Source organism: Lygodium microphyllum, chromosome 11, assembly GCF_053477565.2.
Source record: "Lygodium microphyllum isolate KBCC chromosome 11, Lygodium_microphyllum_v1.1.10, whole genome shotgun sequence".
Lineage (NCBI taxonomy): Eukaryota > Viridiplantae > Streptophyta > Polypodiopsida > Schizaeales > Lygodiaceae > Lygodium > Lygodium microphyllum.
In genome coordinates this window covers 121,815,871-121,876,818 of record NC_141145.1, presented here as the reverse complement: position 1 = coordinate 121,876,818, position 60,948 = coordinate 121,815,871, and the positions used below count along the sequence as shown (strand labels likewise).

Sequence of the window (60,948 nt, the reverse complement as noted above, 5' to 3'; positions counted from 1 at the left end):
TTAATGATTGATGGAAATTGAGAATGTTTGAAAGCTCATTGAATGGTTTTTTATATTTTGGAATGATTTTAGTATGAGTTATGTGGTTTTGATGCCTTTTGTTGACCTTCTGTAAAACCTTTGTTGAGCATCTGTAGAGCCTCTATTTCTGTTATGTTTTGTTCTGTATGTCTCTGTAAGTGTTTCACAGAATGTATGTGTGACTTTGGAAAAGTTTTCTAGCCTTCGAAAGAGGTGAATGTAAGTTCAAAAGAGTTCAATGAAGTGGAAGAAGCAGCTATTGAAGACTCAAGAGAAGACTGAAGTGAAGTGACAGTGATGAACTATGAAGAGTTACTGTAGTGGCTCTGGTGACCTTTCATATCAGACACACCTTTTGAAAGGAGCATCCACGACCAAAGAAGGATTATTATGAGTGACTATTGATTATTTTAGTGAGGAGATGATGTACTATTGATTGGGAGAGAAAGAGAGAGTCAGAGATAGCCAATTCTATGCTTAACAATGTATCTATCTATGAGAAATTGTGAGAGAGAACTATGAAGACAATGAAGATGAATACTATGTGATATTTTTCCATTCAAAGTGGTGTTTCTTTTGTGTTCTCTTTGATTGGTTGATGAATTCTATGAAGAATATGAAGAGAATGATGAATTTTGTTGAAGTTAAAGCCATGGGAGAATTGTTTCTATGATGTTGCATGAAGATTTCTTGGTTGTGGTGTTCTTTTCCTTATTGTGGTTCTCTAAAGAATGAAACAAAATCTTGTTGATGTTACAAGATAGATTTTCTTGTAGTAGAAGCCCCTTTTTCTTGGTGTCTCTCTTGGTGCTCCATGTTTTTGGTGCGCAGGCAGGGAAACTTACCATCAACAAGCATTAGAAGAGGTTGAAAATGAGGAAAATGGCATTGCCAAGAAGAGAAGAATTCAATGAATGTTTGCAATTTCTACCCCTAAAGAATTGGGGATTCTCATTGCCAAAGCTACTTTCCACAAGAAGTTAATTACACAACGGCGAAAACATATACCATCATGATGCAGGCTCTATGTGATGGATCATTTCATCTTTCAATTGAAGCAATAGAGACGTACAACTTGGTGGCAATTTGTTTGAAAACAAATTAAAGTGCAAAAACAGAGAGAATAACCATCCATGGAAGATTAAGAATTCATTGAGAAGTTTCCATAAATCATCAAGTAGGAGATCGTAAAGAAGCTTCAGAAGTCGTAGTCAATGGAGGTTCACGAAAACAAGAAAGAAAAGAGTTGACATTTGTTCGTGGATGCTCAACAGCAGGATACATGGGATGCATGGTGCACTGAAAATCTCCTATTTGTCCAATTAGCAATCCATTGGAAGTTGGTAGATAGAGTGTTCTTCACAACTTACACTATTGAAACCATTAAAAGCTGGCATTATTATGATGATGGCACAACAATAATCCTCAAAAGAATGAGTTTTGATACCTTCAGAATAGAATATCTCCTCCTTTGTAGTGGTTTGAAGGCTGAATTCGGAGACATAGAAAAGAAGGAAGTTGAAGAAATGTTGGCTAGAGAGTCCCACAAAGACTGAAGCCTCCTCTGATTCTATTCAGTTGAGTACAGACCAACTAGTTGGAGCCAACCCCCTGATGAATGATGCAATCAAGATGCAAGCACTAGAACGACTCCAGAGGTACGTGAGAAGAGATAAGGCAAAAATCAAGGCCGAGAACGAGCTTGCAACAGAAGCCTCTTTGGACGCCCTAAAAGCACTCTTTATAGAAGTCCTCATGGTGACTCAAGGTCCTCTTCCTAGTCAAATCCGTCCTGGAAATATTGATGATAGGCCAGCAAATGTAGTCCCACTTTCCATTTTTAAGGGAGAGTACAATGAAGATCCCGATCTTCATATAGCAGAGTTTATGGTGGCATATGTGGCTAACAAGGCCAGAACAACCCCCGAGCATTGGTTAGCAATATTCCCCGCCACTTTCAAGGGCGCGGAATTTCAGTGGTATGAGAGACAAGCAACATGAACTTTTGGCACATGGAACGACCTGAAGTTAGCCTTCCTTACTAAATTTATTCGTGAAGGTTTTGAAGAGCGGATGCGAGAAGAGTTCGTGAACCTAATTCAGTCCCCTGGAGAAAGAGTAGAAGCTTATGTCTCGCGAATGGAATCCATCCTGAAGAGATGGACCAATCATCATTTGGATTAAGGCATCCAAAAAGGAGTGTTTCTCAGAGGCCTACAACCAAAAGTTCACAAGTTCGTGGAATCGAGAAGACTAGTCAATCTAAAAGCTGCAATGGAAGGTGCAAGATTGTATAACGAAGTTGAAGCAAGGTTGTCAATGACCTCAGGAAGAGGAGTCTTAACTCCTTCCATGCTAGGAATGGTATATCCATCAAATGCAATCCCAGGGATAGTTCCCTACCCCTACCCCCAGATGCAAACAATGCCACAGTACAATGCACCTAATCCACAGTGGCCGCAAACGACGATGCCTCAAATGATAATTCCATTAGGAGAAATATGGACTCTCTTTTTTGCCCCTTAAGGAGTGAATAAACAAATATAGGCCTAACCAATGAGAGAGCTGGGATTCCAGATTCATGTAACATGAATCTTCTAGCCATATCTTGGACCAAATCTTCCCTCAGCAATAAAATAAGGGAAAAGGGGAGTACAAAGCTGTCACTTCTTGGAAGTTTGTGCCTCGAATTTTCATTTTCTTATTTTTTATGTTTGACTTTTCTTTTCTCCCCTTTTCAGTTTCCCCCTCTTTTTTAGGCGGAACTCAAATTTGTCATATCTCTTTCCCCGCTTCTTCTTTCCTGACGAAATTTTACAGCCTCACTGTTTCTTGCCATGTCTGTAACCCTGTAAAATTTCATTTGCTTTGCACAAGCACAGAGAGAGATTCATATGTTTTATGAGAGCAGAGCTTGTTTTACCAAAGCCCTAAGATTCTCTTCACAAAACTCTACAGGTATATTTTTCTCTTCCGTAGATGTTCTATGGTAAAGTTTTATCTCGTTTGGAGAAAACCTGTGCAAGTTATGTGCATTCTCTGACATGTAATTTCTTTTGTTTTGATGCTCTAGGAGTCTCTTACAGTCAATAATAGTGATATTTTGAATACTCAACTTCTTCTTCAACATCTTAGGGTTTCTCTGTAAACAAAGTTACAGGTATATTGTCTTGTTTTTTTGTTGCTCCACTGTTAAATTTTATCTCGTTTAGACAAAATGTATACAAGTTACATGCATACTGAGATTTCCTTTGTTTTTTTACTCCAAGAATCTCCGAGGGTGAAGAACAATGATTTATTAAGAACTCAACTTCTACAACATCTTTGGGATTTTGAACACTCAACTTCTTCTTCAACATCTTAGGGTTTCTCTGTAAACAAAGTTACAGGTATATTGTCTTGTTTTTTTGTTGCTCCACTGTTAAATTTTATCTCGTTTAGACAAAATGTATACAAGTTACATGCATACTGAGCTTTCCTTTGTTTTTTTACTCCAAGAATCTCCGAGGGTGAAGAACAATGATTTATTAAGAACTCAACTTCTACAACATCTTTGGGATTTTGAACACTCAACTTCTTCTTCAACATCTTAGGGTTTCTCTGTAAACAAAGTTACAGGTATATTGTCTTGTTTTTTTGTTGCTGCACTGTTAAATTTTATCTCGTTTAGACAAAATGTATACAAGTTACATGCATACTGAGCTTTCCTTTGTTTTTTTACTCCAAGAATCTCCGAGGGTGAAAAACAATGATTTATTAAGAACTCAACTTCTACAACATCTTTGGGATTTTGAACACTCAACTTCTTCTTCAACATCTTAGGGTTTCTTTGTAAACAAAGTTACAGGTATATTGTCTTGTTTTTTTGTTGCTCCACTGTTAAATTTTATCTCGTTTAGACAAAATGTATACAAGTTACATGCATACTGAGCTTTCCTTTGTTTTTTTACTCCAAGAATCTCCGAGGGTGAAGAACAATGATTTATTAAGAACTCAACTTCTACAACATCTTTGGGATTTTTTGTAGAGAAAGCCACATGTATATTGCCATTTTTTACTACTGTTCCATGGTTAAATTTCAACGCATTTGGACAAAGCCTATATAAGTTATATGTATGTGTTGACCCAATATTTCTTTTGTTTTTGTACTACAGGAATCTGTCAGTGAAGGAACAATGGTCTTGCTATAAGTCAACTTCTTGTTCAACATATCTAGGGATCTTTGTGAAAGAAATTACAGGTACAATGTTTCTTTTTTAAATTGATCCATTTAAATTTAATTTCATTTGGAGATAACATTTGCAAATTATACACATGTTGATAGGTAACTTTTGTATTTGGTTGTTACAGATGTCTTCACGGAGGAAAAATATCAGTAGCATACTTGCAGTGGAGGTCTTCAACAGGAAAGATAATGGCGGTAATTGGATTTGTGATAAGTATTATAAGTTGGATTGGATTTTGATGCACCCAAGTACTCGAGGGAGTTTCAAGGTCAAGCGCAAGGATGTTGCAAACCCTAGCAAACATTGGAAAGGTAGAATTCTAGAGTTCAGAAAAGTGTTTAACGGCACAAGTGCAGTAACAGAAGTGTTGATTCAACATGTTTATACGCATAAACAAATCTCTGTACACGACGAGAACAACATTGCAAATATAAACAAAACAGTAAGTTGTTAAATTTTATCATTGATTATTCTTTTGTATCAGAGTTGTTTTTAAAAGTCTTTGCAGTATTCTAATTCAGTCTTGTTTGATTGACAGCTCTATATCCATCGACTTTGCATGAATGGCAGAATGTGGAATGTTTAAGCGGCAAGATACATGTTTGGCATGAAGAGATAGGTTCTTTGATCTATGATAATACCTCTACAAGTCAACTTGCCACTCAAAATATCTTTTTTTATAATTCATTGTATGTGGTAGAAAGCTAGAGATTGCAGCATGTCCCATTGCCGCCACTGTCTAGTGGTGAATGGTTCATTGGTAGCTTGGAGTTGTCAGGAGCTTGCAAGTCGAAGATAAAATCTGACATCAATAGTGCTATGAAACCCACCACAGGCTCCAAAGATGTGAATCTTAATTGGTTTATTCCATTCTCATTGTTTGCACATTTGTTTGGTTCATGTGATGTTTTGAAGAAAACAAAGATTACTTATCAATGCAAGTGTCCATCCGAGGAATGGATGAGTCAGCTATTGGGTGAGTCTTGGGAAGTCAAAAGAACACATTTTGATGAGACGATTGAGTGTAGGGTCAACCAATCTGATATTACATTCAGGTAAAACTTTTTTACTACTTTGCATATCTTGATTTAATTGACATAGGTCTTGCTTAGATGAATTGTTATGTTAGTCGGATTGATCACTTACCATTATTTTTGTTTTTATTATAGGTATTTCATTGCTAGACAAACTCTGTGCGTTCGCTTTCGATATAGAAGATGGCGACTTTTGCGAGGGGAGTGGATCAGCTTGGATCAAGATATCCGAGATGACACACATACAGCGCTCGTAGATGTGGTAATCTTGTGGAGTGGTCATAATCCTTTCGTAGTCAGTGCAGAGAGTCATTGGCCCATTTATTTTCTGAGACAAGAAATCCAATTAATGTCTAGTGAGCCCCTCTACAACTTCTATTTCAAGTTAGATAATAGAAAAGTCAGGACTCGTAGTGAGCAATCCATGACATGTAAACAATGTGCTTCTCCACATATCCTTGAGATAGTGGAATCCTTGTAAAAAAACTTTATAAAGAGCGAATACATACCTTTTTTGAACTTCTGAGTACTTTAAATTTTAGTTTGCTGTGATCCAAGCGTGTGATAATACATACTGTAATTACTCAATCGTGCAGTTAAAAATCATAATTAAATTGCAGGTTAGAGGTCTATAATCTAGAGAATTTTGTCTTTGCACAATGATATATTGTAGCACATCTCTGCTGCTCGTTTATTACATTTTAATATTAAATTAGATCCAAAGGGAATTTCAAGGCCTTTTAGATTTATTTTCTTTAAAAAATTATATATTTTCTCTCGTTAGACTTGAATATACTCAGCGACCCAAACATATTCGAGGATATAATAATGTAGAACGAAGCGTTTGTTTGTATGAGTAATTTTAACAGTGACTTTAAAGTACTGAAATAAAGAAACTAAGGTAAGAGTTTTAATTTGAAACTTTAGAATTAATAACTTTATAAAGAACCTTTATCTAAAACCCTAGACACATAAAAGCTATAACTCCAAACTCATTTTCGCTTTCATTCTCCACTTCCCTACACTTGTGCTCTCATTCCTTCTCTCTTTGTGTGCCATGGCTACCACTCCCGCCTTCGCCGCATGGATCAGTTCCACATGCTACGCGCACATAGGGGACCAGATATACCCTAGGTTTTGCGTGACCTTGAGTCTAGAGAGCTCGCTTTCCGCTGTAGACCCTGACTCTAGTATACTAGCATCGTTTTGTGATGCAGTGAACCCTCTCACTTGCTCTATTCCCGACTCCACTCTCAGGTGGGTTCCCATGGATTTTTTGTATAGTTTGTGTGCCGGATCCAGCCATGCAAAGGTGATAAGTCGAGCCCTGGTGCATGTGGGGCAACATCTCCGCGCTAGAGCAGTGCCCACCTCGTCACAGGACCACGTCACGATGGATCTCATTGAGAGGGATGCCGCCTTTGCCATATATGTTATGTGCACTGAGGTGCAAGAGGACAGTGACGAGGACATCGACGCACCCTCTCGGCCACTATTAGAGTACTTTGAGAGGGAGCCTGAGGAGATCACTCTCGATCTGAGTGTTGAGGCAGCACAGAGCTTGGCCATTGTGCACCCACCTCCCTGCCCTGATGAGATGCCCACGAGCGAAGAGCCACCCCTCTCTTCTCTCCATGCTATCACCATCGAGGGGGTGGAATATCTACTCATGCAGGATGTGCTAGAGTTGTTGGAGCTTAGGGAAGAAGAACTATAATGTATCATGGTGCGTGATGCACCTAGTGATTTCATAGATTTTGATTTACAGGATGCCCCACCACATGTTGATGAGGTGGCTCGTTATGATGGCACGAGCATCGATGACATCTCTGCCATTGTGAGCATCCAGGAGCAGATTGAGGATGCAGCGCCACAGTATCAGATCTCTGATGAGGAGTTCGAGCGGTTGCAGGAAAGCCTTTTTGGTCCTCGACCCGACTATGCAGTGCCTACCCAGGAGAGAGACGAGGGCAGCCCAGTGGCAGGAGCAGACCTGGATGCTCCATTACAGTGGCAGATAGATGATGCAGAGAAGGTAATGTTCTCGGTTTCATATGAAACTTAACCAGTAGGGCCTCTAGGGCATCGAGAGCATACACATGTGTTTTTGTCGGGATCGGGCCCCCAGATGTGCCCTGGCCGGAGGCTCGCGTCTGGGGGCCTGAATCTGCAGAGAACTTCTTGAAGTTGAGGGCACTAACAAAGGCTGGGCCCTTCAAGACCATCCGGACCAACTCCAGCCTGGAGAAAGTAGTGTTGCTTCGACGTTCGAAGCTTCTCTACTTATTCACGAGTACTAGGTCTGGCCCACTTTTCTCCATGGTGGCCCGTGGCATGGTTGCCGGTGTTGAAGACCCCACTGTCATTAGACAGGAACTATTGGGGCAAAATGTATTGTTGCCTATGATCAAGAATAGCTCTGACCATGGGGAGCCTAGCTCCAAGAAGCCTAGGAGAGAATAGATGTACTTATTGCCTACTGATATCGCATCACTGATGTACTGCACTTTGTAATCTTCTCATCAAGTAATGAAAACTGATGTTTGTTGGATTCGCGTGCAATGTAGTTTGTGATACGTGTCATTTACTATTTTTTTTAACTTGAATGTTACATTTATTTATCGAATTTATACGTAACACGATTCGTACCCTAAATTTAATACACAGTGCTTATCGAATTCGTGCGCAACATGTATTTGTTCGAACGCATGTAACGATAACTCAACGACGTAAATAAAATAAATATCAAGTGACTAAACAAAAATAAGACGCGCCAAAAACTTTGTATTTGTATTAATAACAATTTTACATGGGGTCCATTACAACCAAGGCTTTATAAAATGTCTTCAGAAGCTACATTCCATGTGCTTTTGAGTTTGTACACCTCTATCCTTGCTGACCTCCGCAAGGACTATCTTTCCATCGCCGAAAGAACCTGACTATCCGCAGATCCCTCTCGGTGACAGTGACCCTCCTTGCATGCACCGCTGCATAGACTGAGTCTCCAAATAAGTCGATGAGGTAGGCTTCAGCAGCTTCTTGTAGTGTGAGGAGGGCCTGGGCAGTCCAGCGATCCGGTTGTTTCACGCATGATGTGTTTGGAAACTGGTTCCTGTTGTTCATGATCAGTATGCCCTCCATGATCTCCCGCACCAACTTCTGGAATGGAGCCTTCGGTATCAGGAGGTGAGTGGTCTTCTGGTAGTGGCGGATGTCGCGAAGAGCCACTGTGCCTGGCTTCCATCGACGCTTGCGATGCTGGCATGGTGGTGGTGGTGGTGGAGCTGGAGGACGTGGCTGCCGTATGGAATTTCCAGGGGGGTATCTCCGGGCCGCTTGCTTGGTACGTACCATGTCTTCTAGGAGAGAGAACTCAGAACTCAAAAGTGAAATGTGTAAAATGAGGTGAAACTTTAAACTTATAGCCAAACTTTTCAAAAACCCTAAAATTTCAATTAATGAATCCATGCTTAGGAAAAAGATCACCAGTGCTCCGATTCACATGAAATTTTACCTGTAGGCTCCTCAAGGACACATCAACCATCCAAATTTTTTTTGGCCCCAACAGAAGCCTCTGGATCACCTGTCCGGAGGCTCCCGTCTGGGGCCCTGAATCCCCAGACGCGAGCCTCCGGACAGGTGACCCAGAGGCTTCTGATGGGGCCAAATTTTTAATATACATGAGTTTTTCTAATGCCCAGCATAAGGGTGAAGTTTCACCAGATTCCGATTTATAAATTTGACGATTCAATCTTTTTTTGAAAATGCGTTAACTGCATTATACTGCACTGATAATGTATTGTCAACCTCGCAACTGTAGATTAAATGTATTGATAATGAGTGTGTGCAACTGCAGATTAAATGTATTGTCAACCTCGCAATGCGAAACATTGGAAACTTAAAAATTGACAAAAAATAAATCATGGGTAAAATGGAATATCGCATCAGATATACTGTTGCCAAACCACTAAATATAGTAAGGATATAGTGCATCGGCCCATGTACAACTGATCATCGACGTGTACGTGGTTGCACATTGAATTTATCCTCAACAAAACTACTTACAAAATTGGAAACTTGAAAATTCACACAATGCGAAACATGGTCAAAATAGAATATCACATATTGGATTTAGCATTGCGAAACTATGAAATACACGGTAGATAGTGCATCGCACCAAGTACAACTAGAGCTAGGGAAAATTTAGCTCCATTTTGCAGGCCACTACTATCAAATACTTGAAGGTCTATTGGAAAGATAACCCAAAACTAAGATCCTTACAATCTACAACCAAACCTGAGCTAAAAACATAGATCCAATTACAAGGTAGCTTCTCAAAGCATATTGTTGACATTAAGATTAAATGCATCCTTGTTATTGCGGATCCTGCGAACAAGGGCTCTCTGGCATGCAGTTTACATTTTCAAGCTCTGAAAATGATGATATTCAGTCATTAAGCATTTCAAGCAGCAAATCGGCCACTCTACAGAATTTTCAAGCTGTATCTGAAATTGAATCTCCTCAATTGAGAAGGAGAAGGGTCAGATTTGAGCTGCCAAAGAATGCAAATTTGCATTCTGCAGTCAGGGATGAAATGATTGAGCTCATTGAAGCAAAGGGTGCAGGTGTTGCATATATTTTAGGTCATTCCTATGTGAAAGCTAAGAAAACGTCTTCTTTCTTGAAGAAGATGGCCATTGATGTCGGCTACTCCTTTCTCAGAAAAAACTGCAGGGGTCCAGCCGTTGCTCTGCACATCCCGCACATTTGTCTTATAGAAGTTGGAATGATTTATTATGTATGATATGAGCACAGATAACTAGAGTATTGAGGTGTCTGGTCTGTAAGCTGATATTTCTTTGTATACATTTCTTTGTAAGCTGATATGAGCACAGATAACTAGAGTATTGAGGTGTCGGGTCTGTAAGCTGATATTTCTTTGTATACATTTACTTCTTTAACACCCAAGTAATTTTGAAGAGAACTGTGTATGGTGGGGGGCAGGGGGTGGGATGCTATATTCATAGATGGCTGAAGTGCTTACATCTGAGCCACAACTATGAATGAAGACAGACAGAATCAATGCCATAAGGATGTACTGCCTAGATGAATTCTACTCAATTATCTTTCTAGTAAGCAGGAACATTGAACCTTCATGTGTACATAACACAAGTGAGATGATAACATTTGTTTTTGTTCTGGTTGTTTTTTCTTTCTTGGGCGTTTGTGGGGTAGCTTTTAGGCTTTTATAATCTTAATTACATTTTCATTTATTATTGTTCTTTCTAGATAGTTTTACTATCATATCAATTATTGTAACTCATTGTCTCATAGGTCATTTTCGCATTTTGCACACATCAATATATCATTTCAATTCGAAACCTCTTCCCTAACATGCACCTACACGCACTCAATACGACACAAAAAGGTAACACGATATGTGAGAGTAAGGTATACTTTTGTATTATTCAATGAAAGAATCAATACAACATATACACATCCCAAGACTATACCCTCGTGACGTCACATATATGAGGGTTCACCACGGGGTATAGGGAATCACACGTAGAGTGGAAACTAAGCAGAGCTCAGAGTCGCTACTACTCTGTTTTTGGTAGTAATGCCATGGTATAGCTACAAAGCTTTTACACTTATCTTTGCTTATTGGATTGTTGCCTCAACAATCTAAGGGTAGAGGTTGTTTGACTCATTTGGAGTCAACAACTCTTCTTCTAACAAGTTGGCTAGTGTCTGTTGATCTAGGATGTGATACATGAGTGACGTCTTAATGTAGCCTTTACTATTAGATTGCTCAGTGTATGCTACACTAGGACTTGGGAATCTTAACATAGCTTCTCCTATCAAGTTAGTCGATATTTGCCTATTTAGACTGTATTGGGTGCTTTTGATTTATTCTAGCTACTATGTGAATCTACTCTCGACTCAATTCCATTTGACTGGAGACATTTCTAGGTCTATGATAAGTCTCGTTCTGACTCAAGGAGCATTGAAAGAATTGTTAGGATTCTCCTTGAGCTAGGTGACGAAGGTGTCATTACTATGTTCACGAGCCTCCGCTTCGAAAATCCAAGTGGCTTCTTTGAGAGGGAGGTCTTTCCACTTGGTGAGATACTCGGGGTACCCTTTGTGTTCTCAGCATTGAAGGAATGGTTCTACTTCGAAGGGGCTATTGAAGTGAAGTAGTGAAATATGCCGCCCCCATTATTTGTCGGGATAGAACTTATGTAGAAGATGGGCATGAAACGCATTATGGACACAAATGCTTTCTAATAGGTCAAGCTTGTATGTTACTTCGTTTAGCACTTGAGTAATGCGGTAAGACTCATAGTAGGGGTGAATGAATTTAGGGCTCATTCTTTGGGAGAGACATATGCTTGGAGCTAACGGGACCCGTGTCTTTCTTGGTAAAGAGTACTAGTAGCCTTTCGCTTCTTATTTGTTGACTTGTTCTATTATGGTGATTTTGCTCTATTCTAGACTTTGCTTAGCTGTTGCATTGCGGTTTTTCCATTTCTTCAAGAATTCTTTTGTATCTTGATCGTCAACTTTGGTAGGTGTGGAGGCTTAGGCAAGGGATGTGATGACTTCTTTTCTCATTAGCTAACTCAAAGGGTGTATAGCTTGTGATGGACTAGATTGAGTTGTATGAAACTGGAGTACATCAATGTATAAGGCCTAATCGTTTTGGTCCACTCGAGCATAGCTCTTGAGATAGTCTTCAGTGCCTTGGTTGACTCTCTATGTTCGCCCATTTGTCTCACGTGGAAGGAGGATGAGAATCTCAACTATGTTTTCAAGAATCTACCATCTCTATCTGAAATGATGGTTAAAAATAGCCATGTAGCTTGAAAACATGTGTGAAGAGGCAAGCTACCTCCTTGGTATCCAAGGGTGGCTTAGCAGGTATGAAGTAAGCTTGCTTTGAGAAATAGTCCACCACTACAAAGATGATGGTGGAACCATTGGATTTTGGGAGGTGCACAATGAAATTCATGCTAATGACATCCCGTGGCCGGTTGCATTGGTTAAAGTAATCTTACCGTCTTGGAGAGGGGTGCCTTCACAAGTTGGCAAGTAGGACACGTCTTGATGTAATTTGAATTTTTTGTTCATGTTTGTCAAAAGAATTGCTTTTTGAGTGCAAGTATTGCTTTGTTCCTTATGCCCACCTAATTTGTCATCATGCATTTCATGTAAAATGACCTTTAGTTCCACGTTGTTAGGGATGTACAATCTCTTGCCTACAAATAGAATTCCCTCCTCTAGGGTATACATTCCATGTGATGTCTTGTTAGCTTTCACCTCTTCCATAAATTTGTGCATGTCTTGGTCATATTTCAAAGCCTCCTTCACTAACTCAATAAATTTACTATTGACCACATTGATAGGTTTCAAATTGGCTTTGCGACTTAGAGCATCTATTATCTTGTTGGTGTACCTTGGCTTGTGTTTGATTTGCAAGTCAAATTTTGCTAGAAAGTCGAGCTATCAGGTTTGTTTTTGCAAACAACTTTGGTTGGGACTGGAAGTATTTGAGGGATATGTTGTTTGTGAAGGCCACTGTGTTTGTCTTAGACATTATGCTTCTATTTTCTAAGGCAGTGAATCACTGTTAGCATCTCCTTCTCATCCGTGTTCCATTTGGTTTCGGCACCTGTGAACTTCTTGGATTCATAAGTTATGGGGTGGCCATCTTGCACCATCACTCCTCCATTGCCATAATCTAATGCATTTGTGGAGATCTCGAATGACTTTGTGAAGTTGGGTACTTTTAAGACAGGGGTTTGACTTATTTTTTTCATAAGCTCAAAAGTGAATTGCTGCTCGCTTCCCCATGTGAAATTGTTATCTTCTTTAGTGTGGGATAGTGGTGCAGTGACTGAGCTATAATCCTTGATGAATCTTCTACAAAATATCGTGAAACGTAAGAATTCTCAAATTTCTCACGGTCTTTAAAATAGGCCAATTCTTTACTGCTTCTACTTTCTTGGGGTCTACTTTTTGATGTCGGCCTCGCCTACAATGAATCGTAAGAACTATAATTCCTTTACTACAAACTCATATTTTTTAGGCTTCGCGTACAATTTGTGTCTTAAAAAACTAGGCATGTCTTTTGTGTTCCTCTAGAGTTTTACTATACACTAGGAGATCATCTATGTAGATAATGATGAAGTCATCTATTTCGGGCCGGAAGACTCCATCCATTAGGCCACAAAAGGTGCTCGGCCCATTGCTCAATCCAAAGCCTAGGACTAGCCATTCAAAGCTTCCATATCGAGTACGAAAGGTTCTTTTGGAAATATCTTCTTCTGTTATGGGAATTTAATGGCACCCTCACCTAAGATCGATACGGTTGAAGTATTTGGCTCCATGTAACTTGTCCAAGAGGTTGTCAATTTAGCGCATGGGATACTTGTTCATTATAGTGATCTTATTAAGGACCCTATAGTCTACACATAGTTGGAGTTTACCATCCTTCTTGACAAACAACACAGGGGTACCGAACGGGGATTTGCTAGGTCAGATGAAACCTTGCTCTTCCAATTCATGTAATTGTTTCTTCAACTCCATGAGTTCAGTGTGATCCATATGATAAGGGGCTCTAGCTGGTGGAGCTGTCCTTGGGATAAGCTCGATCTTGTGGTCCACGTCTCTTTTGGGTGGTAAGCCCCTTGGTAGTTCTGTTGGCATCACATCCTTAAACTCCTCAATTATTGCTTCTACTTCGGTATTGTCCATGGGAAAAGCTCGATCTTATGGTCCTTGTCTCTTTTAGGTGGTAAGCCCTTTGGTTATCAACTTAGGAGTTTGGGCTTCTTGGTGAGCTCTTGCTCAATGGGTGCAATCATGCATAAATATACCATGTCTCCCTACTTTACTGGTTTCTCCACTTGTTTGGCATTCCAGGTCATGATGCGAGGTCTAATATGGGTAACCTGGCAAGGCAGTGTTTAGATTGGTGCTCTTGGTTGGTTAGTGCTTGGTTTCACTGTATGGCATGAGACTCTCAGCTTATTCTCCTTCATTTGCACTTTGATTGATGTCCTACTTGGCAGTTGCATTCTCTCACAAGGTACTCTAATACCCTTTCCTTATATATTTCTGGCATCATCTTATTAACTCCCTTTTGAAACATTGCAATGGCATACATGTCATAGAATTTCACATGTAAGATGACTTCAAAATTGTCCATGGAAATGACTAAGAAGTTGAGTTTAGCTTTCCAGTTCCTTGCTTGGCCTTAAGACAATTTGAGTCCATGTTTGGCTGCATAGTTTGAGGTGATGAAGTTGTGAGTGGCTAGCACATGAAGATATGCAATACATGGAAACACTTTCAAATGTGACACATTAGATTTCTTGCCTGTAAGACATTCTTTAGGGGTCATTTCATGAACTACATGTGGTGAAATCTAGGAACTTGAAGATAAGAGGATAATGTGCACAATAAGAGATAGAGATAGGGACAATATAGAAAAGGTAGTGAATTGCAGTTAAGAATTTAATTGCTAGTGGTTGCATATATACAAGGTACATTAAATGAGGTAGGGCTTGATCCCCTTCACTCACTCTACCATTGAGGTATAAGTGTTGGATTGCTACTACACGGGCCGCCATGCATTGGGGATGGCCATTAATTGTCCCCACCCTTGGATTACTATGCCACAATGAAGAAAACAAATTTGAGGTTGCTCACATGCATTAGGTGTTATATATACACTTTTTAAAAAATATTCTATTACTGTGCTTTTGACACATCCTTTTCGCTAGGCTAGATATAGATGTTTGTTTAAAGGGTACTACTCTGTCTTTGACTTCCTTTGTAATGGCATTTTGTGGTTGGTTTCACTTTGGAATCACAATTTGTATGTCATCATCACTCGTAGAAATACAATAGCAGCATTGTATCCTTGTGGTGCAATTGGAATCTAGTTGTCGAATGCAATTTTTTAAACGCACACCATGTTGTAATGTAGCTATTACCTTTGGTTTTCTTATATTGCTTGTAGACAGTGTTAACATCATGATACTCGATTGTTCATGCCTTGAGCATGTTGTATAATTCACTTACCAAAAGACTATTTATCACTAGAAACTTTGAATGATATAGTAAATTAGTTAGCTACTTAGTGTGATACCAATTTGTTATCACTGTTATCCAATTGCAAGCTACATTTTTATTCCATCTTTCTATCAATTTAGAGATTGTTGATTCAGAGCTACTAATTGGTATCTATTTCTTTGATACCAGCCGACTTCCAATCTACTTTTAATGTGCTACTCATTCTGCTATTTTACAATTTGGTACTAGTTTGCTACACAATTGGATGCTGTTACTTTGTTTTCATCTTGATACCAGTCCAAAGATAGAAGATTGAGAGCCAGCATGTTTAGATACTATTATCAATTTACCAATGAATAACTTTCATATAGTTTTGAATTTTCTTCAATATAGCTTTCATTTTAGCTTTCAATAAATTTTGAACATGTTGTCTTACTAGAATATTATAGGATGGAAGCTACTAAGTTTGGTACCAGCTTATTAGGAGCTTTCATAGTGGTCCTACTTGTTACAAGTGGTGTAAATTCAACAAAGAATCTTCAAGAAGTTGAGGCTTTAATTTATATGCAAGTTTCAAGACCAATACACTTGTTGCATCATCATATAAGTGTGAATATGATTTTTGAGGGATATTGTGAATCATATAATACGTATTGCATATGATGTATTTGGGCAAGAGTATAATTCTGAAGGTGTTATATTTTATGGGAAATTTAAGAAATGTAACTCTCGTACAAAAACTTTCTTCAGTATTACACAACTTTGAGGATTTGTTTTAGGTCTCCAAGGCTAGTGATTCTAGTTTTTATGCATGGAAGTGTATAATTGGTGAATCCTCTTCATGTGGACTTTCACAAAGGCTACCAGTCTACCCAATTGGGGAATCAAATAGTGCATGCATAATAATAGTGAAGATATTTGAGGATGTTCAAGTTGGTTGTATAGGTATTAGGAAAAAAAGTTTTATTGATAAAGACAAAGTGCAAAGTACTTATGGTATTGCATAGGGATCATTTTCAAATGAACTTCATAAGACATAAATTTATTACAGGTGGCAAAAAGAGTAATCTAATGAGTGTTCATTGTGATTCCTTGAAGATGTGGTTGTGTTTGTTTGCAAATGTGTAATTTTTATTTAAAGAGCACAATGAGGTGCAATTCATGCATTGCTTTTCTAGCCGTCAAGGATTATAGTTAGCTTACAAACACTAGCTTGGCAGAGCTATTAAGTTTTCCAATGGCAAAAAGTAGGATGTGATAGAAATCTTGTGTTATCACTAGAAGTATATGAGACTATTCACATACTATCCCTTTTGATGTGTAGCCTTGCTCCATCTAATCTAAGTTGATTTTTTTTTGTAAGTTTCTATTTTGTCCTCTATGTTAGGGTTGTTTAGAATGCATTTGATTAAGGCATTTATCTATGTTGCTCTTGGATAGAATATGACCTTTGGATTTTCTTTTTATGATGTGATGTTGAAAAATAGGGGTAGGAAAATGTGCACCATTGGAATTCTGGGATATAGTGATGCAATTTTGTATCACATAAAAGACATAAAATGGTGTTGCTACAAGTATCGCTATTGTATGTTGCTTGAGCAACGTCAATAGCAACATGTCACATTTGTGATGGGGAACATCGTATAAGCAATGTCAAGTTTTTTAAAGCTACTTAATTAAAATTTTAAAAAGAAGAAAAAATGATCTCAGATCTCAAAACTCATCTCTCCTCTCATACTCACTTTGTCTCTATCTATTATTCTTGATCCCTTACTCTCTCTCTCTCTCTCTCTCTCTCTCTCTCTCTCTCTCTCTCTCTCTCTCTCTCTCTCTCTCTCTCTCTCTCTCTCAATATCATAATGGTACATGGTAGCATGATAGGTCAATAATACACGAAGGGCCAAAGCGATAAGCTAATAAATCAAATTATGACTCAAGTAATGAATAAGTAATTAGCAAACATATAAAAGGATAACTCAAATTGTGCCATTATCATCATCATTACCATCTAAGTCATCATTGTCAATGTCTATATTAGAGTTAGAAGGCTTAAAAGAATAGCCATGCTCTTTTCTTGCGTATTTGCACCCTCACTTGGGGAGTCTCCACATGCATGTTGGCTCAATGCTTGTTAGCCTCAGTCTTCTTAAGCAACGACCTCCATATCGCATATTAGTAAGTTTGCGCGCATACTAGGATATCTATTAGTAGAATGAATGGTTACTTAGAAATCACATTAGTGGGTCATAAATATACTTAGGTACTTGGGTAAATGTGTTTTTTTGTTAAAAAATTTGAGCAAAAAATATGCAATGATACAGTAAAACAAAAGACCACATTTATCTTTATTCATAGTGTAATTCATCATAATTCATGATCCTATACAATGCAAATAGAGATTCAACATAGCATCAACATACACTTATATAATGGTCCATTATATATGACAATGTTAGCTTTATTATAGAAGCCATCAATATATACATGTTGTCAATATCAATAAAGGGACTCAAGTTGTTGTCAAGATCAACAAAAGAAGGCTAATCCTTCCATCAATAACACTTTTAAAGGAGGAGGATTGGGAAGGGTATTGATAGAAGGTTGCTTGTGTCTATTATCGAAGGCAGGTTTGCCTTGATGAATAGGTTTACCCCTTTTACTTTACTAAACTGTAATTTAAAAACCCCTTTTGTAAATATAATCCTATAAATGTTACTATGTATAATACCCTTTCTATTGAATTCACGTGGTATCTTACATGTTCTATAAGGTGGATCCCCTGAGGCTTCATGTATCATCTAGTTTTGGTGAGTAAGGTGAACTTGGCCTCACAGTTGGGACCAAAGTAGTGCCCATCATAGTTCATATCCTTAATGGATTTACCACCTCAATCATGTCCCGATATGACTTCTTTTAAGGAAATTTTTTCTCTAAAACTAGATGTTGCTTATTTTAGGTTGTTTCATGTGATGCTTGTGTGGACAATCCCCAGAAGAAAATAGATAAGTTTGAGGTGGCTTCCAAAAGATAAGTGTTTGTTGGCCATAATTCTCAGTCACATGGATATAGGCTTTATGATCCCATCTCATGGGGTGTCTATAAAAGATGAGATGTGGAATTTTTCAAGTTTCTATTTTCATTTGTAGAGGGGTTGAGAAGCACCCTATTCTTGGAGATCCATGTTATAGTTGGGCACTATATCTAGTGCCTTTGGAGCCTATGCTTATTGAGGCTCCATCTATAGTTGAGTAGATTACTTTCCCACCGAATTTTATGCCGGTGGATATCCTAGAGACTTCAATTGAGGTAGAGCGGTGAGGGAGTATCAACCTCCTCATTGTCAAGCATGTGAGATACTCCGTGTAGGGGTAGAGAGACTTTCCAAGGAGTAGTATCCACCTAGCATGGCCCGTGGTGATCTTTGAGAAACCATGCACATTGAACCAAGCTTGTTCGTACTAACTATGGTTTGATGGCCCATGGTATGTAGGGTTGGAAGTTGGCATTGGTAATAGAGGCATTATAATCTGATCATTAGTAGAAGGCCATGGAGCAGGAATTGCAGTCCATTGAGTGAATGGCACTTGATAACTTGTGCCACAGCCCTTTCATTGAAACCTTATTAGACTCAAGTAGCTCTTCAAGACCAAGTACCATAGTGATGGGACACTCGATAAGCACAAGTTATGATTGGTTGCTAAAGGCTTTGAACAATGGCCATGCGGTGACTTCCATGATACTTTTATACCTATAGCTTGTACGCCCACTATTTGGATGGCACTTGCTCTAGCCAACCATAGGAGATGGGCCACTTTCTAGGCTGGATGTCAACTTCGCCTTCTTGAATGGTGACTTGAAGGAGGACATCTATATAGAGTAGCCTCCTACCTTTTCTTCCTTAGATGGTAAGGTATATAGGTTAAAGAAGGCCCTTTATGGCCTCAAATAGGATCCCCATGCAAAGAACGAGAAGACATCGGATTGATCCCTCTGAGATATGTTGCAATTTAATGGGCTTAACTTGCCTTCTTTGAGCCAATACATTATATATATGTTTCTTTCAATCATGACAAGTTAGTGGCATCCACCTTCTCAAGATCAAAAAGTGCATTTTTTGAAGTAGATAATAACCACTACAATATGTGCAAATCAACGGGAAATCAAGATAGTATCAATTGCAAAACCAAGAAGACAAGTATAATTGTAACCAAGTGCCACTATAACAACCAAAACAATGGCAAAGCCAATGCCAAAAGAATCCATTATTGATGCCAAAATGGTGTCTAAGATCTCCTTAGTGCATACTAAATTTTTGGTCAAATTTTCAAGTATAAAACAACCCCCAAAGAATTACATAAAAAGATCCCTATATGTCTTCCAAAACAACCATTTTTCTTATATGTTAGTGTCAAAATACAATTGAACCAATTCATTGGAATAACCAATTTAGATTTTTAAGAATGTGAAAACAATTTATCCAAGTGGTTCCAATAGATTGTAGTGTGAGGATAGATTCTTATCTAAGTGATTTAAACTAAGCCAGCTCAAATGCATCCAAGCATGCAACCAACCTCACAACACCTAGTTCCAAGTCTACAAGTGTGAAGAGAGCTCCAAAATACCTAGGTTCAAGAGTACCAATATGAATAATTTTTTTATCAACTAGTTAAATTTTGATGAAATATTATGAAGAGAACTTCAAAATACCTAGCTTTAAGAGTACTAGTATGAGCATAATTTTGATCAAACAAATTAGTTCAAGGTAATAGAATATGAATAGAGATATTTTAGAAGTAAATGTTAGGCACCAAATGAGCTATTCATTAGAAAATCTTTATTTAGAGATGCGGTCTTTTGGATTTACCATGTGTGCATGCTGGTTGTTGATTGTAAATTTTGGATATATAAACCATTCATGCAAGTAGATGTATCAAAACAAATTGTTGAGGTAACATACTATTTCTATTCTTAAGATAGATCATGCATAGTATGTTTATTTATGCCACACTATGTGTCGAGTATAGATGTTAGATTTTATAGTATTTTGGTAAGATAAGCCCAAAAGTGAGTCCAAATCTCCACTAATGGTTTTTTTTGCTATGTTCCCTTTCTATGGGATAGTTAGACAAGATCTAGATACCCTTGTTTGATAGTTCGAGGTAGCCTATGCTTTGACTTGTCTCGAATCTCGTAGTGGGGTCACTAACTCAAGTTGATGAGCCAGATACATACAATACATGCAAGGAGAAGCTCATTCAATAACACACACAATACATGCAAGGAGAAGCTCATTCAATAATACACAAAGCGAGGTAGAGACCAAAATGTTTTCTTTTTGGTTTCTTCTTCTTCTTTCATACAATTTTCAATGTACACAAAGTATAAATAAGATACAACATAAGAAGCATAGTCTACTAAGTCAAACAATGCATAATAGACTACATTAATTGACTAGCATTATAACTATGTCAGCTATAGATAGGTACAACAAACCAAATATAGGAAGTGATAAGTCAGTGGCTATGCAAGAGTCATAATGATTATTTGCGTACTAAGTGTAGACATGCAGACCCATTTAACCAGGTAGTCCATCATCAATGTCCGCACATGTTGAGTTTGTTGTTTCAACAATCCCCTTCAAACTCAACTATATCTCTGCAACTTCAAGTAAGCTTCGAAAATTTCAAAGTTTCTTTCCACCCAATGTCTTTGTGAAGATGACAACTATTTGATCTTGTGTGATGTCATGTACCAAGTCGATCTCACATGCAAGTACATTCTTTGTCACAAAGTGGTAATGTACTTCAATGTGTTTTATCCTAGCATAGAACAAAAGGTCCCAAGCCAATTGTATGCTACTCATAATGTCACGATGAATGGCAATTGGACCATATACCTACACATCCAAATCATCGAATAACTTATGTAGTCGTACCACCTCACATGTTGCCATAGCAACACTTCTATACTTGATAAAGCAATGTAGGTTAATTTTTGCTACTCCATGTAATTGCTATACTACTAATGAAAAACATAAATCTACTAGTAGATCTTGTATCAGACATGCTACTAGCCTAATTCACATATGTGTATCCAAACACCTATATATCCTTATATATCTCATAAAAAAGTTCATAATGCAAAGTGGACTTCATATACATCAATATGCATCTTAATGCATCAAAATGTGGCTTTCTAGGGATCTACATAAACTAATTGACAAGGTCAACAACATAGCTCAAGTGTGGCCAGCTTGTGATAGTCATGTAAATTAGACTCCATACTATCCTCCTAAACATAGTAGGCTCTTTTAATCTCATCCCTAATATTAGTACTCAACTTCACAATTTACTCCAACGGCACTGAAAGAGGCTTATATGCCATCACAACATACTTGGAAAAAATATCTACGAATCCTTAGTGCCTTTATGATAGCTATATACTAGCATCACATCTGATTATCTCAATACCAAGAAAGTACCTTATCTCACCCAAATCCTTCATCTCAAACTTTTTCTCAAAAGAACATTGACTTCAACATCTCACTGTCACTATCATCTGCAATAATCAAGTCATCCACATAGATGACTATGATGACCAAACTTGCATCTCCCTATCTCACATAAAGTGACTTATCATATAAAAAATATGAAATCCAATATTGAAAGGATACTCTCTAATCTTGTCAGAGACCATGCTCTAGGTGCTTGCTTTAGTCTATATAGTGCCTTTTTTAAGCTCTCTTTATGCTGCACACATATATGGAATGCTCTAAATTCTCATAACTTATTGCTCTATATACACCTCTTCTTGCAATTCACCATGTAAGAAGGCATTCTTTACATCCATTTGTTACAAACTCCAATCTCTAGCTGCTACTAAAGTAATCACACATCTAATACTTGCCATCCTAGCAACTAGACTGAATGTCTCTTCATAATCTATACCGTATATTTGAGCATAGCCTTTTGCAACATCACCATGTGTTCTTTGTACACTTGGTGTCTTGATTGAAGGAATACCAAGCTCATCATCCAAAATCTCTAAACTAGTGGAATCTCCATCAAATCCTAAATGACCAGCAGATGCATCATTACCATTTGACACTTTTTCCTTCCCTTTTTCTTTACCTGCAATACTAGTAGATACACCTAAAGATGTGGGACTACTCCTTAGTCTCCCAGAGCAAGGGCTAATTGTATATGTAGTCTTAGATTATGTTTTTGGTTTACTAAGGCTCCGTGATTCTTGCTTTTCTTTTTACACATGAGTATCATGATCATGATCATCATCCAATGTATCACAACTAGATGCTATCAAGTACTTATCTCATAAAAAATAATATCCATGCTTACTATGAGCTCACCTATGACAAGGCTATAATAGTAATACCATTTTTACTCTAAAAATTATTCAATGAAATTATATTTTTTAACCTTTGGATCAAGCTTCTTTTGCAAGTCATCTGATATATAAACATATACAATATAAGTAGGCACTTTCAAGTGTGACACATTGAGCTTCTTGCTATTAAAATATTCTTCAGGGAGCATTCTATGGATTGTAGATATTGCAGTTTTGTTCATAATATAGACAATAGTATGAACAACTTTAGACCAAAAATATTTTGATAAATTCTTTTCAAGCATGAATGCCAGAGCAACTTCTGCAATAGACATATTTTTTCTTTGTGCAATCCCATTTTGTTGTGAGATATACTTGTAAAGTAAATTGTCTCTTTATCCCAGGAGAGCTCAATAAGTTATTGAACTCATTATAGAGGTTCTCTTTCCCTCCTTCTAACTAGTAATAAGCACTTAACTTTCAAGCTTGCTTCTACTTCAATAGTAGCCATAAAAGTTTTGAAGTGCTCAAACATATCACTCTTTTTCTTCATGAAATACACCCATAGTTTTCTTGAACAATCATTAATAAACATGAAAATGTATTTGTTGTCACCAAGAGATATGTTTTTTGTAGGCCCCCAAAAATTTGTATACACAATATCAAGTATATTTGTGATTACATCTCTATCATTTAAAAAAGATTGTCTTGCTTGCTTAACCAAACTGACATGCTTCAAACACCTTATGAAAATTTACAACTCTAAAACCATAAAACCATCTAATCAACCCTTTGGATTGCATTAATTTTAGCCTTTTCACATTTGTATGTCTAAAACATTTGTTCCATATTTCAATGTATGCAACCACTTCTTTGCGTTTAGTATACATAGCAGCATTCATAGTAGGAATTCTAGCATCTAAACTAAACATGTGACCAACTCTACTTCCTTTTGTGACCAACCTACATTTATCATTAAAATCTTCCACAAAACAATCTTTTGCATTACATCAAATATGCAACTCTTGCTCTACTATCTAACTAATAGAAACTAAATTCTTTATGATGGATGGTACATGTAATAGCTTTGAGAGAGTTTTTGTCTAACCATTGTATGAGGAAAATGTAAGTTTTTCAATGTGTAAAGTTGGGTTGCATGGGTTATCACCCATCTACACATAACTTGTATTTTGTAAATCCAACATCTCTCTAAACTATTTAACACAGCTCATTATATGATTAAACACACCTGAATTAATATACCATACATAACCATGTGTTTTCTTTCTTCTAATAGTATTCATCATATGCTACATAACAAATAGATACTCATTTTTTTCTTCATTTGGTCATGAAGATGATGCATAGTTTCCTTGCTGCAATTTATCATTGTGAATATCATCATTCTTAGCATAACACTAGGTTGCAATAAAGCTTGTTTCGCCACAATGATAATAAACAATATCACAATTGTTAAAACCTTTGTTCTACCATCCACCTATTCTCTTAGAGCTCCCTCTACCTCTAAAGTTTCCATGGCCTCTTGAAACCTACATTTTATCAAACTATTGATTTAATCAGTTTTATTGGTTATATCCAGTACATCCCATGCCACGGGCTCTTGAAGAGGATGTGCTAGGCACTCTTTCTCAACTTGAGCGAAATACTTGGACTTGTTCACCACTTCTTTTAGATGATTCATCATGCATGTTGATCTCTTCAGTAATCGTGAGAGAACTCATCAAAATCTAGAAATATTGGCTTTCATACATACATAGAAGTAACAAATGATTTCCAAGCCTTTTGATTATTAAGGCCACCCAAAGTAGATGATACCAAGTTATTATCATTAGGCGTTGCATTAATCACTGCTAAAGCATTTGTAACACTCCTCACCTTCAAAACGTAGTCATTGATGGTGATTTTTCGTTTCTTCAAAGTATTCAACTTTTGGTTAGACTGAATCTTTCATACATTTGTATTCACAGAAAAAATATATTCAAACATGATCCATGTTACATGTGGACTTTTTGCATTTCTGATATGACCCAACATAGTATTATCAATGATTACAGATAGCCAATACATCACTTTTTTTATCTTGTACATTTCATTCTTTCTATGCTTTTAATTCGTCTACAGTTGTAGGGTCACTCAGCTCTAGCTTCTTTTCTTCACTTGAAATAAGTCCAAAGAGGCATTTTTTAATAAGAAAGTTTGTCACATGAAACTTCCATGATGGGTGATTGTTCTTGTCTAGCTTTTCAATAATGAGATTTTTATTGTTCTCTATAGTTATCACAAAATTAATACAAAATAGTAGTAAGTCTTCTGTAACCTTTCACAACAAGTACATAGTAATACACCAAGTAGTGTTTTTCACTATGCTCAATAGTATATCTAATTTGCAATATGTTTGTAGATAAAACTTGTATTTTTCTCCTCTGACAAACACCTTAGAACTTACCGATTGAAAATATATAACTTCTATACCTATTTTCGATCGACATAACTAAAATTGCAGTATATCTTGAATCAACTATCTACAAGCTTGTAGGTCTAAAATGGAGCTTGAAATGGCCTCAAATGGCTAGAAAAGCAATAGGTAGGCCATAAAGGGCTTATCTGCAAAATATACAATACTTTGCTTGCATACCAAATGTCACAATAATTTGAGATTTTTGCTCTGTTATGTTTTCAGTGCCTCCATAGGTACTATCCAACCAAGAGAAAGAGGGGGAGAATGGAAGAGCTTTTTACCCATTGCTTGCTTGCTCGAAGTTAGAAAGAGAGACTCAAGATATGAGAACTCCAAAAGTTACAATGTGTGATCGGTATTCCCTTATTCAAAAATTACTAAAAGAATAAAGAATGAAGCGATAGTGATAGATACCTACGACTTACAGTGTATAGGTGTATAAGTATTGTTAGTGTAGTAATACACATGTGGTATAGGCACAATCACCTTTATTCTCAATAACATCTGACTTGAAAGTGAATATGTCCTTAGTTAGGAGAGAAAAAAAAAATTAAAGTAACAAGGTACAAATGTATATACAATAGGATGAGGAAATACATAATCTCATCCAATGTCCATTAGCATCCTAAGGAAGGCAAAACGCTTAGTTGAGATACTTCTAGTGGGGAGATCTGTTAGATTTTGGTCTATTGAGATCTTAAAAAGCTCAATTGACTTATCCTCGATGACCTCTTTAATAAAGTGGTAACGCATCTCAATGTGCTTTATCTTCATATGGAAGATCGAATTGAATAGCATTCATAAAATTTGAATGCAGTGTAGGGACCACATTAGTAATACTAAGATCTACGACTAGATAGCCTAATCAGAGAGCCTCCTTGTAGGCCTTAGTGGCTAGTAGCAACATACTCTGCCTCTGTAGTAGATAGGGTCGTGCATTTCTATACCATGGATATCTAAGAAACAACATCTCCAGTAAAGGTGAAGACATAGCTAGAGGTGGACTTTCTACTATCTATATGTCTTGCATAATCAAAGTTAGTGTATCCCTATGACTCTTGTATCTTGGCCACCATAATATATGCACATACTTACAGTGTCCTTAAGGTACCAGTAATAAACATATCATTCACATAGAGTACCAAAATCATAAGGCTACCATTACGGGCCTTCTTCGTGTATAAACATGGATCTATATCATTGTGGGTATTCCTTGTGAATGCATGAAAGCATCGAACTTGTGGTACCATATCCTAGGTGCTTGCTTGAGGCCATAAAGGCTCTTTCTCAACTTGCACACTAGGTGTTCCCTGCCTTTGTCCTCAAAGCCCTTAGGCTACCTCATATAAATTTCATGATACAAGTGTAAAAAAGTGATCTTAACATCCATTTGATAGAGGTCTAGATCTAGTTGTGCGACCAAAGTCAATCCCAAGCGTAGGATAGTCATCTTGACTATAGGAGAGAAGACTTCATCGAAGTCATGAACCTCTTCTTCTTCTTCGTTTTGGTTATGATAAACACACTCGATATCTTGTTTTTCTACTTCAAAGATACTTGCATCCCTTCTTTTGAATAGCTTAATCATCTATCCAGCTATAGCTTCGTATCATGAAGCTTACATAGAGAATAGGTAGCATTGTTATGTACATGCTTCACAATGTATGGGCCAAACTATCTCTTGCAAACTTCCTCAGAGTGCTATGCTAATTATTAAGACTACTATCATACACTAGCACCCAAACTCCATCTTCCACTATTCTAGGATGAAGCATAAGAAAGAAAATAAAGATAACTATATAGCTCAATCAATATTGAGTGCTATATAAATGATACGAAAATTTGTTGCAACTACCATTGTGTTAATATTAGCCAATAAGGGCACTCACCAAAATAAAGTTGACCATTTTTATTTTCTCATAGCAATGCATTTTGATAGTGCTAGAAGGGGATGTATTGTTGTGTATTTTGTAACCATATGATATACTTGTGTATTTTAGTTAACTTGACAACAATCTAATAATATAGCATATAACTTATACAACACACAATAATCTAACAATGTATATTTACAACAATCTACACTCATGTTTAGCATAGTATGCACTAATATCTAGCTTTGCCTATAGGGGTGGTTGAGGATAGGCTAGTTGTAGGTGTGGGCTAGGCTAGATGTAGACCTACTCTAGGTTAGCCATAGCTATGTGCTTATGCTAGACTAGGCATAGGCTAGGATTGGTTGGTGTGGCCACATGATAGGTTAGATGTAAAAATAAGCTACATAGTCTCTAGGTGTAGGCATGCAAGTCGACTAGGTTGGCATATGATAGGATAGGCATAGGTGTGTAAGTGTAGGTATACACTTAGGATTATGTAAACATCAACCACTAGGTGACACTCAAAACAATAATTTTGAACAATGCTTATGTGTGTGTTTCTAATTAAGCATCATCGTAGCTCTCTCCATAAGTATTAACATAAATTCTCGTCATTTTATTTAGAGTGCATTTGTATGCATGAAATACTAAAGTATGCTTTCACCTATGAAAAAAGAAAAATGGAGTGCATTCACACACACAAAATGTTGAAGTACATTCAAACATACCAAGATGAACTTCGTTTTAAATTAGATTCATACTATTAAATTGAGAAATCATAGGAAATTTTCTATTTGATGATTTCATTTTACTGGAAATTTTAGTTATATCTTGTCCTAAAAAAACCTATTGTTAGAAAAAATAAAATTTGGTTATGGTTGCTCTGAGTATAAAAAGAATTATGCTAATTACACCCATAGCTCTAGCAACCAGATATGAAATAGGTGTGGATCATCCCTAGGGCCACCTCGATTACTCTTCACCCAAAGTACACATACACTACCTAAGATGACCAACCATGGCTAGGTACATTTGGTCTTTCGTATAAGAAGGTTCACCCTTATGACAAGTGAGAACCAATAAGCCTCTGGTTTTTATTATAATCCCTATTAGGTGAAACCCCCTCCCCACCAAAATGTAGCCACGGGAAAAGCTCTAAGAATTGTTAAAGGGGGACTTATTTTATGAGAGGGAGGAAGAAAGCAGATGGTGATTTCAATTGTCAACCTTCGAGAGAGCTTAACATTCGCTACGAACAGTACCGACGTCGTAGTACGGCGAAGTACATTCGCCTCCCAAGGTCTCGGAACCATTCTAATCTAAGCATACAATGCATGTTGCGCCATGTCTAATTACGGCGACGGGCGTGCTGGCATGCAAGTGCATGTTCCAATGTGTCGAAACTCGAAAGGTGACAGGCGTGCGTAGCGGGACAACCAATATAGCAAGCCGGTCCCATAGCGGATGACAGCAATCCATTTGCGCATTTTGTGATGTATTGCAGAGTTGGTCAACAGTAAATTACTAAAACCGAGTAAAACCTACAAGGTCTACATGTGGGCTAGAGCTATTTAGCTAAGACGTAATAATTGGGACTGGGGAGCCTCGAATATTGTCTGGACAGTTAGCCAATTTGGGAGCATTTGGCCACGGCCTAGAGGCTAACATCTGGTCAGCCTTAGTCTAGCTCAAACACTCGTTATTCCTTGGTCGTTATTCCTTGGACTGTCGTCATGTCCCGTGGTGCAGCACCCCGTCATGATGATAATCAAGCCATCAAGCTGGGCAGCTGCGACGGAGGGGCGCTGGATATTGAGTTTTACAGCAAGGCGCCTTCAGCTCCTGCTGCCAATGCCGGCCCTTATACATATCGTAATTCTTCTGCATCAGATCAGCACAGTTTTTTCAGCAGCTTATCATACAATAACAATGGTTCGTCGGTAACGCAGACGCCTGATGGAGTTCATTCTGAGATTGTACAGGACGGTGAGTTGATTAATTGGTCTGACTATATGAATATTAAGTTGCTGTTTGGCTACAATGAAAGCGGCTCCTCAGCGATGATCAAACCGGCCACGTCCGACGTGGTGCCGCCTGCGATATGTGGGGTGACAGCATTGCACGACGGCTCTAATCAGATCAATCGGAGCTCCACAGAGAAGACAGGTACTATAACTAATTTTTCTAACTATAACTCAGAGGTCTACAATCACCTTAATCAGAGCTCTAGTCATAAAAGAGGTGTCGTGATAAGAGCTACTGGTTACACGTCAGGCGCTGGCCAGCAGATGAAAGACCCAGCAGGCAGTTCTACTGCAGCAGGGCTGGCATTTGATATTAACGGCTACAACAAGGTAACTAATGGTGATAGGTGCAAGGTTATTTACGATTATGACAGCTTAGTAGCAGGCTGCATCTCAAAAGCAGATTATGATGGTATGCACGTGAGCTCAAGGGCAAAGCTGATAAAGGCCGGAAGCTATAATAAGGCGGCCGATTTAGTGCTGAGTCTCGAGAATACTGGTGACCTGAGGTCGGAGCACTCTACGTTTACGGGCAGTGCTTATAGTGTCATGAAGACGGCGCCTGCAGCTATGAATCCTAACATTGGTGATATGAATCGGGAAGGTCGAGGAGCTCCTCCAGCTGGAAGCGCGATGTTCAGCACCAGCAGCAGCATGGCGGCCCGTGAGCGGCAGCGCAGGGTGAGAGAGAAGCTGCGGGTGCTGCGAGGTCTCATCCCGGGCGGCGCCAACATGCACACGGCCTCCATGCTCGACAGCGCCGTCAGCTACGTCAAGCTCCTCAAGCACCTCGTCTTCTCGATGCAGGCAGCTCATCCACATCATCCGGCCCTCGCAATCGACTCCTCTTCTTCTCTAAATCCGTCATTGCCCCTTCTTAATCTCTCCCCTACTGCTCCTGCACCGCTGCCTCATAACTACTGTAGTACTTTTATCTGCTCTCCCTCCTTGCCGCAATTGCATTATCGTCCGTAACTGAAGTGATGAGTACATCTTCGGCGACCGTATTGCTGTGAGGAGACTGAATGTAGATCAATCTCAGTACCACATCAGTCCGCAATAATATGACGATCGTTAATTGTAGACGTGATGATCACAGTCTCAGTACAACTTTTTTGTATTTGGAATTACGATAATACATTAATCTCAGAAACGTCGACGTGCGGTCGATCAAGCTAGACTCTAGAGTCAGTGATTCGAGAGAACCTTCTCAACTGGCCTCGTATAGAGCTATGATCGATCGTCTAGTAGGGGCACATTTCCTTATGGCGATACAGAGAGCACGGGAATATATATATATTTAGAGGAGAGAATTGATGGGAAGCCTCGTCGATAAAAGATATGGAGTGTTCTGGTAGTGAAGACTGCCGTATCTGCGCTGGTATCCGGAACCACGTATGTGGGGTCGAGGGAGCCTGTGATTGCGCCACATCCAGATCAGTGCGAAGGAGCGTTCACGACAAACTTTTTTTCCCATCCAACGGGAAAACAGGCAGTGCTTGAAATATGACAAAATTTTTTGGGGGAAAATTGTTGCTAAAATATTCAAAACAATAATTGGTCTTCATCGGGCAAATTTAAAATTTAACCAAGAAAATTACGTTGAGTTTAGGAGAGCTCTTTGACAACATTGCACGGTCGTGTAAGACACAAGATGGTTGTTTTAGGGCATTTTCACATGGATTTATTGTCCAAAAGATAGTGAAAACATAGTAGGAGATGTGCCATGATAAAATAGAAGGTGATTCTTCAAAGTAGAATGTCGACAATAAAGTTCATCATTAACTCATCACTGAATTAGGAATTATTGTTTGACATGACTACAGTTAATTAATATTTGATGCATTGAAACTTCACCATGAGCTCGTGAGGTCGTTCTTGCTAAGAATAAAAGTTCTTTCTCTAGAAAAATGAGGTTCCAAGCAAACTTGAAGGTGTAGTGATGAGTGGGATTATGAAGATGATAGCTCTTCATCTTGAGTCAAACAAGTATAGCCATAGCAAAGATTCAATGGACATGGAATCCAACTTCATTTGATCTTATGTGAAAACAACTCAAAGCATGGTGAGCCAAAAGTATTTAGAGAGGTATACTTTTAGAAATACATTGTTGGTGGCCATATCACAATATATAGATAGTAGACTACTTTGTAGTTTTTGTCATGAAGTGAACTAGGAAGAGAGAGAAAACTATAGGAAAGAAAGAAGAGTGTAGAGAAGAGAGAAAGTCTAGATGATGATGAGAGAGACTAGAAATGGAGAAAGAAAGATAGGAAAGGAGAGAGATGGCTAGAAGCTATGAAAGGACATGAAGAGCTTGAGAGGTGAAGGACAAAGTTGTACTATTGTCAAAAAATATGATATGATACTGTGCATATGTCCTTTGCCCTTTTAATGTCCCTGACCACTCTCTTACAAAGAGAGCATACTCCAACAGGTTACAAGTGAGGTCAGTTAAGAGGAGAGGAAGAGGGTGGTTGGAAATGTGGCCATGTTCTTTGCCAAAGATACTTTTGGTATGGAGGAAGCAATAGCGAAGGATATTTTTAGCCACTTTTGCCTTCTTCCATCATTCTAAAAATTTCATACATTGGCTACATGGATCATAGGCCAACACAAATGAGATGCTTATTTTGAGAATTTGCTGGACTTTTGACAACAAACAGTTCACTTAAAGACTTAGGTTGGATTTTACCAAATCATCCAACTAAATCCAAGCCTTGATTTGGTAAAATCTCTCTCTCTCTCTCTCTCTCTCTCTCTCTCTCTCTCTCTCTCTCTCTCTCTCTCTCTCTCATGATTATATGTTTCTTTTTTCCTAATAATGAAATTCTATGGGTTCTTGTCTTGTGGTAATTTACTAGATTTAATATTTTTGGATATTTTATTACATAGAATATTCAATAATTTCATCTCAAGATTTCTCAAAGAATTAGCATTCGTATTTATCGATCAAAGGTTCCATCAATTCAATACAAATCAAAATTTTAACTTCTTAAAATATATATTATTACAAAATTCTTAGTCCCTACATCTAGTTCTTGGAAAATTCCTATTTTGATGCAAAAAAATCATAGATTCTTTTTGGTAGTGCAATATATTCCTTGCATCCTATTCCTAGTATATCCGGTGTAAACCCGAATTATTCCTTGAAATTTGTGATTAAGAATTTCTCTAGGATTTTCTATGCATGAGATTGTTTTAAAAAATCATATTCTTATGGATGTACCTTTTAATTTACCAGCCTATGGGATGATATCTATTTTTTGTCTTTAATATTTAAAATAATAATCAAATATAGCACTTGGAAAATTACGATGAGCACTTGGTTATTGTTAGTATTCGCATCTATGTTTGTAATCCTAGTACTTGCAATTTCATTTGTAGTGGTCACACCTGGAGTGTTATTAGTAGCTCTTCTCGCTTCCGCAGCCTTCATAATTTTCTTCTTGGGGCCATGGACTTTGATTATGAGTTGTAGAGAAGACTTCGGCACTAGAACTTTGGGTCATCACAATTGGATTTGATGGAGATGGCAATTATTAGGAATTGAGAGAAAATTGAGTAGAGTCTTGATTCTCCAAGTAAGTGAAGGTAGAAGAGATGGGCTTTGATTTTGAGAGCTGATGGGGTATCCTCCTTGTCTTCGCAATAAGAATTTCTTCTCTCGTGCTCCTCTTGCCTCTCTCCCTTTTGCTCTTCTCTTTTGGTTTAAGAATAGTCTCTTCTCTTGGTTCAGGCCAATGTCCTCAATGGCTCCCCATGCCCCATATTTATAGTTAAATTATTAAACTCAGCACAAGAAAAAGTGAAAAAAGTGGAAAAGCGCAAGTCGAGAGTTGAAAGAGGCCACCTAGAAGGAAATTGGACACAACCGAACAAGCAAGAAGGGAAATAGCCGGAAGTGCAAGGGTGGCCTCAAAAGCTAAGTCAAAGGCAAAAGCGCATATTGAAATGCAAGGTGCCCCTAAAACTTTTTGTAAAAGAGCATCAAGCTCCCTCCTATGCAAATTGTGGTGCGCAGATCGGACGCAGGTAGCTCACGTAGTGAATTCCCAAAGGTCCCCAAGAACAAAGCACTCTACTTTTTAGCACAAAAACCAATGTAAAAGCAAGCACGACATGAGACAAGAGACAAATTGGGTTGAATCTCCCCCATGCCTTGTGTGAGCGCTTCACAAAGCATGTATTTAATGTATATTTCCAATCTTTTTGCTCAAAAATAGCCCAATTACAAAAATATGACAAGCTTTTAGCTTTTGAGTTTGCTTTCTACCAAAAATAAGAAAATAAAGCTAATGGACGGTGCCCATAGTGTCTGGCACGCCCAATCTCAATGTCCAAATAAAAATAACATATCCAGGCGCATAAGCGCATACAAAATAATAATAAATAATCGATGTCTCTATAGACATAACAAAATATAGGCGTGGCGCCTATCAAAATATAGTCCAAAGGTCGAAAACCCGCTAGACTCCAATGCTTTCCTCCGCCACTGCTGCTATCTCTACACATCAACTGAAGCATTCACAATCGTTAGTAAAATAACACAATTAAACCGACAAAAGTGAATACCTAGCAGTCTTCAGCTACATAAATAAATCAACTGGTTAGAAATAAATCCTAACCTTAATTTATTACGAGTGCGCACTCTAAACTCATAAACGTTTATTAATTTAATATGCATTTTGCGGAATCACCCGCTATGGAATCACCCATGTACACACTAAATTAATGAAACGCCCGAAAAGGACAGGCGTCCCCATCAACTTCTCGCACAAAGAATCCTCTTTGCGTATGAGCCCCGGTCATCTAAGTTTACGGAATCCACCGTGGAATATGCCTCCTGGCATCATACCCCCGGGGTGGGATAGCAATTGACCTCAATTGCTATTAGCTCAATGTGGAGCTAACAGAGTGGGGAAAGCATTTAGGTCTCTAGCGTGCATCCATTGTGCTTCTTCTAGAGGATGGTTCTTAAATTTCACTAAATATCTAGAATACCTTTGGCCAGTTCTAGTGGTCATGTAATCAGTGTCTATGATGGCTTCTGGTTCAAGGATTTCAGTCTCTTCTTCTAGTAAAGGTGGGTTTTCATAGACAGGGTGGATATGTAATTGTCCTCTAAATGGTCTCAATAAACTAATATGAAAGGTATTATGAATTTTCCAATGGGATGGCAGTTCTAACTTGAATGCATTATCATTAATCTTATGAATGATTCTAAATGGTCCGTAGAATCTAGGGGCTAATTTGACAACTGGATGTCTATCTACACTTTGCAGTCTACGCTTTTCTATTATAAGCCAAACATAATCATCAACTTTGAAATTCATGGCTTGTCTTTTCTTGTTGGCTTGTTTAGTATATGATTGTTGGGCTTTAGCAATCATATCCTTTACCTCATCAAAAATAGTGTTATGCATAACAGTAATATCATCGGCACTTTGTATTCTATTAGACAAAGATGCAACAGGTGTAGATAATCTATATCCATAAATAACTTCAAAAGGTGCTTTCTTTGTAGATGTGTGCGGTGTATTGTTATATGCAAACTGTAATAAATGTAAATGAGTATCCCATGTCTGAGGTTTAGAGATAGTGTATGCACGTAAAAGATCTAAAATAGTGCTATTTGTGGCTTCTGTTTGTCCATTTGTTTCTGGATGAAATGCAGATGAGAAATCAATCTTTGTGCCTAGATTTGCAAACAGTGTAATCCAGAAATTATTACAAAATCTAGAATCTCTATCTGAAATAATCACTTTCGGCAATCCATGGTTAGTAAAAACAGTTTTCAAAAATAACTGTGCTGCTTGTGATGCTGTTAAAGTTTTCTTACATGCAATGAAATATGCTTGCTTACTAAATCTATCTACAATTGTCCAAATCATGTCATGGTTAGATTTAGTATTTGGTAAGCCAGTAATGAAATCCATAGATATATGTTCCCAAGGTTTAGATGGAATAGATAAAGGCATTAATAATCCATACTGTTTACCATGATGTCTTTTTATTCTTTGACAAATCAGACATTCAGAAACAAAATTAGACACATCTGCATCCATATGCGGCCAATAAAAATCTTCAGTTAACATGCGTAATGTAGAAATGATACCTCTATGACCTTGATATGGGGGACAATGAATTTCATTCAAAACAAATGATCGGAATGGAATAGTAACACACAGTCTCTTTTCAAAGAACATGAATCCATCATTATATGACAATGAATCAACAAGAATGAAATTATTTTGAACTAATTTTTGCCAATCAGAATGAAAAGTAATATCCTGGTGATATGTGTCTTTCATAGCAATCAAAGAATCAAAAGATATGATAGAAATGTTATGAATTGCAGGTCTTCTAGTCAATGGATCGGCAACTACATTTTCTTTTCCAGGTTGGTATTGAATGATAGGATGGAAACTTTGAATGAATAAAGCCCATTTGATATGACGGTCAGAAATTTGGGGTTGGCTAAGTAGATGTCTAATGCTTTGCTGGTCAGTCTTTATCATGAATTCTGAACCCATTAAATAATGCTTCCATTGTTTCAATGCTTGTACAACTGCTAAGAGTTCCTTGTCATAAGTGGAATATTTAAGCTCAGAGGGTTTCAGCTTAGAACTAGAATATGCTATTGGATGGTTATCTTGCATTAGCACGGCTCCTATTCCTGATCCGCTAGCATCAGTCACAACTAAAAAGAATGGTCTGTTAAAGTCAGGCAATTGTAGAACAGGGGCATTGGTCAATGCACGTTTGAGTAAATCAAAGGATTTCTGCTGGGTTTCAGTCCATTGATAAACAATGCCTTTCTTAAGAAGTTTGGTCAGTGGTAAAGCAAGTAATGAGAAATTACGTACAAACTTCCTATAGAAGCTAGCAAGACCAAGAAATGAGCGTAGTTCATGTACATTTTTAGGAATAGGCCAATGCAATATTGCGTCAATTTTCTTAGGATCAACTTTTATTCCTTCTTTTGATACAATATGACCTAGATATTCTATTTCTGTCTTAAAGAATTCACTCTTGTCAGGATTTGCAAACAATTGATTTTCTTTCAGTAATTGAAAAACTAATGATAAATGCTCATAATGCTCTTTTTCACTTTGACTGAATACTAAAATATCATCAAAGAAAACAATCACACAATACTGATATTTTAGAAAAATACGGTTCATCATTCTACTGAAAGTAGCAGGTGCATTAGTTAATCCAAATGGCATAACTAAGAATTCGTAATGGCCAAACTGTGTCCTGAATGCAGTCTTAAATATGTCGGATCTATCTAGCCTCACCTGATGATATCCAGACTTAAGGTCAATTTTACTAAATATAGAAGATCCTTGCAGTTTGTCCATAAGGTCATCAACTCTAGGTATAGGATACCTATTCTTTACAGTGATCTTGTTTAATGCTCGGTAGTCAATACACATCCGATAAGTATTATTCTTTTTCTTGACTAAGAGCACAGGTGCACCGAATGGAGAACTGCTAGGTCGAATTAAACCTCTATTTAGTAATTCTTCTACTTGAGTCTGGATTTCTTTTTGCTCTATTTGATTGTGCTTATATGGAGCTTTGCAAGGTGGTTGTGTGCCAGGTATTAGGTCAATCTTATGGTCTTCTGGACGTGATGGAGGTAAACCTGGTGGTAGGTCTTCTGCAAAACAGTCCTTAAAATATGCGAGAAATTCCTTATGCCTAGGGTGCATATGAGTTTCTTTTGCGTGCAATTCATTCACCCAAATGAGATATGATTTAGTATTCTTGCGTAGTGCACGTTTTGCTTGAGTATGCGAAAGCAGTGGAAACATATGAGATGCATGCATACCAAATAATGTAATAGATTTTCCTTGAAAATTAATATTCATTGTGTGTGTGGAATAATCTATATTGGGATTATGTTGGTGTCTCCATGGCATTCCTAGAATAATGTCGCTAGACTGTAATGGGACAACTAAGAAATTTCTTCTTTCAATATATGGACCAATTTGAATTTCTAAATCTTGAACTTCTTGTGTGCCATTGTACCTAGTGCCTAAAAATGCAGCTTTTATGCGATAGTGCGTAGGTACAGTATGTAATTTCAATTCCTTTACCAATTTTGCTGAAATAAAATCATGCGTACTACCGTCATCATGCAAGATAGTTCTTTCTTTTCCATGCACCATACATTTCATAGTCAACAATGAATGTAAAGTAGGCATACCTGGTAAAGTGTCGGAAGTAGTAGTAGGATCATCTTCTTCTTCAGTGAAGTCCGGCATATCCTCATTCTCGTCCTCGTCCATAGCTCCAAGGTAGTTGATATGTGCTGATGGCTTCTTTGAATGACAATTTGCTGCGAGATGGCCTGGCTGGTGACACTTGTAGCATACGATGGGCTTGGCTTTGGTCACATTATTTGCAATGGCTGGGAGTCTGGGTATATTTGGATTTGCTTGTTGGATAGGCTTAGGATTTGGATTGACAGTGGATGGTAATGCAGGTGGTTTAGGCCAATTCTTGCGGAAAGATGGTGATGAAAAACGACCTGGATTAAACCTTCTGAAATTTGAATTGAATTGTTTAGATCCATAATTACCGTTTGCTTGGAATGGCTGTGGTCGTCGATCTCTTCCACGTAACTTATCTTCAGTGTCGTGAGCTAAGGAGATGGCGTCTTCAAGGGTAGCAGGCTTGAACATATTCACCTCAGCGTAGTAATGTCCAAGAAGTCCAGACATGTACTTCCGCTTATGTGTCGTCTCTGGTACGTCTTCAAGCATGCGTAGCTGTAAGAGTGCATTCCAAAAACGCTCTGTATACTGTGGAATAGGCTCACGGTCGCGTTGTTGAAGTAAATCCCATTGCTTGATAGCCTTCTCATGAAATTGCGGTGGAAGGAAATTTTGCATGAACTTCTTCTTGAAATCTTCCCATGTAGCAGGACATTCTATGCTCTTGCGGACGACAGTCCACCAAAGTGATGCTCTATCTATCAGATGATTAGTAACACACTTGATTTTATCTTTCTCAGGATAAGTTTCCTCATGGAAATAGTCATCAAACTGGCTAATGAATGATAAAACAGTCTTTCCTTCTCTTATGCCATTGAAAGTGCGAAACTTGAAACTTCGTTTACTTATCTTGGATTCCTTGCGAATGGTTTGTGCTTCAAGAGTGGCGTCGATGGTACGGCGAATCAGATCTTCAGCTTGAGGTTCTTCTTTATCAGTGGACGCTCCTTGTAGCTTTGTCAATTGCGCTTGCAAGGCTTGCCTAGCTCTTCGCTCTTCGTCCAATTGTAGCATGATAAGATCCAGCTTTTGTTCCATGGTAGGCTCGGGTAGGTCGTCTTCAGCCATAGGATCATCCATATGTGGGGTAGTCATCCTGTAAAACTCAACAAACCTTTCTCACTCAAAATCAGTTAGCGGGATGAGCGTAGCTCAAATTTGGGGTTACAAGGCTATGTATTTTTGGGTGTTTTCTTATTCAATTTTCAGAAATTCTGCAATATTTCTGTCTCCGTTTGCTGAAAGTACTTCAACAAACTTGCAGATAGGTAAAACAGCTTGCTGCGAACAACTTTCCAGTTCTGAGTTTTTGCAAACGAACAAGTCTTCTAGGAGTTTCGAGCGTTAGTCAGTTCTGATTTAGTCTGACTTGCAGAGTTGCAGACTTAACAGACTTGCAGGGTTGTTGACTTGCTGGACTTAGCCGATTTGCAGGACTTGCAGGACTTGATTCCAAGTGACTTGCTGAACTTGACTTCTGGAGTGCGTGACCGAGAGTTTGCAGACTTATCTGCCTTCACTGACTTGCAAAGTTTGAAGTAACTTAAGCTTAATTAGTTAAGCTTAAGCTAATAAGCTTAAGTAAGGAAGCTACAGTCCGCCGTTTTTTTCAATCGTGGGGGGGGGGGGGGGGGGGCCGTTTTGATTCCGCGCGATTTTCGGGGGCTTCCCTTTTGGTTTATCACGACTTGTTCATGAAGATGAGGGAGTGGTCCTCCGCCGACAGAGAGTGGTCCTTCGCGATCTGACAGTGGAAATAGGGGTTCTTGATCGCCAGAAGTCTGCCTGTATCGACGGTTCGCGACGAGATTGACTGTAGAGGTCGTTTGTTCCTGGAGCTCCGCCTTCGCCCGAGATTGGTAGCGATTGGAAGCCCTTGATCTCTGCTCCGCTCTGATACCACTGATGCGCAGATCGGACGCAGGTAGCTCACGTAGTGAATTCCCAAAGGTCCCCAAGAACAAAGCACTCTACTTTTTAGCACAAAAACCAATGTAAAAGCAAGCACGACATGAAACAAGAGACAAATTGGGTTGAATCTCCCCCATGCCTTGTGTGAGCGCTTCACAAAGCATGTATTTAATGTATATTTCCAATCTTTTTGCTCAAAAATAGCCCAATTACAAAAATATGACAAGCTTTTAGCTTTTGAGTTTGCTTTCTACCAAAAATAAGAAAATAAAGCTAATGGACGGTGCCCATAGTGTCTGGCACGCCCAATCTCAATGTCCAAATAAAAATAACATATCCAGGCGCATAAGCGCATACAAAATAATAATAAATAATCGATGTCTCTATAGACATAACAAAATATAGGCGTGGCGCCTATCAAAATATAGTCCAAAGGTCGAAAACCCGCTAGACTCCAATGCTTTCCTCCGCCACTGCTGCTATCTCTACACATCAACTGAAGCATTCACAATCGTTAGTAAAATAACACAATTAAACCGACAAAAGTGAATACCTAGCAGTCTTCAGCTACATAAATAAATCAACTGGTTAGAAATAAATCCTAACCTTAATTTATTACGAGTGCGCACTCTAAACTCATAAACGTTTATTAATTTAATATGCATTTTGCGGAATCACCCGCTATGGAATCACCCATGTACACACTAAATTAATGAAACGCCCGAAAAGGATAGGCGTTCCCATCAACTTCTCGCACAAAGAATCCTCTTTGCGTATGAGCCCCGGTCATCTAAGTTTACGGAATCCACCGTAAAACCTCACGGAATCCACCGTGGAATATGCCTCCTGGCATCAAATTGTAAAGGTAGATGGCGATGGAAAGGAAGCTAGGAAGATAGGAGGACAATGAGAAAGAGGGCCTCAGCCATATTGTAAAAAAGGTGATGACCGCCGTCCAAAAGGGATTTAGGGTTGTGTATATAAAGTTGAAAAGTGAATGAAGAGCTAATTCTTTGGTGTGTGGCAAATGTGGACTCATCTTCTTCTCTTCTCTTTGTTTGCTTGTGAGTGCTTGAGGAAGGGAGTGTGAGTGAGTGAGGGAGTGAGTGTGTGAGGGTGAGGGATCTTGGAGGTGAAGCTCTTCATCATCTCCTCTCTTCTTCTTCTTCTTCTTCTTCTTCTTCTTCTTCTTCTTCTTCTTCTTCTTCTTCTTCTTCTTCTCGTCTCATGCGTGGCTATGGAGGATGGAGCTTGGAGGAGGAGGCTTGAGGATGCTTGAGCTTGCATCATGAATCGTGGAGCTACCGGAGTGCTTGAGGGAGGAGGCAACTCATTTGGCATCAAGGTAAGCTCACTACACCCTAGTAGGATCGAAGGTGCATCGGTTAGGTGAGAGATAGCCACAGATGCTTGCTTGAAATGCTTGAAGGAATAAGCGGTCCATGGGTCTTGGCGGTTGAGCGTGAGCTCCCTCTACATTTTGGTTCCATTGTCGGGACCAACGGATTCAATCTTGAGCGCTTGCGTGCCTCAAATCGAGCATCAAACTAAGGGTTTCATCCCCAAACCGGAGCTTGAGTTAGATAGGAGTTTTTTGGTTTTTAATCCGTACTACAAGTATTTTTGGTTTTTGATGATTGGTTGAGTGGGAGAAATCATTTCAGTACTTTACTTTTGATTTTTGTTGCATTTAGAGTAGGTTAGGATCTAGAAATCGAAGTGGAAAGCTTAGGGTTTGCTGCTGTAAAATAGGCCCAAACAGGGCATAAAAATGGAAAAAATGAGTGCTTAGATGTGTTGGAATCACAAGGGGAGTGATCGGGAGGATTAAGGTTGTGCCCAACAAGGGTTTAAGACCCTAGGAGGCAAGGGGAAGCCTCATTTGCATTCTTAGCTGAGAGAGAGAGAGAGAGAGAGAGAGAGAGAGAGAGAGCTTGCAAGGCCACGAGCTTACAATGGATCGATTGGAGTTGTGAAAACACGAGATCTAGAGCATGGCAGCTATGGTGGCTCATAAACATGGACTAGATTCATGTAGACACTGACATGACAGAGACCAAGAGACTTGACTCAAGAATAGAGAACAAGCAGCAAGTACACTATACTGAAGTACAAATTGACAATGACATTGCATTCACCTCATATGAAAATGACAAGCAATTACAATGTTAAACAGAGTTGGGTAGGTGACACTCTTTCCCTATATGCCTATGGGATTCTTGCACCCTGTATATCCTCAACCCATCGGCTCTTACAAAGAGACAGCATGGATGTGATTGCAAATCTTAGCACCCCTCCTCAATCACAACTAGAAGTACAAAGTGTGTAGAGGCTTTAGTGAAAGCAACACCAACAAAGTGTGGGCACACCATAAACATGGAAAAACACCAGAGGCTGTCGCAGAAAAGGCTAAGCGTGGGTACCACAAACATGGTGGACATCCAGAGGCTGTAACAGGGTCCTCACAAAGTGTACAGAGGCTGTAGTACAAGGCTACATGAGGAGTTTACAAGCTTATGATAAAGGCATTTGGGCTTTAGACATTACAAGGCTAAAACAATATATCAGAGTAGGCGTAGAAGGACTGATGAGGCTTGTTCTTCTCCTGGTGGTCTTCTTCTTCCTCCTTTGCTCGTGGTCTTCTTCTTCTTTCATTGTAGTAAGATAGGCCTTCTGGGACGTCTTTCTAGCGTGGCAGAACTTCTTAGTGTGTCTGGTCCTCTTGCAAAAATCATAGAAAAGCTGTTCCTTCTTGCCTTTATACCTGTTTCCAACATATAACACTTGTTCATCTCTAGAGGTGCTTGGTTCTTATTTGGTTTTCAGCTTCTTTTCCTCCTCTAACAATGATGCATGGATATCAACAAGCTTAGGTTTTGGCATATTGATTAGAGTTGTTGATACATTATATTCAAGAGGCAAACTTTTAAGCTGAACATCAATACAAACATCTTCTTCCATTTTAATGTTGATTCATGCAAGCTGGGTTAGAATTCCTTCCATGCAATTTAGATGTGTGGCAAGTGGTATGCTGGACTTCATGCTAAGCTTGAAAAATTCAATCAAGAGACCATACTTTGATGACTTAAATTGTGCACCAAACAAGGTGTCCAGTCTCTTCCATGTATCGTGTGAGGTCACACAGTTATCCACATGGTGGATGTAGATGTTGTCTAGCTCCAGTTTGACAATGGCTTGAGCCTTACCATCAAAATTTTGCCAACTAACTGCAAGATCCGCCTTCCAAGGCTTCTTTTCTTTGCCACTTGTGATGGCCTAAAGACCCTTCTTCATTCGGATAAGCTTAATGCGGGTCTGCCAGGTGTGAAACCGACCCCCTTAAAGAAAATTATCGAAGAGCCCTTGCCCATGTTGGAGTTGCAAGAACAGTAGCAAATCAGCCCCAAAATTCTCAAATTTCAGCAAGCAGAAAAATGATCTTGAGTGTGCTAACAAGCACAAGTGCCCAAAAAGCACTAAGTGACTAGTATATCAAGGGATACTTGTGGAGCCATATGCTTGGAAAATCTTCAATAGGTCTTCAAGAACTTCAAGGATCTTCAACGTTGTATTCCCCTCCTTAATTTGATGCTGGAGTAGCCCAAAAAATCTTAGATCTGATGTAAGGCAAAGCTGATACAAGTAGTCACTGGATAACTGTCAAGAGACACCATGATACTATGCTTCAATCTTGCAAGAAGTCACCATGATCTCCCCTCCTCAATGATTTGATGTATGAACTTTTCTTGAATCTTCAGAGAGTAATTGGATTTAAATGATAATGCCTTGGCTTGAGTGGCAGGAGAGAGAAAATGAAGTGGTTTTGAGCTTGAAGAATATTTGGCTATGGAGGAAGGATTAGGGTTTCTGAGAGGCGGCTCTTCTTTTGCTCTGTGTGATCATCGGGAAGGGAATTATCATGAGCCCTTGTAGTTGATAGAAGCCTACTATGTGGGCTATCATTTCCCTATGGAGATGGTTGGAATCGCGCCCTGTGGGAGACGCAGTAGCACAAATGAAGCAGGCACAGTTTGGAACAACGACGGGCAAAATTTACAATGTTGGGCCTGTGGAGCACTAATATCATGGTTTGCTGTGTTGGCCAGGGGTGCCTTAAGATAGGGAGAAAGTCCACAAAAGGACTCTCAGAGAGTTGTATGCAGAGATCTAGCTCCTCCAACTCGAGTAGGTATTGTTGTCCACCGACACAAGTTTGACAGCGACTCTGATAAGAGGCAATGCTGAAGCTATACTTGCCCAATGTCAATGATTCAGGTGCCAAGGAGGAGCTTTGGAAGCAGAAAAACATTTCTCCAAAAGGAAGTTTAGATAGATTTGACCTATGGAGAGAGATATAAAAGCTTCAAACTAACAGGGTGCTACTAGCTATGGCTACCATGGAAGCTTCATTGAAGGTAGGAATGAAAATGAAGTTGGAGATGGGGTTTAGCACTCAAACTAAGCTAAGCTGAGAGTGAAATGGAGCTAACACATGCTAAGGCATGCTTAGCTATGCTCTAATACCATGTGAAAACACTAGATCTAGAGCATGGCAGTTATGGTGTCTCATAGACATAGACTAGATTCATGTAGACACTGACATGATGACAGAGACAGAGACTTGACTCAAGAACAGAGAACAAGCAGCAAGTACACTATACTGAAGTACAAATTGACAATGACATTGCATTCATCTCAAATGAAAATGACAAGCAAGTACAATGTTAAATAGACTTGGGTAGGTGACAGTCTTTCCCTCTATGCCTATGGGATTCCTACAACCTACATGTCCTTAGCCCATCTACTCTTACAAAGTGGCAAGCAACATGGATGTGATTGCAAATCTCAACAGGAGCGTGCTAGAGTTTCTTGTGAGATTCAGGTATATGAGGCCCTTGCCCTACACCCATAGTTGATTTCTAGAAGGACTTGCAAGCGATCATAGCTTGAGCTTGGAGATTTTTAGCGAATCGTAGTCGAAAGCATGTTTCGATCGGTGGAATCGGATAGGCTTATTAGTGTCCGATTTCACAAAATCAGATGCTCGAACCAAAGACCTTGTCCGATTCTAAAAATTAGACTACTAAAATTAGACCCTACCACGTCGTCAATCGGACCACCTTATCATATCCGATTCTAAGAATTGAACTCACTGCCTCCTCATTGCTTGGCCTGTCCGATCCCCAAAATCAAACACATCCAAATCGGACCAACCACCTCATCTGATCGAACACACCCTGTCTGATTTTGACGATCAGACTCCATCATCACCTCTCTTCTTCTTCTTCTTCTTCTTCTTCTTCTTCTTCTTCTTCTTCTTCTTCTCTTCTCTTCTCTTCTCTTCTCTTCTCTTCTCTTCTCTTCTCTTCTCTTCTGCGTGGCTATGGAGGATGGAACTTGGAGGAGGAGGCTTGAGGATCCTTGATCTTGCATCACGAATCGTGGAGCTACCGAAGTGCTTGAGGGAGGAGGCAACTCATTTGGGCATCAAGGTATGCTCACTACACCCCGGTAGGATCGAAGGCGCGTCGGCTAGGTGAGAGATAGCCATAGGTGCTCACTTGAAAATCTTGAAGGAATAAGTGGTTCGTGGGTCTTGGTGGTTGAGCGTGAGCTCCCTCTACACAAATTGAAAGGGGGGTCTCATGGGTTGTGGCCAAGAAGAGGAGTTCTTTATCGAGGGTATCTTGCCAATCCAACTATCTAAAAGCTTTTGAGATGCAATCTAATGCTAGCAATCTGATCTTTGAGGTCCAAAGAGGCTGCCAAAGTTGCCATGATTGATTCACCTGGCTATTGGGTGATCTTGCTTCAATTTGGACCTCTTGCCAAACTGAGAAAGTGGGAGATTGCTGGAGCTTTTTGAGAGATTGAAGGGGGAGATCTCAGGCTTTTTCTCTGTCTTTCAATTCTTCAAATTTAGAGGGGAAAAGATGATAGCAATGATTTGCCAAAAAGGGAGGGGAGGGGGCAATGCAAACTATCGAGGTCTCCTCTCCTTCATAAGCTCTTTTTTTTTAAACTTAAAGGTTTTCCTTTTCTAAGGCTTTTATTCCTCTCAAATCAAGCCTTGACTTACTTGACTTGGTTAAGTTTTAAACGCGTTTGGTTTGTCCTGGACTTACTGTCATAACCGCAGTGCACATGACAATTCTTGTGTAGAGATGTTTGCAGCCTTATCGATCTTGGAAGGTGTCGAGGTTTGAGATATAGATTATTTTATTTGAGATCTCTCTTTCAATAGTCTTACTCTCCAAATCTTAATTACGAGAACTGAGGAATCCGAAACATCACATCCTCTTACCTTTAGAGGAATCGAGATGTCCTTGTCTCGAATAAAACTGGGAATATTGGTTACATAGTGATTTTTCATTGACCCAAGTGGCATCCTCTTCAAGATAGTCTTTCCACTGGATGAGATACTCCCTAAGGTTTTGCTTATTAGAACCTTCTCTCACATGTCAAGTATCTTATCTGGTTGAATTTTGAGGACTCCTTGACTTGGCATCACAATTTGTTAGTCATTATTAAGTACATGATGAGGCTTGGGAACACAAGCTTTCAATAGACTAACATGGAATACATTATGCACTTTCAAGTTGTCTAGGAGTTGTAGCTTGTAAGCATTAGGTCCTAGACACTTTAACACCTTATATGGCCCGCAATATCTTAGACTTAGCTTCTTGAATTCTCCCAAAGATAAGGAACTTTTCTTTGAGTAAACTCAAATAAAAACCATGTCTTCTTCTTTGAAAATGTGTTCTGTCTTCGCTAATCGGCATATTCTTTATGTTGATCCTTGGCAACTTGAATATCTTGCCTTATAGCCTTTACTTGCTGATCCATTTCTTCTAGCATTTTCTTAGATACTTCTACCCGTAGGGTAAGATTAAAAAAAATTAGTGGCGTAAGACAGTCTTGTCCATATGGGAGTCATTTGAATACTTTGATGGTATGATGCATTGTACGAAAATTCAACTAAGGGCAAGTATTGGTTCCACCGCTTAGGTTCCCTGTTACGATAAGCTCTAAGTATATCCTCAACAACTTGATTAACCCACTGTGTCTGCCCATTAGTTTGGGAATGGTAAGCAGTACTGAAGCAAAGTTGGGTTCCTAGAGCTTCGAACAAACTCTTCCAGAAGTTTGACGTGAAGAGAGAATCAAAGTCACTGATGATTCTCTAAGGTAATCCATGTAATCTAAAAATTTCCTCAATGAAAAGTCTAGCAATATCAAAAGCCTTGTAATTGATTTTTACAAGAGTAAGGTGTGTAACTTTTTTTGGCATATCAATGGCTAACATAATTGAGTTATATCCTCCTTATACGAGGGGTAATCCAATTATGAAGTCCCTGCTTATATATTCCCATTTCATTTTAGGGATGTCAAGTGACTGGAGCTTGCTTGGCAACTTGACACATTCAACCTTAATTTGTTGGCAGTTTAGGCATTTGGTAACATACTTAAGTCCATCACCCTTGAGTCTCTCCCATTAGAAGCTTTTTTTTATTGTATTAAGAGTCTTACCATATCCAAGATGACCTAAAAATTGAGAATCATAAGGTTCCTATAGTATTTTTCTCTTGAGTTTCTAGCTTGTAGGAATACATAATCTTGTCTTGAAATAGACAAGCTCCTCGTTTATGAAAAAATATTGATACTTAGACTTAAGTTTTGGACTTGTATCCTCAATGGGAATTTATCTTAGCATTCTCTAATAGCTTGGATTCTTCATTGCTTCTTCTTTAGCCATTTCTATGATAGGGTTATTGGGCATTGAAATCATTGTAGCAAGAGTTTCTGCCTTAGAGGGTTCCTATAGGATTAGAGTATTAAGAAATGATTTATGGCTTAGGGCATGTGCAACCACATTCTCTTTGCCTGGTCTATACTTGATTTCAAAACCAAATTTCTCCAAAATATTGATCCATCGGTGTTTCCTCATGTTGAGGTCTGGGCTAAGTGAAAATCCACTTCAGGCTTTTGTGATCAATGACCAAGGAAAACTTGTTACTAAGTAGATAATGTCTCCATAATTTGAAGGCATGAATTACAACAAGTAATTCTAGATCATGTGCGGCATAGTTTCTTTCATGGATCTTTACTTTCCTTGAAGCATAGGCTACTAGATGTCCTTCTTGCATAAGCATGCATCACAATGCAAGAGAGCTTGCATCAGTTATGACTTTGAACTCCTTGCTTAAGTCAAGTAGCCTTAAAATAGGGGTGGTTACCAAACTAAGTTTAAGCTTTTCAAAGCTAGATTATTCAGTGGATGTCCATATAAGGGAGACCTACTTCTTGAGAAGATCAGTGAGAGGCGCAGCGATCAAGGCATAGTCTTTAATGAAGACTCTATACCAACTTGTTAGCCCTAGAAAGCTTCGCACTTCTTTGACCCTTGTTGGGGGTGGCCAATCTTATATGTCTTTAACCTTGGCTGGATCCACTAAAATGCCATCTGCTAACACTACGAACCCTAGATATTCGATCTATTTTTTGAAGAAAGCACATTTCTTCTTTTTAGCATATAACGTGTGGGTTCTTATTGTTTCAAGAACTATTCATAGCTATGGTTCATGGTCTTCTTCATTCTTGGAATATGTTAAAATATCATTGAAGAAAAAAAGGAAAAAATCGTCAAGATAGGGTCTGAAAAAGTCTTACAGCAAACCGGTTGAAGGTGGCATCAGTATTTGTTAATCCAAATGACATCACAACAAATTTATTGTGACCGTACCTCACCATACCTTATGTTAAAGGTAGTCTTAGGGATATCTTTCTCCTTGATTCTTATTTGATAGTAGATCTTTGAAAAAATCTTTGCTCCTTGGAGTCAATCAAGCAATTCATATATCTTGGGGACTGGATATTTATTTCTCACTATCACTTGGTTCAATCCACAGTAATCAATGCAAAGGCAGAGTATTCTATCTTTCTTTTTCTAAAATAGTACAAGAGCTTCCCATGGTGAATTACTTGGCCGAGATGTATCCTTGGTCTAATATCTGTTTGAGTTGTTCTTTTATCCCAATGGCTTCAAGAATTGACATCCAATAGGGTCGGCTATACGGGATCAGTGCCTAGAATGAGTTGGATCTCATCATCTACCTCTCTTGTGTTAGAGTGTTGAATGCTGAAATGACTTGGTTTTCCTGGTTGATTTTTGTTATTTTTTAGGCCTGAATGGTTGATTTTTTATGGATTTTGAATTATGATTAGTTATTTTAGAAGTGTAGAGAGTGTTTTGGATGAGGTTGATTATGTTTTGAAAGCTCATGATGATTTTTAGTAGAGATATGAGGCTCTGTGATATTTTGATAGGTTTTGTTAAGGTTCTGATAGCTTCTGTTTTATTCTGATTTTCTTAAGATATGAAGCATGGATTAATGATTGATGGAAATTGAGAATGTTTGAAAGCTCATTGAATGGTTTTTTATATTTTGGAATGATTTTAGTATGAGTTATGTGGTTTTGATGCCTTTTGTTGACCTTCTGTAAAACCTTTGTTGAGCATCTGTAGAGCCTCTATTTCTGTTATGTTTTGTTCTGTATGTCTCTGTAAGTGTTTCACAGAATGTATGTGTGACTTTGGAAAAGTTTTCTAGCCTTCGAAAGAGGTGAATGTAAGTTCAAAAGAGTTCAATGAAGTGGAAGAAGCAGCTATTGAAGACTCAAGAGAAGACTGAAGTGAAGTGACAGTGATGAACTATGAAGAGTTACTGTAGTGGCTCTGGTGACCTTTCATATCAGACACACCTTTTGAAAGGAGCATCCACGACCAAAGAAGGATTATTATGAGTGACTATTGATTATTTTAGTGAGGAGATGATGTACTATTGATTGGGAGAGAAAGAGAGAGTCAGAGATAGCCAATTCTATGCTTAACAATGTATCTATCTATGAGAAATTGTGAGAGAGAACTATGAAGACAATGAAGATGAATACTATGTGATATTTTTCCATTCAAAGTGGTGTTTCTTTTGTGTTCTCTTTGATTGGTTGATGAATTCTATGAAGAATATGAAGAGAATGATGAATTTTGTTGAAGTTAAAGCCATGGGAGAATTGTTTCTATGATGTTGCATGAAGATTTCTTGGTTGTGGTGTTCTTTTCCTTATTGTGGTTCTCTAAAGAATGAAACAAAATCTTGTTGATGTTACAAGATAGATTTTCTTGTAGTAGAAGCCCCTTTTTCTTGGTGTCTCTCTTGGTGCTCCATGTTTTTGGTGCGCAGGCAGGGAAACTTACCATCAACAAGCATTAGAAGAGGTTGAAAATGAGGAAAATGGCATTGCCAAGAAGAGAAGAATTCAATGAATGTTTGCAATTTCTACCCCTAAAGAATTGGGGATTCTCATTGCCAAAGCTACTTTCCACAAGAAGTTAATTACACAACGGCGAAAACATATACCATCATGATGCAGGCTCTATGTGATGGATCATTTCATCTTTCAATTGAAGCAATAGAGACGTACAACTTGGTGGCAATTTGTTTGAAAACAAATTAAAGTGCAAAAACAGAGAGAATAACCATCCATGGAAGATTAAGAATTCATTGAGAAGTTTCCATAAATCATCAAGTAGGAGATCGTAAAGAAGCTTCAGAAGTCGTAGTCAATGGAGGTTCACGAAAACAAGAAAGAAAAGAGTTGACATTTGTTCGTGGATGCTCAACAGCAGGATACATGGGATGCATGGTGCACTGAAAATCTCCTATTTGTCCAATTAGCAATCCATTGGAAGTTGGTAGATAGAGTGTTCTTCACAACTTACACTATTGAAACCATTAAAAGCTGGCATTATTATGATGATGGCACAACAATAATCCTCAAAAGAATGAGTTTTGATACCTTCAGAATAGAATATCTCCTCCTTTGTAGTGGTTTGAAGGCTGAATTCGGAGACATAGAAAAGAAGGAAGTTGAAGAAATGTTGGCTAGAGAGTCCCACAAAGACTGAAGCCTCCTCTGATTCTATTCAGTTGAGTACAGACCAACTAGTTGGAGCCAACCCCCTGATGAATGATGCAATCAAGATGCAAGCACTAGAACGACTCCAGAGGTACGTGAGAAGAGATAAGGCAAAAATCAAGGCCGAGAACGAGCTTGCAACAGAAGCCTCTTTGGACGCCCTAAAAGCACTCTTTATAGAAGTCCTCATGGTGACTCAAGGTCCTCTTCCTAGTCAAATCCGTCCTGGAAATATTGATGATAGGCCAGCAAATGTAGTCCCACTTTCCATTTTTAAGGGAGAGTACAATGAAGATCCCGATCTTCATATAGCAGAGTTTATGGTGGCATATGTGGCTAACAAGGCCAGAACAACCCCCGAGCATTGGTTAGCAATATTCCCCGCCACTTTCAAGGGCGCGGAATTTCAGTGGTATGAGAGACAAGCAACATGAACTTTTGGCACATCGAACGACCTGAAGTTAGCCTTCCTTACTAAATTTATTCGTGAAGGTTTTGAAGAGCGGATGCGAGAAGAGTTCGTGAACCTAATTCAGTCCCCTGGAGAAAGAGTAGAAGCTTATGTCTCGCGAATGGAATCCATCCTGAAGAGATGGACCAATCATCATTTGGATTAAGGCATCCAAAAAGGAGTGTTTCTCAGAGGCCTACAACCAAAAGTTCACAAGTTCGTGGAATCGAGAAGACTAGTCAATCTAAAAGCTGCAATGGAAGGTGCAAGATTGTATAACGAAGTTGAAGCAAGGTTGTCAATGACCTCAGGAAGAGGAGTCTTAACTCCTTCCATGCTAGGAATGGTATATCCATCAAATGCAATCCCAGGGATAGTTCCCTACCCCTACCCCCAGATGCAAACAATGCCACAGTACAATGCACCTAATCCACAGTGGCCGCAAACGACGATGCCTCAAATGATAATTCCATTAGGAGAAATATGGACTCTCTTTTTTGCCCCTTAAGGAGTGAATAAACAAATATAGGCCTAACCAATGAGAGAGCTGGGATTCCAGATTCATGTAACATGAATCTTCTAGCCATATCTTGGACCAAATCTTCCCTCAGCAATAAAATAAGGGAAAAGGGGAGTACAAAGCTGTCACTTCTTGGAAGTTTGTGCCTCGAATTTTCATTTTCTTATTTTTTATGTTTGACTTTTCTTTTCTCCCCTTTTCAGTTTCCCCCTCTTTTTTAGGCGGAACTCAAATTTGTCATATCTCTTTCCCCGCTTCTTCTTTCCTGACGAAATTTTACAGCCTCACTGTTTCTTGCCATGTCTGTAACCCTGTAAAATTTCATTTGCTTTGCACAAGCACAGAGAGAGATTCATATGTTTTATGAGAGCAGAGCTTGTTTTACCAAAGCCCTAAGATTCTCTTCACAAAACTCTACAGGTATATTTTTCTCTTCCGTAGATGTTCTATGGTAAAGTTTTATCTCGTTTGGAGAAAACCTGTGCAAGTTATGTGCATTCTCTGACATGTAATTTCTTTTGTTTTGATGCTCTAGGAGTCTCTTACAGTCAATAATAGTGATATTTTGAATACTCAACTTCTTCTTCAACATCTTAGGGTTTCTCTGTAAACAAAGTTACAGGTATATTGTCTTGTTTTTTTGTTGCTCCACTGTTAAATTTTATCTCGTTTAGACAAAATGTATACAAGTTACATGCATACTGAGATTTCCTTTGTTTTTTTACTCCAAGAATCTCCGAGGGTGAAGAACAATGATTTATTAAGAACTCAACTTCTACAACATCTTTGGGATTTTGAACACTCAACTTCTTCTTCAACATCTTAGGGTTTCTCTGTAAACAAAGTTACAGGTATATTGTCTTGTTTTTTTGTTGCTCCACTGTTAAATTTTATCTCGTTTAGACAAAATGTATACAAGTTACATGCATACTGAGCTTTCCTTTGTTTTTTTACTCCAAGAATCTCCGAGGGTGAAGAACAATGATTTATTAAGAACTCAACTTCTACAACATCTTTGGGATTTTGAACACTCAACTTCTTCTTCAACATCTTAGGGTTTCTCTGTAAACAAAGTTACAGGTATATTGTCTTGTTTTTTTGTTGCTGCACTGTTAAATTTTATCTCGTTTAGACAAAATGTATACAAGTTACATGCATACTGAGCTTTCCTTTGTTTTTTTACTCCAAGAATCTCCGAGGGTGAAAAACAATGATTTATTAAGAACTCAACTTCTACAACATCTTTGGGATTTTGAACACTCAACTTCTTCTTCAACATCTTAGGGTTTCTTTGTAAACAAAGTTACAGGTATATTGTCTTGTTTTTTTGTTGCTGCACTGTTAAATTTTATCTCGTTTAGACAAAATGTATACAAGTTACATGCATACTGAGCTTTCCTTTGTTTTTTTACTCCAAGAATCTCCGAGGGTGAAGAACAATGATTTATTAAGAACTCAACTTCTACAACATCTTTGGGATTTTTTGTAGAGAAAGCCACATGTATATTGCCATTTTTTACTACTGTTCCATGGTTAAATTTCAACGCATTTGGACAAAGCCTATATAAGTTATATATATGTGTTGACCCAATATTTCTTTTGTTTTTGTACTACAGGAATCTGTCAGTGAAGGAACAATGGTCTTGCTATAAGTCAACTTCTTGTTCAACATATCTAGGGATCTTTGTGAAAGAAATTACAGGTACAATGTTTCTTTTTTAAATTGATCCATTTAAATTTAATTTCATTTGGAGATAACATTTGCAAATTATACACATGTTGATAGGTAACTTTTGTATTTGGTTGTTACAGATGTCTTCACGGAGGAAAAATATCAGTAGCATACTTGCAGTGGAGGTCTTCAACAGGAAAGATAATGGCAGTAATTGGATTTGTGATAAGTATTATAAGTTGGATTGGATTTTGATGCACCCAAGTACTCGAGGGAGTTTCAAGGTCAAGCGCAAGGATGTTGCAAACCCTAGCAAACATTGGAAAGGTAGAATTCTAGAGTTCAGAAAAGTGTTTAATGGCACAAGTGCAGTAACAGAAGTGTTGATTCAACATGTTTATACGCATAAACAAATCTCTGTACACGACGAGAACAACATTGCAAATATAAACAAAACAGTAAGTTGTTAAATTTTATCATTGATTATTCTTTTGTATCAGAGTTGTTTTTAAAAGTCTTTGCAGTATTCTAATTCAGTCTTGTTTGATTGACAGCTCTATATCCATCGACTTTGCATGAATGGCAGAATGTGGAATGTTTAAGCGGCAAGATACATGTTTGGCATGAAGAGATAGGTTCTTTGATCTATGATAATACCTCTACAAGTCAACTTGCCACTCAAAATATCTTTTTTTATAATTCATTGTATGTGGTAGAAAGCTAGAGATTGCAGCATGTCCCATTGCCGCCACTGTCTAGTGGTGAATGGTTCATTGGTAGCTTGGAGTTGTCAGGAGCTTGTAAGTCGAAGATAAAATCTGACATCAATAGTGCTATGAAACCCACCACAGGCTCCAAAGATGTGAATCTTAATTGGTTTATTCCATTCTCATTGTTTGCACATTTGTTTGGTTCATGTGATGTTTTGAAGAAAACAAAGATTACTTATCAATGCAAGTGTCCATCCGAGGAATGGATGAGTCAGCTATTGGGTGAGTCTTGGGAAGTCAAAAGAACACATTTTGATGAGACGATTGAGTGCAGGGTCAACCAATCTGATATTACATTCAGGTAAAACTTTTTTACTACTTTGTATACCTTGATTTAATTGACATAGGTCTCGCTTAGATGAATTGTTATGTTAGTCGCATTGATCACTTACCATTATTTTTGTTTTTATTATAGGTATTTCATTGCTAGACAAACTCTGTGCGTTCGCTTTCGATATAGAAGATGGCGACTTTTGCGAGGGGAGTGGATCAGCTTGGATCAAGATATCCGAGATGACACACATACAGCGCTCGTAGATGTGGTAATCTTGTGGAGTGGTCATAATCCTTTCGTAGTCAGTGCAGAGAGTCATTGGCCCATTTATTTTCTGAGACAAGAAATCCAATTAATGTCTAGTGAGCCCCTCTACAACTTCTATTTCAAGTTAGATAATAGAAAAGTCAGGACTCGTAGTGAGCAATCCATGACATGTAAACAATGTGCTTCTCCACATATCCTTGAGATAGTGGAATCCTTGTAAAAAAACTTTATAAAGAGCGAATACATACCTTTTTTGAACTTCTGAGTACTTTAAATTTTAGTTTGTTGTGATCCAAGCGTGTGATAATACATACTGTAATTACTCAATCGTGCAGTTAAAAATCATAATTAAATTGCAGGTTAGAGGTCTATAATCTAGAGAATTTTGTCTTTGCACAATGATATATTGTAGCACATCTCTGCTGCTCGTTTATTACATTTTAATATTAAATTAGATCCAAAGGGAATTTCAAGGCCTTTTAGATTTATTTTCTTTAAAAAATTATATATTTTCTCTCGTTAGACTTGAATATACTCAGCGACCCAAACATATTCGAGGATATAATAATGTAGAACGAAGCGTTTGTTTGTATGAGTAATTTTAACAGTGACTTTAAAGTACTGAAATAAAGAAACTAAGGTAAGAGTTTTAATTTGAAACTTTAGAATTAATAACTTTATAAAGAACCTTTATCTAAAACCCTAGACACATAAAAGCTATAACTCCAAACTCATTTTCGCTTTCATTCTCCACTTCCCTACACTTGTGCTCTCATTCCTTCTCTCTTTGTGTGCCATGGCTACCACTCCCGCCTTCGCCGCATGGATCAGTTCCACATGCTACGCGCACATAGGGGACCAGATATACCCTAGGTTTTGCATGACCTTGAGTCTAGAGAGCTCGCTTTCCGCTGTAGACCCTGACTCTAGTATACTAGCATCGTTTTGTGATGCAGTGAACCCTCTCACTTGCTCTATTCCCGACTCCACTCTCAGGTGGGTTCCCATGGATTTTTTGTATAGTTTGTGTGCCCGGATCCAGCCATGCAAAGGTGATAAGTCGAGCCCTGGTGCATGTGGGGCAACATCTCCGCGCTAGAGCAGTGCCCACCTCGTCACAGGACCACGTCACGATGGATCTCATTGAGAGGGATGCCGCCTTTGCCATATATGTTATGTGCACTGAGGTGCAAGAGGACAGTGACGAGGACATCGACGCACCCTCTCGGCCACTATTAGAGTACTTTGAGAGGGAGCCTGAGGAGATCACTCTCGATCTGAGTGTTGAGGCAGCACAGAGCTTGGCCATTGTGCACCCACCTCCCTGCCCTGATGAGATGCCCACGAGCGAAGAGCCACCCCTCTCTTCTCTCCATGCTATCACCATCGAGGGGGTGGAATATCTACTCATGCAGGATGTGCTAGAGTTGTTGGAGCTTAGGGAAGAAGAACTATAATGTATCATGGTGCGTGATGCACCTAGTGATTTCATAGATTTTGATTTACAGGATGCCCCACCACATGTTGATGAGGTGGCTCGTTATGATGGCACGAGCATCGATGACATCTCTGCCATTGTGAGCATCCAGGAGCAGATTGAGGATGCGGCGCCACAGTATCAGATCTCTGATGAGGAGTTCGAGCGGTTGCAGGAAAGCCTTTTTGGTCCTCGACCCGACTATGCAGTGCCTACCCAGGAGAGAGACGAGGGCAGCCCAGTGGCAGGAGCAGACCTGGATCCTCCATTACAGCGGCAGATAGATGATGCAGAGAAGGTAATGTTCTCGGTTTCATATGAAACTTAACCAGTAGGGCCTCTAGGGCATCGGGAGCACACACATGTGTTTTTGTCGGGATCGGGCCCCCAGATGTGCCCTGGCCGGAGGCTCGCGTCTGGGGGCCTGAATTTGCAGAGAACTTCTTGAAGTTGAGGGCACTAACAAAGGCTGGGCCCTTCAAGACCATCCCGACCAACTCCAGTCTGGAGAAAGTAGTGTTGCTTCGACGTTCGAAGCTTCTCTACTTATTCACGAGTACTAGGTCTGGCCCACTTTTCTCCATGGTGGCCCGTGGCATGGTTGCCGGTGTTGAAGACCCCACTGTCATTAGACAGGAACTATTGGGGCAAAATGTATTGTTGCCTATGATCAAGAATAGCTCTGACCATGGGGAGCCTAGCTCCAAGAAGCCTAGGAGAGAATAGATGTACTTATTGCCTACTGATATCGCATCACTGATGTACTGCACTTTGTAATCTTCTCGTCAAGTAATGAAAACTGATGTTTGTTGGATTCGCGTGCAATGTAGTTTGTGATACGTGTCATTTACTATTTTTTTTAACTTGAATGTTACATTTATTTATCGAATTTATACGTAACACGATTCGTACCCTAAATTTAATACACAGTGCTTATCGAATTCGTGCGCAACATGTATTTGTTCGAACGCATGTAACGATAACTCAACGACGTAAATAAAATAAATATCAAGTGACTAAACAAAAATAAGACGCGCCAAAAACTTTGTATTTGTATTAATAACAATTTTACATGGGGTCCATTACAACCAAGGCTTTATAAAATGTCTTCAGAAGCTACATTCCATGTGCTTTTGAGTTTGTACACCTCTATCCTTGCTGACCTCCGCGAGGACTATCTTTCCATCGCCGAAAGAACTTGACTATCCGCAGATCCCTCTCGGTGACAGTGACCCTCCTTGCATGCACCGCTGCATAGACTGAGTCTCCAAATAAGTCGATGAGGTAGGCTTCAGCAGCTTCTTGTAGTGTGAGGAGGGCCTGGGCAGTCCAGCGATCCGGTTGTTTCACGCATGATGTGTTTGGAAACTGGTTCCTGTTGTTCATGATCAGTATGCCCTCCATGATCTCCCGCACCAACTTCTGGAATGGAGCCTTCGGTATCAGGAGGTGAGTGGTCTTCTGGTAGTGGCGGATGTCGCGAAGAGCCACTGTGCCTGGCTTCCATCGACGCTTGCGATGCTGGCATGGTGGTGGTGGTGGTGGAGCTGGAGGACGTGGCTGCCGTATGGAATTTCCAGGGGGGTATCTCCGGGCCGCTTGCTTGGTACGTACCATGTCTTCTAGGAGAGAGAACTCAGAACTCAAAAGTGAAATGTGTAAAATGAGGTGAAACTTTAAACTTATAGCCAAACTTTTCAAAAATCCTAAAATTTCAATTAATGAATCCATGCTTAGGAAAAATATCACCAGTGCTCCGATTCACATGAAATTTTACCTATAGGCTCCTCAAGGACACATCAACCATCCAAATTTTTTTTGGCCCCAACAGAAGCCTCTGGATCACCTGTCCGGAGGCTCGCGTCTGGGGCCCTGAGGCCCCAGACGCGAGCCTCCGGACAGGTGACCCAGAGGCTTCTGATGGGGCCAAATTTTTAATATACATGAGTTTTTCTAATGCCCAGCATAAGGGTGAAGTTTCACCAGATTCCGATTTATAAATTTGACGATTCAATCTTTTTTTGAAAATGCGTTAACTGCATTATACTGCACTGATAATGTATTGTCAACCTCGCAACTGTAGATTAAATGTATTGATAATGAGTGTGTGCAACTGCAGATTAAATGTATTGTCAACCTCGCAATGCGAAACATTGGAAACTTAAAAATTGACAAAAAATAAATCATGGGTAAAATGGAATATCGCATCAGATATACTGTTGCCAAACCACTAAATATAGTAAGGATATAGTGCATCGGCCCATGTACAACTGATCACCGACGTGTACGTGGTTGCACATTGAATTTATCCTCAACAAAACTACTTACAAAATTGGAAACTTGAAAATTCACACAATGCGAAACATGGTCAAAATAGAATATCACATATTGGATTTAGCATTGCGAAACTATGAAATACACGGTAGATAGTGCATCGCACCAAGTACAACTAGAGCTAGGGAAAATTTAGCTCCATTTTGCAGGCCACTACTATCAAATACTTGAAGGTCTATTGGAAAGATAACCCAAAACTAAGATCCTTACAATCTACAACCAAACCTGAGCTAAAAACATAGATCCAATTACAAGGTAGCTTCTCAAAGCATATTGTTGACATTAAGATTAAATGCATCCTTGTTATTGCGGATCCTGCGAACAAGAACCAGATCTATGGGCTTAATAGTGATACGTCGGGCATGAATGGCTAAAAGTTGACCATCACTCATTAGATCAATCAAGTAGCTTTCAACTGCTTCTTGGAGAGCAAGCAAGGCTTGGCTTGACCATCGCCCCACATTCCTTGCCTGGTTCCTCGAAAAGAACTTGTGATGATGCCCTGACTGTAGATCTTGCAGTATTTCTCGCACCAACCTGGAGAATGGTGCCTTAGGAATAATCAAGTCGGCACTCTTCTGGAATTTCCTTATCTCGCGTAGCGCAGCTGTGCCTGGTCTCCATCTTCGCTTTTTATATGTTGGAGGGCGTGTATTACGAGCTGGAGCAGTAGTGGGAGGTGGAGCAGCTGGAGCATGTGGACCACCATTTCTGGACAATGGCGAACCATCATTATCGACCATACTAGGGCCACCATTGTTGGCCACAGTAGCGCCACCATTATTGGCTGCAGTAGGGCCACCGTTATCGGTCACCAGGGGATCTTTGTCACTCACAGTACGCTCACTAGATTCGGAAGAGTGTTGAGCTCTTGCTCTCGCAGGCGCCTTTTTGATAGGAAGCTTGGAACGTGCCATGGCTGTGATGATGAAGGATAGAAAGGTGGAGGGTAGAGTGGAGAGCAATGGGAAAAAATGAAAGGAGAGACGACTTAAATATGAAACTTTCAAACTTACTGTGGTGTAAATGAATTTTAAATTTATCATTTCATTTCATTTCTCCACCCCATCCCTACCTCTCTCTATCTCCTGACACCCCCCTCATGCCCCCCCTCTCTCTCTAGGCCAATGAATGTTCCAATGTTTAGAATTTTCATATCTTTGTCTTAGGATTTCAAAATGGACTTTTCATAATTAAAAAACAAAGTTCGAAATCGACTTTGAAAAATATAGTGACAAACCTTTGAAATTTTAAAGAAAATTTATAAGACATCTCATGTTAGATATATGAGTATTGATGTGTCATATCCTTGGGACTTGTGCTCTCTTGTGGACTCTAAATGCATCAAAATTATTATCTTTATCTAGGTCTCCATTTTTTGCCATCTCTCTCTTGGGTTGCCAACCATTCTGCGTGCCATTGTCTAGCTGTGCTGTTTTCATATCTTGCTTTTCTCACTTCATATATTGCCCTACTTATAGATTCTGCTTGAGATGTTTTGGACTTCTTTTCTTTTTCCTCGTATCGTATCTCTAGTCTCCTATACCACCATTGGAATAATTGCCTCATAGAATTGGAATCATTGATGCCACCTCCATGATCAGTTGCCTTTTGAAAAGCACAGCGAGCTTGCCAGTGAGATCTTTCCATGCCTTGAGTTGACCATATTGCCAAACTTCCTTGATCTGCAAAGTATGGACCATGTGCTTCAAGTATATGCTGCACAAGAAAAGAGATTAGAAACACAAAGTAATTCGAAATGATGATTTTTTTTTGCAATGGTGATAATACTGACCATGTAGTGTGTTATGCTATTTGTAGTCCATGCCTCCACCATGGACTTATGAAATTTAGCAGCTGTCTCTTTAAATGCATTGGCATCACCATCCATAAACCCCAACTTCTGTAAGAGAGCTGCTAATCTATCTAGGTGTATCCACACTTCTGCCTTCGCAATCCTCGTTCATCCCCCATTGCTCCAATCTGAAACAGCAAGGTGCAACTTTTTCCATGCTTCGTACTTCTTTGGTTGTTTTACTAGTATATTGCCTTCCTCATCTCGAGGTGGAGATAAAAACTTCCTAGCCTTGGGTCCGCCAAAGCATGGTTTACAAGGAACATTTCCACTCTTCCCCGATTTTTTCTCGTCCTTTTTTATTTCTACTTGGCCTCCGTGCAATCCAACTTCAGAGAGGACTTGTTCTACCTTCTTGCATGTAGCATCAGATTCTGACACGGGCTGCATCTTGTATGCAAAGCATATATATTCATATACTAGCTTCTCAATTATTCTAGCCAAACAATGCAATGTGCAAAAGTGAACCCTTGTTAGTGGTATTTCCAAAATAGGGCGCCAGTTTGGATCCACTGGAATTAGCATTCCATTTCTCGACTTTCTGATCACGTGTCGGAGCACCCTGTTGTCCTGCCTTGGCAAGCCATTCTTTCTTTCCATCTTTCCCTTTCTTCCTAGTTTGCATGCAGTATATGCACGGAAATTTTGCATTTGCTGCATTTGATAAACCAAACATACACTTCAATGTTTTTAAATCACCTGCAAGATGCCATTCAACTTGATAGTCCCCAAACCCCTCAACATGTAAAACTGCTCCATTATTTTGCTGTTGAATAACACTGGGTATATTAGTGAGGTTAAAAAAAACTTTAAGTACTTCATGGTCCTCCTTTGGTACTTCAAATGCTGCAAGCCACCATATTTCATTCTCCGATTGTACACTGAAGTATAAAGGTTGTTTTTCATCGATGTTGGGATCCAATGCTCGATTCATAAGTGTTATACTCACACGCTCAAGTTTTTGCCCCTTGATAATCTCACTCTCATCAAGTTTGAGGACAAACTTAAGGTTGCCTCTACATTCTTCCATAGACATTGTAAAACTTGACCATAGCAATCTGAAC

At 38.9% G+C, this 60,948-nt stretch overlaps 1 protein-coding gene and 2 long non-coding RNA genes across 3 annotated transcripts; all 3 read left to right on the top strand.

The window, feature by feature from the left end:
* The first annotated feature begins 3,295 nt into the window (after positions 1-3,295).
* On the top strand, positions 3,296-4,223 carry LOC148029309 (uncharacterized). Its single transcript, XR_015692480.1, has 4 exons — positions 3,296-3,410; positions 3,520-3,639; positions 3,978-4,060; positions 4,176-4,223. It is a non-coding gene; the product is annotated as an uncharacterized LOC148029309 (long non-coding RNA).
* Positions 4,224-28,757: 24,534 nt separating this feature from the next.
* On the top strand, positions 28,758-30,063 carry LOC148029308 (uncharacterized). The gene is made up of 2 exons (XM_087688548.1): positions 28,758-29,230; positions 29,339-30,063. The coding sequence occupies exons 1-2, from the start codon at positions 28,798-28,800 to the stop codon at positions 30,061-30,063; spliced, it is 1,158 nt and encodes a 385-aa protein (XP_087544674.1). The 5' UTR covers positions 28,758-28,797.
* Positions 30,064-51,964: 21,901 nt separating this feature from the next.
* LOC148029307 (uncharacterized) lies at positions 51,965-52,922 on the top strand. The gene is made up of 4 exons (XR_015692479.1): positions 51,965-52,086; positions 52,196-52,315; positions 52,654-52,736; positions 52,852-52,922. It is a non-coding gene; the product is annotated as an uncharacterized LOC148029307 (long non-coding RNA).
* The last annotated feature ends 8,026 nt before the right edge of the window (positions 52,923-60,948 follow it).

Coding starts and splice junctions, on each gene's coding strand:
- LOC148029308 (XM_087688548.1), top strand. CDS start 28,798: ATGTCCCGTGGTGCAGCACCCCGTCATGATGATAATCAAGCCATCAAG. Junction 29,231..29,338: donor GAGCTCCACAGAGAAGACAG/GTACTATAACTA, acceptor GTTACACGTCAG/GCGCTGGCCAGCAGATGAAA.